The sequence below is a fragment of the Pseudophryne corroboree genome, chromosome 6, assembly GCF_028390025.1.
Source record: "Pseudophryne corroboree isolate aPseCor3 chromosome 6, aPseCor3.hap2, whole genome shotgun sequence".
Lineage (NCBI taxonomy): Eukaryota > Metazoa > Chordata > Amphibia > Anura > Myobatrachidae > Pseudophryne > Pseudophryne corroboree.
The window spans coordinates 740,968,660-741,040,748 of NC_086449.1; the positions used below are offsets into that span (position 1 = coordinate 740,968,660).

The window sequence follows — 72,089 nt, forward strand, 5'->3', positions numbered from 1 at the left end:
GAGGGCATTAGGCCCTAGCGTATTTTGGCCAGTAGGTACGATAAGGTGACCTTGGGCACAAGGCCCAGGTCACCCAACGGGCAGCAAGGTAGGCGGGCGCTAGGCCCGTGGGCAAAGTCAGGCCTCCGGCCTGTGTGCAGTTAGGGGGCGCTAGGCCCATCGAAGCAGTGTTTTCCCCGAGGTGAGTAAAGGTGGCACTGGGCGTTAGGCTCAGGCCACCCTGAGAGTACGGTAGGTGGGTGAGCTGTGCGGTCCCCACTACTGGGTGTTCTGAGTCGGGTAGACAAAGGGACAGCACCGTTTTATGTTGTAACTCCGATAGTGTGATATATGTTGTTACCGTGCAGGGCAAATTGCTGTTATGAGGTTTGTGCTAGTTATGTTGCACCACACCCACAGAGCTAGTTTGAGGGCTCTGTTGTTGTAGTTAGTATAGGGTGTGACACTAGGTCAGAGTTAGGCCCTGCACGGCTGTTTCTCTTTGCCTCCTTACAACAGGATGGCACTTAAAAAAATTGGCCCCAAACAGCACATGATGCAAAGAAAAGAGAAGAAGAGGTGCACTGTGGTCGCTGGACGGCTAAGCTAAGCGACACAAACATCTCAATATCACTGGAATTATTCGTTCTAATCAATGGTATTATTGGCCCAAATCACTGGAAGAAATGACAAAATCACTGGAATTATTCGTAAACATTTGTAGAAAGTCGCTGCTTTCTAATTACAGAAATGCTCAGATATTCCTGCGAATCCACAATCCCTTCCCAGAGGAAAAATAAATTGAGAAACCGTTGTTGAGAACGTTTGTTCTCTTTCCCTTACAAAGGAACAAACCACTTTCCAAGAAGACTGATGTTTTTGGGATTATGGAGACATAATGTTTTTGAATATAAATCCTAAAGCAGGTGGTGTATTAGAGCAAAAGAGTGCAAGAGACCAGCCATGAAGTTTCTGAAATATTATGACAAAATGTTACTGTATTTCATAAGCACTCATTCCTAACTCTGCTAAGTACTGTTTGGTATTCTGTATCTGGCTTCCATGAGGTAGTTGTCCATTATTTCAGCTTCCATTGACCTTTTTGAAAGCGGTAGAAGTTATCGATTCTTTTTTTTTATATTTTAATTTTCCTCTATTTTGAATTTTCTCCTGCATAGCCCAGTAAAATGTTGCAATGTTAAGTATTGACTTGTGCCTTCTGGGGGTCCACTTCTTCACCAAACCCAGCCAAATCTCATCCTAACCCTCTGTTCCACGTTCTCTATGTACCCCATCTGTGTCACCCATGTCTGTCTACCCCTCCCCTTTAGATTGTAAACTCTCACGAGCAGGGCCCTCTTCCCTCATGTGCTTATCCTTTGTCTTACTTTAATAATCTTCAACTGTACCACATCCAGCAGTCTTCTGCCACCTGATACTTATTCCAGTGTCATCTGCTGATGTAACTATGTTTATTTACCCTGTACTTGTCCTATACTGTCATCAACTGTAAATTGCTGTTTTACTGTTTGATTATTTATGTACTCTGTAATAGGGCGCCGCGGAACCCTTGTGTCGCCATATAAAGGATAATAATAATAATAATAATAATAATATAGGGTGTATAATCCCCAGGTTTATCTCACACATCACACAGTACAGTATATAGGGTGTACAATCTCCAGGTGTATCTCACACATCGCTCAGTACAGATTACAGGATGTATAATAATCACCAGGTGTATAACACACATCGCACAGTACAGTATATAGGGTGTATAATCCCCAGGTGTATTTCACACATCGCTCAGTACAGTATATAAGGTGTATAATCCCCAGGTGTATCTCACACATCACTTAGTACAGTATATAGGGTGTACAATCCCCAGGTGTATCTCACACATCACACAGTACAGTATATAGGGTGTACAATCCCCAGGTGTATCTCACACATCACACAGTACAGTATATAGGGTGTACAATCCCCAGGTGTATCTCACACATCGCACAGTACAGTATATAGGGTGTATAATCCCCAGGTGTATGTCACACATCACACAGTATAGTATATAGGGTGTACAAACCCCAGGTGTATCTCACACATCACACAGTACAGTATATAGGGTGTATAATCCCCAGGTGTATTTCACACATCGCTCAGTACAGATTACAGGATGTATAATCACCAGGTGTATAACACACATCGCACAGTACAGTATATAGGGTGTATAATCCCAAGGTGTATCTCACATATCGCTCAGTACAGTATACAGGGTGTATAATCACCAGGTGTATCACAAACGTTGCACAGTACAGTATGCAGGGTGTATAATCCCCAGGTGTATCTCACACATCGCTCAGTACAGATTACAGGATGTATAAAATCACCAGGTGTAAAACACACATCGCACAGTACAGTACACATACTGGTCACAACAATGCAGCAGATATTGAGCACTGATCAGGATACTAGAAGTGACACAGATCTGCAAGATACAGCAATGGCCTACTGTACTGTACTATATGTATGCTGCTGGTCACCAAAATGCTGCACTGTCCTACTATATACTGCTCCCAATAATGCAGCACAGAGATAGTATACTTGATACAGAGCTGCAAGATACAGCAATGGCCTACTGTACTGTACTATATGTATACTGCTGGTCACCAAAATGCTGCACTGTCCTACTATATACTGCTCACAATAATGCAGCACAGAGATAGTATACTTGACACAGAGCTGCGAGATACAGCAATGGCCTACTGTACTGTACTATACTATATGTATACTGCTGGTCACCAAAATGCTGCACTGTCCTACTATATACTGCTCACAATAATGCAGCACAGAGATAGTATACTTGACACAGAGCTGCGAGATACAGCAATGGACTACTGTACTGTACTATATGTATACTGCAGGTCACCAAAATGCTGCACTGTCCTACTATATACTGCTCACAATAATGAAGCATAGAGATAGTATACTTGACACAGAGCTGCAAGATACAGCAATGGCCTACAGTAATGTACTACTATAATTATATACTGGTGGTCCCCAGTCCCCACAATGCAGCACACTGAGCACAGATATTTTTTCAGCATAATGAGCACAGATATGGAGCGTTTTCAGGCAGAGAACGTAGATATTTTCAACACACTGAGCACAGATATTTGCAGCACACTGAGCACAGATTACGGAGCTTTTCAGGGAGAGAACGCAGCCACATCCTCTTATATAGAATACGAATCTCGCGAGAATCCGACAGCGGGATGAGGACGTTCAGGCGCGTTCGGGTTAACCGAGCAAGGCAGGAAGATCTGAGGCTGCCTCGGAACCATTTACACGGACATGCCATGCCACAGAGATGGATTCGACACTTATTTCATACAGTACATAATTATAATAATATCAAGCGCCAGACATCATGATGATTTAAAATTATATATAATGAAGTAATGTCTTGTATGTGTATTATTTGAACGAAGCCAGATACACCTGTCATATTTGGTATTTAAGCAACCAGCTTAATGTGTAGATTTATTTGATACATGTTATTAAGTTGTAGGACATTGCAACAAATAGTTATGATTACATGTATAAAAGCTAAAATCACTTTTATTAGAACAATAGATATTCCAAACAGGTAGTGGACAGGAAGCTCAGGCCAGCCCCTTTGGATGTCCCCAAGGCTGAACCTGTTCAGCATATACAAAGAGACTAGTGACTCATCATGAATGAGTGAGTCCCCTCCCCCAGAAACTAGATAACACATTGCTGACCACACAGGTCAATTGCTTTTTGGTACCAGAGGATAAAGGAGTTGCTGGCAGACCAGTTCCTGCATTTATTTACAGAGAGAGAGAGAGAGAGAGAGAGTGATATGGAAAGACGAATTTATATAACTTAAGGATAATGGTATTGTATGCTGGCCTGTATGTAACTGTATGTAACTGTATGTATTAACTGCTTACTGTGTGAGTTGTAATCATGTGATTATAGGTATACTGTACATTGTAATATATATTGAATCCATATCCTTTTAATAACAAATATATACATCAATGAGCTTTGGAACTCAGATAGTGTGTGGGTGTATTGTTTTCTCTTATGGGATGCAGTGTTTTGCGATGTACAGCGCACTCTTATCATATATGGTAATAAGATGCGCCTGGCGTCTGCAATATATATTAGAGCGGGCATTTTAAATATTTGTGAGAAAGCAATTTGGCATTCACAGAGTGGACATCCCGGTCCACCTCATTGGTGATGCAGCATACCCATTACAGCGCTGGCAAATGAAGGGCTACACCCAGCATGTTCACTTATCTCCCGAACAGACATCATATTCCCATGCCCTAAGTTCGGTCCGTATGGCAGTGGAGAATGCATTTGGGTGTTTAAAAGGACGCTGGCGCTGCCTCATAAAGAGGAATGATGTGGACTTGAAAATCATGCCAGATATAGTAGCAGCCTGCTGCATTCTCCATAACATATGTGAGATTCAAAAGGAAAACTTTCTCCCCGAGTGGAATGTACATGATCATGGGGCGGGGGTCACTGTACATGATGCACCAGGCACCTCAATGTTGCAGTAGATAGAGAAGACAGACAAGTTTTTGTGTAGTTTGTGTTTATTTTGTTTTTCAGTTATAAAAATTGTTCAAAAGTTATTACATGTTTGCTTTTAAACAGTTGGCACACATTTTCTGAGGTAACAATATAAAATATTGAAGTGCAAACAGAACACTCTGTAAAATTCCACATAACGCAAGGGGTCTTCAACATATGGCCCTCCAGCTGTTGTGGAACTACATGTACCAGCATATCTTGCTGTGTATTTCCACAACAGCTAGAGGGCCACATGTTGAAGACACCTGCCCTGAGGTAACAATATAAAAGTATAAAAGTGCAAAGTGCAAACAGGGCACTCTGTAAAAAAAAAACATATGTTTGGATTTGTAGGTAACAGGGTAGCCCCAATATTTGGATCCCACTGCCGCACATTTTCTGAGGTAACAATATAAAATTATAAAGTGCAAACAGGGCACTCTGCAAAAAAAAACCTAATGTTTGGATTTGTAGGTATCAGGGTAAAGGGTAAAGTGCAAACAGAACCTTAAAACACAAACATTGTTTTATCACCCGCTGCCCTAAGGCAGTTGTCTATATACCCGATATTCTGAGGATTGCTGGATTTGTGTTGGGGGATTTGAGGGAGGCTCATAGTTGTATGGACCATATGGATGCCGTGGGTTGGCTTTGTCTTGCTGTTGTGCTTGTGTGGTATTCCCTATAGTACGTGCAAACGTGCATTCAAAAAATGTAATCTGCCTATCATGCATGGTCATTAACTGCGTCATAAAAGTTTGATGCATTTCCTTTTCTGACGCAAGAAATTTCTCAAGTCGTGCATCTTCCTGGGCATTGAGCTCACTATACGCCTCACGCAGGTGATCCACGATAATGGACGTCATTGCTCTGACCTTTTGTTCTGTTTTGTTTAGTTTCTTTTTCCGCTGTGGAACGTTGTAGACTGTGAAGGGGATGAAAATAATTGTAAGCAACAATATAAAAATAGCAGTGGTAGCATATACGTGTTTGTGGCCTTCTCCCACCTGCACACTAGCTATACTCTGCAACATTACCATGATTCTATTAAAAAATAGCAGTGGTAGCATATACGTGTTTGTGGCCTTCTTCCACCTGCGGGATCCGGTCTCTAGGTCGACAGTAACTAGGTCGACACTGTCTAGGTCGACCACTATTGGTCGACAGTAACTAGGTCAACAGGGTTTCTAGGTCGACATGGTCTCTAGGTCGACAGGTCAAAAGGTCGACATGAGTTTTTCACGATTTTTTCTTTTTTAAACCTTTTCATACTTAACGATCCACGTGGACTACGATTGGAACAGTAATCTGTGCCGAGCGAAGCGGTAGCGTAGAGAGGCACCTTGCCCGAAGCATGGCGAGCGAAGTGTGCCATGCGAGGGGACACGGTGCACTAATTGGGGTTCCCGGTCACTCTACAAAGAAAACGACACCAAAAAAACATTAAAAAACTCATGGCGAACTTTTGACCTGTCGACCAAGACCATGCCGACCTAAAGACCCTGTCAACCTAGAAACCCTGCCGACCTAGTTACTGTCGACCAATAGTGGTCGACCTAGACACTCTTGACCTAGTTACTATCTACCTTCCATACCACCCCCCCCCCACCTGCACACTAGCTATACTCTGCAACATTACCATGCCTTTACATACATTTTGTATAGGGACTGCTGCAATTGTGTTTGTAATGGTAATACTTACTATTTGAGCGCAAAGTCGTGGTCTTGGGGGGTTGCAACGTCTCCGCCTGAGACTGTGGTACGTCCTCAATAGTGGCGCTGATGGAATCATCGTTGACGGTCGAGTCTTCTAAACTGCTGTCCGATATAATCAGCGGGGATGATGGGCTGCATTGTGAGCTGGGAAGGCTCTGTTGTGTTTTGTCACGGTCCTCGTCGACTGACATCTGGCGACTGGCAGAGCTGGATGACGATAGTGCTATGGGATTTGTTATTGCAGTTTTGCAGAAGACACTATAGCATAGGTCATAATATTTCCTTTCCATATGCCCAGCACCATTTTTCTTGCGGTTATGGCCGTGTTCCTTGGATGAATTGTCTGCGTAGTTCCTTCAATTTGTTAACGACTTGTTGCTGGGTTTTTTGGATGCCCCTTTCTGCCAGCATAAGGGATATGTTCTTGTAGACGATAGCATCCTTAACTGTTCCAGTCACCTGCCTTCTAATTTTTTTCCTCTCCCCGAATATTAAGCAGCTCTTTGATCTCTGTGTCTGACCAGGTATGGGTAGCCATGTTGCTGTGCTGGATCTTCTGCTGTTGCTGTATACTGTCTGTTTGTTTGTAATCTGCTAGAATAAAAACTAAAAAATTATTTGTACAGTATGTGCCCCAGCGTGACTTCATTTACTGCCTCAATGCCTGCATGTGCCCAGCGTAGCGCTGTTTGCAAGCTGCTGCAATACCTTTGTACAGCGACTTGCATCCACTTTTTTTGCACGCTGCTGCAGTGCCTGCATGTGCCCAGGGTGTCTCCCAGGGATGACATTATCTTCCTGCGCCCCAGAAGCACCAATCAGCATCTCAGAACGTTACTCGTGTAATGACCGTTTCCACTGCACAGTTACCCGTGTCCAGGCCCAGCGCTACCCGCTCAGCAAGGTCTGCAAAGCAGGGAGGCGCCGGGTGGGAGAGGCGCTGTCCCCGCTCTGCTACCTTGCTGGCCCGCAGTGCTGCTGTCTGCTACCGCAAGCTCTGCCTGTCAAAGTGACAGGCAGCGCCGGCAGAACAAACATAAATTCTCCTCCAGTGTGCTGTGTGTGAGCCTGTGAGGTGCCTCCCCCTTCCTTCTCCTCCACGGCTTGTTCCTCTACGCTGCACCTAGCTGAAAGACAGGCAGCAGTGCGCGCACCAGCACCCCCGCGCCCTCCCCTCCCCTTCATACCCCCTTCTCCTGAGTCTCCTCTCTGTCACTGAGGAGACACAGCAGTTTTCAACAGCCTCCCTCCCTTCCCATCAGTGCTGGATTCACGGGGCACCGATAAACAAGAAGTCACATGATGCACAGGAGGAGCCAGCCAGAAGAGGAGCAGCGGTGCAGTGTAGCAGCCTGCAGCACCACAGGCACACATAGGAGCAGAGGCCCAGCTAAGTCTCAGGTAAATTCTGCTGCAGATAAATGAAGGAAGTGGGAGGGGAGGGGGGGGGGGTGCGAGGGAAGAAGGGGAGAGTGTTAAAGTGTCATATTCATGTGTTTTTGGGGGGGAGGAGTAACATATTAATATGTGCTTGGGGGGGTAATGTCATAGTAATGTGTTTTGGGGGGGTAGTGTCACTGTCATGTCATTGTGTGCTGGAAAGGGGGGTAGTGTTATATTAATATAAGCTGGGGGTAATGTCATTTTAATGTGTTTTTTTTGGGGGGTGGGTGGGTTGTATTATATTTGTTTTTTTGGGGGGGTAGTGTCATATTAATGTGTGCTAGAGAGTTGCATATTAATGGGGGGGGAGATAAAGTGTCCTATTCAGTGGCGTAACTACTGCCCCCGCAGCCACTGTGGAGGCTAGGAGGCGCAGGGCTACGGGGGCACTGCCACTAATTCAGAGCAGATTGGCATGCGGACTAGTCGTCCGCATGTCAATCTGCTAAATGTCCCTTCCAAAATGGCCGCCGCCATGGAGGAGACATGCTAGAGGTCATACTTGACCTCTAGCGTCTAGGAAGTGCCGGGAGTGCATAGCGCTGGCCGCGGCCGGCGGCACCCTGCAGGCTGCAGCCCTGCCAACTTGCTACCCTGGCGCGGCGGCAGCAGCAGCAACAACAGGGGGATCGGCAGCAGTGCACACGGCACACTAAACAGCGGGGAGCGGTTTGGGCAGCATTACTCCCCATGACACCCAGTGCATGAAACCCCTGGCAACGAGCATAACACCCAGCGCATGAAACCCCTGGCAACAAGCATGACACCCTGAGCATGAAAAGCCCTGGCACCGTGCGTGGAACCAAGATCATGAAACCCTTGGCAACGATCAGGTAATTTAAAAGTAATTAGAAGCCGAACTGTAGGGCTTAATGTGTAGTGGGCATTGTGGTGTGTGGCATAATGTATCACGGACATTGTGATTGCATGGCTTGTATGTTCCAGCCAACCAGATGCAGCTTGCCGCAGCTAGTTGCAAGCACAATGCGGCCGCTTGCGGGTAGGATGAGAGCGATCACATCTGTATTTATAAAAGAGCGCAAAATTTTTAGTTTGCAGGAGGGCGCCGAGCACCCTAGCACCGGCCCTGCCCGTGTCATTACCGTGTTCTACCCAGGTAGCTATCCGGGTAGGATTCCCGGGTCACTCAACCCGTGTTGAGCCGTTTCCACCTACTAAAAACCCGTGTCGATGCGCGCCCCCGTGCAAAAACACGGGTAAAAAAAGCTAGTGGAAAAGGGGTATAAGTAAACAACTCACATGTCCCTTTATATATTTGTAAATATTAATCATAACTTCTCTTAGTCGTCTCATTTCTAGTGTAAACATAGCTAACCTTGAAAGCCTCTCCTCATAGTCCAGTGTTTCCAACCCCTTAATCAATTTGGTAGCTCACCTCTGAACCGTTTCAAGTTCCAAAATGTCTCTTTTATAGGGAGGTGCCCAGAACTGTAGACAATACTCAAGATGCGGCCGTACCAATGATTTATACAGTGGCAGGATTACACTCTCATGCCTTGTCTCAATGCCCCTTTTAATGCATGCTAACACTTTATTTGCCTTTGTTGCTGCACTTTGATGTTGTGTGTTGCTGCTAAATCTACTATCAATGAGCATCTCCAAATCCTTTTCTAATACAGTAATATAACCTATTTTTTCCCCCATTTAATTGGTAGGTTGCATGCAGAGCCGGCCCTAACCAATATGATGCCCTAGGCAAGATTTTGGCTGGTGCACCGTAGCACCACCGCTGGTTCCGCCTCTGACCTTGTACCCCCTATATTTTAAATAGGAACAGTTCGCACATTTGGCGCACAGCTCAAAAAGGGGTGTGTTTTTGCTGGCAAGGGGCATGGCCACACAATAACCCCAATTCCAATTAGTACTGCAACTTTATTCAGATATGATCATGCGATAGTGTCCATAATTCATATTACATCCCACAGTAGTATCACTTTACCTTATAAACGTTACTCCTCACAGTAGAGCCCCTTATTCACATTACATCACACTGAATTGTTCCTTATTCACATTACACCACACCCTATTGCTCTTTATTCACATTAGACGACACAGTAGTACCCTTTCTATACGCAATGCCACATAGTAGAGCACCTTATACACATAATGCCACACATAAGTAATGCTTTTACACACATTCCACACAGTAATGCCCCTTACACTTATGAGACACCTTATTAATGTCCTTATAAACATAATGCGCCTTACACATTATGACAACCTTTATAAATGCCCTTTTACACATAATGTCCCTTACACATATGCCGCACATTATTAATGCCCTTAGACACATAATGACACACATAGTGTCCCCTACACATTTGCTGCACATTATTAGTGCCCCTATACACATAATGACACACATACAGTAGTACCCTGTTACACATATGCCACACATTATTAATGCCCTTATACACATAATGACACACATAGTGCCCCTTATACATATGTTGCACATTATTAATGCATTTTTACATGACACACATAATTCTCCTTACGCATATTCCGAACACTACTGCACAACCAACCCACTCACATGCACACAGCACTCACACTGCCACTAACACTGTGACCTCTGCCTCTGCTTGGATACAGATGTGTCCTCATAAATATTGCCTCAATGCTAATGTCGGGCACACTTTTTTTTAATGACAATGCATCTTATTTGCATTGCTTTATGGCTAGGGTACACAAGCAGCTTCTGCTGATTGAAATGATATGCAGCATGCCTATATACTGTGTGAGACTATGGCTGTATCTGCATATGAAATGCTACACACAGAATATAGGCATGCCGCATATCATTTTAATCAACAGAAGCTGCTGATGCCCCTAGGCATATCAAATGCCCTAGGCAATTGCCTAGTTTGCCTATGCCTATGGCCGGCTCTGGTTGCATGTTTCATTACCCAAACCTCCAGTTTACTTAAGTCGCTCTGAAGAGACTCTACATCCACATCTGACTTGATTACCCTACATATTTTAGTATCATCTGCAAAAATTGACACTGTGCTTCCTAGTCCTTCACCTAAATCATTAATAAATATATTAAACAATAGTGGCCCCAGCACAGAACCCCGCGGTATTCCATGAATTACTTTAACCCAGGTGGAAAAATCCCATTAATCACCACTCGCTGTTCCCTGTTATCGAGCCAATTACTCACCCATGTACATATAGTGTCTCGAGCTCCCTTAATTTGAAAGTCAGCCTCCTGTGAGGTACACGCATCAAGGTGCCACTGCAAACCCGCATGCAGTGAGGATTCCCTTGCAAAGTGATTGACAGAAAGTGACAGTTTAGGGGTGTTAACTAGAGATGCGCACCGGAAATTTTTCAGGTTTTGTGCTTTGGTTTTGGATTCCTTTCCGCTGCCGTGTTTTGGATTCGGACGCGTTTTGGCAAAACCTCCCTGAAAATTTTTTGTCGGATTCGGGTGTGTTTTGGATTCGGGTGTTTTTTTTCAAAACCCCCCTCAAAAACTGCTTAAATCATAGAATTTGGGGGTAATTTTGATCCTATAGTATTATTAACCTCAATAACCATAATTTCCACTCATTTCCAGTCTATTCTGAACAACTCACACCTCACAATACTATTTTTAGTCCTAAAATTTGCACCGAGGTCGCTGGATGACTAAGTAAAGCGACCCAAGAGGGCGGCACAAACACCTGGTCCATCTAGGAGTGGCACTGCAGTGTCAGACAGGATGGCACTTAAAAAAATTGGCCCCAAACAGCACATGATGCAAAGAAAAGAGAAGAAGAGGTGCACTGTGGTCGCTGGATGGCTAAGCTAAGCGACACAAACACCTCAATATCACAGGAATTATTCGTTCTAATCAATGGTATTATTGGTCCAAATCACTGGAAGAAAATGACAAAATCACTGGAATTATTCGTTCTAATCAATGGTATTATTGGTCCAAATCACTGGAAGAAATGACAAAATCACTGGAATTATTCGTAAATATTTGTAGAAAGTCGCTGCTTTCTAATTACAGAAATGCTCATATATTCCTGCGAATCCACAATCCCTTCCCAGAGGAAAAAGAAATTGAGAAACCTTTGTTTGAGAATGTTTGTTCTCTTTCCCTTACAAAGGAACAAACCACTTTCCAAGAAGACTGATGTTTTTGGGATTATGGAGACATAATGTTTTTGAATATAAATCCTAAAGCAGGTGGTGTATTAGAGCAAAAGAGTGCAAGAGACCAGCCATGAAGTTTCTGAAATATTATGACAAAATGTTACTGTATTTCATAAGCACTCATTCCTAACTCTGCTAAGTACTGTTTGGTATTCTGTATCTGGCTTCCATGAGATAGTTGTCCATTATTTCAGCTTCCATTGACCTTTTTGAAAGCGGTAGAAGTTATCGATTCTTTTTTTTTAATATTTTTATTTTCCCCTATTTTGAATTTTCTCCTGCAAAGCCCAGTAAAATGTTGCAATGTTAAGTATTGACTTATGCCTTCTGGGGGTCCACTTCTTCACCAAACCCAGCCAAATCTCATCCTAACCCTCTGTTCCACGTTCTCTATGTACCCCATCTGTGTCACCCATGTCTGTCTACCCCTCCCCTTTAGATTGTAAACTGTTAGGGTCTCCTGCTCTGTGCTGCCACGTCGTCATGGCAACCGGGAGACAAGTGCTAGCGGAGTAACCTGAGCGTAGCTGATACTCCGGTTCGGGTCTTTTGCTGTGCAGTGGTTACAGGCTCTGTGCACGGCAGGGGATCCGGTGCTGGTTTTTGTGCTCACAGTCTGTGAGGTCTGAGTGGGGTGTGGACAGCACCTGCTATATAAACCCTCTTCTCAGGTTAGGCAGATGCTGCTGAATCTTTGTTGGTTAGTCAGTTCCTGAAAGCTAGCTAGTACTGTGTAAACTTTGTATTTGTTTGTTGCTTACTGCAAATAGGCCTTGGGATTTGGTATTACACTCTGCCAATCCAGACCTTGCAGTAAGACTGGAGTCAGTCGTTTAACCTGCTGGGGTTCTTTTGCTACTCTGTGAACCTAGCAAGTTTGCGGCTGTATTCTCAGACTTGCCTGCCAAAATCCTTTCTCACTGTGCAAGGTGTTCAGGTGTCAGTTTAGTGGCAGTAAGCTGAACCAGTGCACTGCAAGTGAGGACTAGGATTGTGGAGACTCTCCTTGTGTCTATTATTCCATCTCTGACCAAGGAGTTTACTGCCACACCCGTTGGTAACCCTTTAGGGTTTTGCTGTTGCCCTTAGCAACAGCATTTCGGGTTCTCTACGTATTAAATCACTACATCTCGCTTCTTTCCATCTGAGCATTCCTAATACTAGGGAGACACCCAGTTTCTTAGCCTTTGGGCTTCTCTGTTCACTTTGTGTTTATTTTGTTACCCTATCACCTTCTGTGTATGTAATGTCATATTCCCCAGTCTGTCTGTGAGTTCATTTGTTTTGCATCCCTCACCGTTCAGACACCAGTACATTCCTGCTGGCACTGGTGTGCATAACATATTCAGCAGCCTAATACTCCTGTTGAAATTTTGTGGGAATATGGAGCATACCCCTCAAAATACTTTGCAACAGGTGGTCGATCAGGTGCAGGTCCTGACTCGACAATTTAATGATTTGTCCATTAAAATGCACACCTCGCAGGCCGCTGGCGGAGCTCCCGCAGCAGCAGTACCTTCAGAGGTTAAGGAGCCGAAAGTAAATCTCCCGGATCGTTTTTCTGGAGATCGCTCGCAGTTCTTTTGTTTCAAGGAGAGCTGCAAGCTATATTTCCAGCTTAGGCCTCAGTCTTCTGGGTCGGAGATTCAGCGGGTGGGCATAGTGATTTCCTTGCTACAAGGAGACCCACAGGTCTGGGCACATGGGTTGCAGCCTGACTGTCCGTCGCTTAAAAGTGTTGATGCTTTTTTTACGGCACTGGGCATGTTGTATGATGACCCTGACAAGACGGCCTCAGCCGAGGCTCAGATTTCGATTCTTAAGCAAGGGCGAAGGCCAGTTGAGGTTTATTGTACGGAGTTTCGGAGGTTGGCCCATGATACCCAGTGGAATGACCCAGCCCTGAGACACCAGTACCGAAGAGGTCTTTCTAACCAGTTAAAAGACCAACTGGTACAATATCCCTTGCCTGATAGCTTGAATCAGCTCATGCAGTTATCCATTCGGGTGGATAGACGGCTGAGAGAGCGCAGGCTTGAAAGGGAGACCGAGGTTTCCTTCTTTCCCAAGGGAACCTCAGACTCTGAGGAATTTTCCGAGGAGCCTATGCAGATTGGGGCTACCTGCCTCTCCTCACGTGAGAAGACGCGGAGGAGACAGCAGGGGTTATGTTTGTACTGTGGGAATAAAGGTCATGTGGTAGTATCATGCCCAGAAAAGCCGGAAAACTTCAGGGCCTGAGGGTGATGGGAAATATCCTGTCAGGTCAGAAGTCGGAATTTCCCAAGAAGACTTTTATCATTCCGGTGACCTTGAAGATCCTCGGTCAAACTGTCAAGACTGAGGCCTTTGTGGACAGTGGGGCCGACGGGGTTTTTATGGACCGCCAATTCGCCCTGAAACACTCTGTTCCCTTAGTACCCTTGGCATCGGAAATTGAGATTTGTGGGTTAAACGGGGAACCATTATCCCAGGGTAAAATTACCTCTTGCACTAGCCAGATTTCTTTGTTTATTGGAGCCACACACTCTAAAAAATTGTCCTTTTATGTGACTGTCTGTACTTTTGCCCCATTGGTGTTGGGGTTACCCTGGTTAAGGGCCCACAATCCTCAATTTGACTGGGTCTCTGGGGAGATTCTTAGTTGGGGTACTGATTGTTTCAGGAGTTGCTTGAGCCTTCCAGTCAGGCTTTCGCAGCTAAGTTTGCCAGGATTGCCAGGATGTTATGCAGATTTTGCGGACGTGTTCTCCAAAAGAGTTGCAGAGGTACTACCTCCCCATCGCCCCTATGACTGTGCCATTGATTTGTTGCCGAATGCTAAGCTTCCCAAGAGCAGGTTGTACTCCCTGTCACGTCCTGAGACTCAGGCTATGGCAGAGTACATTCAGGAGAACTTGGCTAAGGGATTTATCAGACCTTCACAGTCTCCAGTTGGGTCGGGGTTCTTCTTCGTGGGTAAAAAGGATGGTTCGTTGCGACCCTGCATCGACTTCAGGGAATTGAACCGTATCACGATTAAAAACTCATACCCACTGCCTCTCATTTCGGTCTTGTTTGACCAGCTTCGTACTGCCACCATTTTTTCTAAGATTGACCTACGCGGTGCGTACAATCTAATCCGAATAAGAGAGGGGGATGAATGGAAGACTGCCTTTAATACCCACTCAGGGCATTATGAATATTTGGTGATGCCTTTTGGGCTCTGTAATGCCCCGGCAGCCTTCCAGGACTTCATGAACGATGTGCTCAGGGAATATTTGGATAGATTCTTAGTTGTATACTTAGATGACATCCTAATCTTCTCCCATTCCCTGGAGGAACATCGGAAGCATGTACGCTTAGTCCTCCAGAAACTCAGAGACCACCGGCTTGGGGCGAAGCTGGAGAAGTGCGAATTTGAAGTTCAGCAAATCGCATTTCTAGGATATATTATCTCCCCAGAAGGTTTCCAAACGGAGGGTTCCAAGGTACAGGCAGTCCTGGATTGGGTGCAGCCCACTAGTTTGAAGGCGCTTCAGCGTTTTCTGGGCTTTGCGAATTTTTATAGACGATTTATCGCTGGATTTTCGTCTATAGTGGCGCCCTTGGTGGCACTCACTAAGAAAGGGGCGGATGTTGCTCACTGGTCTTGTGAGGCCAAAGCGGCTTTTGCCCGTCTCAAAAGGGCATTTGTCTCGGCCAAGGTGCTGCGACACCCAGATCCAGAGCGTCCTTTTGTGGTGGAGGTGGATGCCTCTGAGATGGGTATTGGGGCAGTGCTCTCTCAGATGGGGGTGTCTGATAATCGCCTTCATCCCTGTGCTTACTTTTCCCGTAAATTTTCGCCTGCCGAGATGAATTATGACGTGGGTAACTGGGAATTGTTGGCTATTAAGGATGCACTCGAGGAGTGGAGACACTGGCTTGAGGGGGCTAAGTTTGTGGTCTCAATTCTCACCGACCATAAGAATTTGGCATATTTAGAGGCTGATGCGCTCTCGCGGAGTTTTGCTCCAATCCAGGAGACCACCGAGGAGCCATTGCCCATTGTGTCCCCATCATGTATTAAAGTGGGCATTACCCAGGACCTCTTGTCTTTAGTCCTTAGAGCACAGGAGCAGGCTCCTCCAGACCTTCCGGTAGGTCTTTTGTTTGTGCCTCCTAGGTTAAGACAGCGAGTGTTCCTGGAATTCCATGCCAAGAAGTCGGCAGGTATTGCCAGAACTCGGGAGTTGCTATCTAGGGCGGTGTGGTGGCCCTCGGTCCTTAGGACACCACATGGTGCATGTTTTGCAGGTAACCCAGCAGGTGCACAGGTGTATTAATTACTCACTGACACATTTTAAAAGGTCCACAGGTGGAGCTAATTATTTCACTTGTGATTCTGTGAGGAGACCTGCAAAACATGCACTGTGTGGGGTCCTGAGGACCGAGTTTGAGAACCTGTGCTTTAGACAATCAATGAAATGAAAGTTAATTGATCAAAAGCATGCAATAAAGTCTGCTTCACCTGTGCAGATCTACAGACAGAGGTGGTCATTCCGAGTTGTTCGCTCGCTAGCAGTTTTTAGCAGCCGTGCAAACGCTATGCCGCCTCCCACTGGGAGTGTATTTAGCTTAGCAGAAGTCCGAACGAAAGGATCGCAGAACGGCTACAAAATAATTTTGTGCAGTTTCAGAGTAGCTTCAGACCTACTCAGTGCTTGCGATCACTTCAGACTAGTCAGTTCCTGTTTTGACGTCATGAACACGCCCTGCGTTCGGCCAGCCACGCCTGTGTTTTTCCTGGCACGCCTGTGTTTTTCCGAACACTCTCTGAAAACGGTCAGTTGACACCCAGAAACGCCCTCTTCCTGTCAATCACTCTGCGGCCAGCAGTGCGACTGAAACGCTTTGCTAGACCTTGTGTGAAACTACATCGGTTGTTGTAATAGTACAACGCGCGTGTGCATTGTGCTGCATACGCATGCGCAGAAGTGCCGATTTTTTGTCTGATCGCTGCGCAGTGAACGAAAGCAGCTAGCGATCAACTCGGAATGACCCCCAGAAACCTCAAACCATTCCGAGTTGATCGCAGCCAGCAACTTTTTGCTGCTGCTGCTGCGATCAACTGATCCCCGCCTATGGGGGAGTGTACTTTAGCATAGCAGGGCTGCGATCGCTTGTGTAGCCCTGCTATGCTTAAAAAGTTTCCTGCAAAACAAGACCAGCCCTGCAGCTACTTACCCAGTGCGACGGTTCCAGCGATGAAGGTCCCTGTCCTGACGTCAGACATCCGCCCTCCGTACGCCTGGACATTCCTGCATTCTTCTTACCACTCCCCGAAAACGGCCTCCAACGGTGAGTATCCGCCCTGGAACGCCTCTCCGCTGTCAATCTTCTTCCGTCTAGCACTGCATCTTTTTTTTTTGCTGGGCGCTCCGTTGCCTGGCGACGTCCGTCGCCGGGCAATGACACGCGTGCACAATGCGCACGGCGTGCATGCGCAGTTCCGACCCGTTCGCACCACAGCGAAGAACCGCTGCGTGCGAACGGGTCGGAATGACCCCCAATATGATCTGAATATTTTGACACCATTAAAAATGCAGATGCTCCATTACACTATCTCATTTCAACAGCCTCACTCTGCAAACAAAAATCTTGTTTATGCACTGCTCTGCAAAACTAGGTTCTCTAATGTGCTTACTCCGCACTTTGCAGTTAATGCTCTCACTCCACCCAACTTCTCGTCTCGGACTCTGGTACTGATCCCATCTTGTTTCACATATCTATGTGCTTTGGTAGAAATCTAGGCATACCTGTGAAAATCAAATGAATATATCAATTTCTATGTATTATTAAATTGGATAATAGTATAGTAATCTTTTTTTGACCTGTGTTACCTCCTATCAGGAGGACATTGGGCCTGGTTCAGAATATTAGCAAAGCAAAAAAGCACAAAACTGGGCAAAACCATGCTGCACTGCTAGTGGGGCAGATGTAACATGTGCAGAGAGAGTTAGATTTGGGTGGAGTGTGTTCAAACTGAAATATAAATTGAGGTGTAAAAAAAAAGATGCACATAAACAATATAATCCACCCAAATCTAGATCTCTCTGCTGCACGTTACCATACCTCCCAACTGTCCAGATTTCAGCGGGACAGCCTTTGATCACCCGCTGCTCTGCTCCGCAAAGCAGCGAGTGGTCCGTGAATACACGCGCACGGCATGTATTCACTGCTAGGAGGGGAGAAGGGGGCTGCCCAGCTGCTCGGGGAGCGCTGGGCTGCCCCCAAAGTGACCCATCGAGGCCACGCCCCCTTTCAGTTACAAGCAATAGAAAGTTTGGAGGTATGTGTTACATCTGCCCCACCTGCAGTGCAACATGGTTTTGCCCAGTTGTGTGCTTTTTTGCTTTGCTTATTTAAGAGGGCGGCGGTGCGTGTGGTGGTGCCTGCTGCCGTGCAGGTGTAGCTTCGGTACTCACCAGGCGCCGCTCTCTCTCACCTTCAGGTACCGGAACCTTCAACGGACCTGGCAATCTTCAGTCGGATCCGGACACAGCGATTCCCTCTCGGAGCTGACAGACGAACGAGCTGAGGAGAAAATAGTCTACCTTAAGGGGGGTATCAACCCTTCTTCCACCGGAAAAGGGGATACCCCAGGGGTGACAGCGACCTTCACCGGTTGGGTGAAAGGTCATCACTGGCACAAAGCCTCAGCCACCCAGATTTCACACACTCGCACTCTCGCGCGTAGTGTGATGAAGGGGATTCTCACGTCCGTGAGCAATCCCTATTCCGGCGCTCGGGGACAGACAAGGGACAAACGTACACAGAGGCTACTCACCGTCAGTTCCGCACTGCGAACATCTTCTTCTCTTACAGGTCCCTGTAAGGAGGCAAACAAACAATCAAACAGCCGTGCAGGGCCTAACTCTAACCTAGTGTCACACCCCTATACTAACTACAACGGCAGAGCCCTCAAACTAGCTCTGTGGGTGTGGTGCAACAAACTAAACACACTTAACAAGCTCACACTTTGCCCCGCACGGTAACAACATACATCACGATACACAGTGCAAGCAACTACCACGGTGCTGTCCCTTTAAGTACCCGACTCAGAACACCCGGTAGTGGGGGCCGCACAGCTCACCCACCTCCCGTACTCTCTTCTCAGGGGCTCAAGCCGAGCGGGCCTGCCTGCCTAAACACCTTGGGGTGGACTGGGCCTAGTGCCCAGTGCCACCTTTATCCACCTTTGAGGAGGGCCACTTATGGACTGGGCCTAGTGCCCCCTATTTGCGTACGGGCCCGAGGTCCGATATTACCCACGGGCCTAGCGCCCGCCTAACTGGTCACCCATTGGATGACCTGGGCCTAGTGCCCAGGGTCACCTCATAGCCCTAACTGCCGACAACCAAACTAGGGCCTAATGCCCTCTATTTGTCCCCCAGGCCTATTGCCTATTTCCGCCCCTCGGGCCTACTGCCCGCCTACTACGCTGTTTAGGCAGCTTGGGCCTAACGCCCAAACCACCGACTCAGATGGTGACCCCCAAACTCCTATCTGCGCAACAGGCCTAGTTCCTGAACTGTGCCCCCGGGCCTATTGCCCGTGCCTGGTGGTCTAGGGAGGAAAAGGGGAGGGGGTGAGCATAGCCTCACTGAGGCCTCACCTGATCCAGGGATCTCCGCCGCCCTCTTCTGCTGCTGACCCGTCCTGGCCAGCAGCGCCGCCTCCGCCGTCCTTCTGAGTCCAGCCGCCGCTGGACATCTTCTTTCAGGAGGCCGACATCTTCCGGCCCTTTCAGCGGCCACCGGAGCTCTTCTCCCCACAGCCGCCGTCTTCTTCATCGTCCACGCCGCCTCGGCTCCCCGTCCGGTTCTTCTGCGCTCTTCCGCGCTTCCCTAGTATTTTCTCCCTATGACAAGGCGAGTGCCGATTGGCTCGCCGCGCCCGCCTCTGATTGGCCGGCGCCCCGCGAGCAGCGAAGCGAGCCATGCGAGGGGACACGGTGCACTAATTGGGGTTCCCGGTCACTCTATGAAGAAAACGACACAAGAAAAAAACCTTAAAAACTCTTGTCGACCTTTTGACCATGTCGACCTAGACCATGTCAACCATGAGACCCTGTCGACCTAGTTACTGTCGACCAATAGTGGTTGACCTAGACACTGTCGACCTAGTTACTATCTTCCTTCCATACCACACCCCTAAAGACATGCACTATCGTACTGGAAAGGGGGCTGCCTAATCCACTAACCAATCAGAGAAGATGCAGAGGCAGTGCCAATGTCAGTGGATTTATTGCTTCAATGTTTGCCATTGGTCAGGCTGTATTAGGAGGCCCGACGGAGGACTGCTGAGTCCACTAACCAATCGGACACAGCACAGAGATTGTCACATGGACTAGATATGCAACGCTTCACAGGGTCACAATGTCTTCCTCAGCTGCAGACCCAGCCCAGGCCCCCACTGGCCCCGGCCTGGGTAAAGAATACTTTTTGGTACCACTACCAGTGGTGGCTCCAGAGGGGGGCTGCAGCGAAGTTCAAACTTCATATAGGGGACCCACACCAACTGCCACCCAAAACGCTGCCACACATCGTCGGCCAGGACTCACTGGCAGTTGGGGTAACTCCCCTATTTGAATTTTGGACTGCGCTTCAGCCCCCGCTCTGGAGCCACCACTGACCACTGCTGATATTAATTGGATCAAACTTCTAGTCATTACATGGTTTTCAGTCGAGTTGACTGATTCCAGTTGCTATATTGCAGTGTATGTGGCCACCAGAGGTCAAAGTGAGCCGGAACGAGGCGGAACTGCGTTCCGTCAGTTCCAACTGGAGACGGAACACAGTTCCGCCTCCCCTACCTCACATAACCCAGAATGTGAGCCCGAAGCCGCATGGGGATGCCGGGCTCCCGCTGAGATTGTGTTACCAGTGGGCACCGTCACCTTCCCTTCAGCGGCAGCCGGAGCTCACTGCTGAGCTTCAGCTTCCGCTGTGTGCGGCGCTATGGGAGAGACGTCATGACGTCTCTCCCATAGAGCCGAGGAGCAGGCGCCAGGCGGAGGTCAGCGGCCCGGAAGCAGTAGCGGGGCTGGTGAGTATTGTGGTTTTTTTTGTGTGTGTGAAGCGGCGCTACTAAGGGCCAGCTTCTACTGGTGGCAGCTGTACTGGGGGCATAACTACAGGGGGCATCTGTACTGGGGGCAGCTTCTGCTGGGGTCAGCTTCTACAGGGGGCATCTGTTTTGGGGGCAGCTTCTACTGGGGGCATAACTACAAGGGGTAGCTTCTACTGGGGGCATAACTACAGGGGGCATCTGTACTGTGGGCAGCTTCTACTGGAGTCATAATTACAGGAGGCATCTGTACTGGGGCAGATTCTACTGGGGGCATCTGTACTGGGGGCAGCTTCTACTGGGGGCATAACTACAGGGGGAATCTGTTCTGGGGGTATAACTACTGGGGGCAGCTTCTGCTGGGGGCATAACTACAGGGGGCATCTGTACTAGGGACATCTGTACTGGGGGCATAACTACAGGGGGCAGCTCTACAGGCGGCAGCTCTACTGGGGGCATCTGTACTAGAGGCAGCTCTACAGGGGGCAGATCTACATAATTTAAATTGGGGATACTATTGGATGACCATGCCCCTTTCTTTTTTGAGACCACATCCCTTTTTTTGCAACGTGCGCCTACAGCGTGCACAATCCCTTTAGAGCTGGGGCGGAAGGGGGGGAATTCCACCTCCTCTCCAGGACCACTTTAAGCACTGGTGGTCACCATGCTAAAGTATGCATATGAAGGGAGCTCAAATTACTTAGAAGGTATATTTACTAAAGTGCCGGTTTTTGAAGTGAATATGTTGCCCATGGCAACCAATCATATTCTAGCTATTATCTTCTAGAAGGTGCTAAAATATGATAAGCAGAACCTGACTGGTTGCTATGGGCAACGTCTTCACATCTATAAACACTGACTTTAGTAAATATACCCCAAACAGTACAATTTTTTCAAGCTCATTTGAAAAATATTGGGAACCAAGTAGATAGGTTAGATATAACTTAGATCACGGTTTCCCAACCTTGGTCTTCAAGACACACTAACAGTATGGGTTTTAGTGATTTCCATGCTGAAGCACAGTTTAGCTAGAAACTACGGGTCATGCAGTGAGAATAGTGAGGATGGAGGTAGTGAACGAAATGGGGGTGGAGAAGGGGGGAGGGAAAGAGCAGTCGGCAAGGGTATTAACATGGGTACGTACTAACAAGGGTATTACCAAAGGTACTGCCATACCACTAACTAACGACGATTATGGGTCATCATTACTGCATATAGAAAATGATGTCCCTAGTACAAGGGGAAATACTTATCTTAATTGTATGAATGTAAACACTAGAAGCCTTACAGGTAAAAAGGGGGAACTAGAAGTCCTTGCAGCAAGCAAACAGTATGATATTATAGGCATTACTGAAACTTGTTGGGAAGAATCTCATGATTGGACAAATCTAGAAGGTTATACGCTGTTCAGGAGAGATAGATTAATTAAACGGGGTGGAGGGGTATGTCTTTATTTGAAGCCATTTTTAAAACCTGATATACGGGAAGATTCACGAGGGGACTGGAAATACTGTGGAGACGTTATGGGTAGAAATTGCATGTGGGGGAAAGGGAACAAAAAAGATAGTATTGGGGCTACGCTACAAGCGACCTGATATTAATGTGTCCGATGAGGAAATATTACTGAAGCAAATTGAAAAAACAGCACGAGTAGGTGACGTAATAGTGATGGGAGATTTTAATAATAATAATAATTATTATTATTATTATTTTATTTATATAGCGCTCTTTCTCCAATAGGACTCAATGCGCTTAACAGATACATAGCATAATATAGTACAGAAAATAATGAAGTACAGGACAGCTTTTCATAAAATACAGAAGCATGAAGATACTAAAGGGACATTATGGAAATGCTTGAGTAAACATGAAAGTCTTGAGTCTACTTTTGAGGGATTCTATAGTTGGGGCCTCTCGCACTGTGCGGGGAAGTGAATTCCATAGAGTCGGAGCCGCATGACTAAAAGCTCGAACCCCAGATGAATTATGGGAGATTCTAAGTACTGCTAAAAGTCCTTCATCTACAGATCGCAGTAACTGAGTGGGGCAGCATGGGCTCAGAAGCTGCTTCAGGTACCTTGGTCCCTGGTCATGTAGTGCTTTGAAACTCAGTACGCCAATCTTGAAAATGATTCGCCATCTTACAGGCAGCCAGTGAAGGGAGTAGAGGATGGGTGTTATGTGGCTAGAACGGGGCTGGTTGGTTAACAGCCTGGCAGCTGTGATTTGCACCAGCTGTAAGCGGTGCAATTCTTTTGCTGGGAGACCAAGGTAGAAGGCATTACAGTAGTCTAATCGAGATGATACAAATGCATGTATGACTTTTGGCAGATCATCTGAGGGAATTAAGTGCTTAATTCTGGCTATGTTCCTCAGGTGAAATAATGAGGATTTGATTGTGGCTGAAATCTGATGTTTAAGTGTCAAGCCACCATCCAGGACAATGCCAAGATTCTGCACACGATCAGTGGTTTGTAATTCTGAATCCCCGAGTGTATGTTCAGTTGGTTGGCTATGCTGAAGTCTTGTCCTTTGATGTTGCAGTCCTATCATAAGGACCTCTGTTTTATCCGGGTTCAGTCACAGCCAACTGGCGCTATCCACTCCTGGAGCTCAGCTAGACAGCCATTTAGGGTTGCTATTGGGTATCAGTGCCCGGAGCAAAGGACAAGTACAGTTGTGTATCATCTGCATAGCAGTGGTAGACCAGACCATGTTGCCTGATTATTTCACCCAGCGGGAGCATGTATACTGCAAAAAGCATGGGGGATAGTATAGAACCTTGTGGGACACCACATGGCAATGATGGTGATGGGTATACTCCAGACGCTACTCTCTGTGACCTGCCTGTGAGAAATAATTTGAACCAGCTTAGGACTGTGCCACCCAGTCCACAAAAATGTATCAGTCACTCAATCAGAAGCCCATGGTCCACGGTATCAAATGCTGCAGAGAGATCCAGAAGGATTAATATTGAACAGTCACCTCGGTCTCTTGCCATCAGAAGATCATTTAACACACACACCAGGGCTGTTTCAGTGATATGTCTTTTAACACACACACCAGGGCTGTTTCAGTGATACTGTATGCCTTCTCCTGAATCTTGATTGGAATGGAATGGATATCATGGGTTGTCAGGCAGGTTTCCAGTTGATTTGCAACCACTTTCTCAATAACCTTCCCTAGGAAAGAAAGATTTGATACCGGTCTGTGGTTGGTCATGCAGTCGGGATCTAAATTAGGTTTTTTAAGAAGAGGTCTAACAATTGCTTCCTTTAGGGGTTCAGGAAAAATGCCTGTCTGCAAAGAGCATTGAACAATTTTTGCAAAGACAGGACCAATTATATCCATACAACCTATTACATGCTTGGTTGAGGCCGGGTCCAGATCACAGGTGGTGGGACGCAAAATTCTAGCAATTTCAGCAGTCTCCTTTACATCCACTGGGTCAAAGCTGGTCCATGAAGGCAGGTGGCTTATATTGGCAGGCTTTGTAGTTTGTCACTCCTTTGATGGCACTGTGGAGATTCCAGACCGGATGGTGGATATTTTATCTGCAAAGAAGTTTGCAAACTCATTGCATCTTGCCTGGGAGAGGGTTTCATCAGTCTGCAGGCATGCTGGCTTGCAAAGCATCTCTACTGTATGGAACAGTTGAGCTGGCCTTTTGTTTGCTGCCGTGACTATCAGGAGATAAATTGGACAAATGATTCATGTAATACTGCCAGGGGTAATATGTTTTTAAACACACTAAATGACAACTACTTACTTCAGCTAATCGAGGAACCAACTAGGTACAATGCAATCTTAGACCTGGTATTAACTAACAATGGGGAATTTATATAAAATATTATAGTAGGGGATCCCATAGGAAACAGTGACCATAAAATGATCATATTCAATATAACTTTTCATAAACAGTCCTATATTGACTCAACTAGGACTCTAAACTTTAGCAAAGCCAACTTTGACATGATGCGGGATGCTTTAAGAGACATTGAATGGGAAATTTTGTTTCAAGGTAAAAATACTATGGAGAAATGGGAGGTATTAAAATCACTGCTCGTTAGTAATACTCACAAATTTATTCCCATGGGCAGCAAACAAAGGACTAAAAATTTCAAACCAATGTTTTTTAACAAAAAGATGAAGGAACTAATGGGCAAAAAAAGTGAGCATTCAAAATATACAAATAAGACAGGAATACAGAGTCATTCCAGCACTATAAGGATTGTAACAAAATATGCAAAAAAGAAATAATATTGGCTAAAGTAGAAACTAAAAAGATAGTAGCAAAGGAAAACAAATCAAACCCCACATTTTTTTAAAAAATACATCAACAGCAAAAGATTAAAGGAGGAGAGTATAGGCCCTTTAAAAGAAAAGCTGGGAGTCTTAATCAAAATGATAATGACGTTGTGGATAAATTAAATTAGTTTTTCATATCTGTTTTCACAAGAAAGGACCAGATGCATGGATTAACACACAATCTCAACAAAGATAATGTCTCACTGCTAAGTGCTTATTTAAGTGAGGAGGTAGTCTGTGACCAATTAAAAAAAATTAAGATTAATAAGTCACCTGGTCCCGACAGAATTCACCCAAGGGTTCTCATGGAGCTTCACTCTGAACTAGCAAGACCGCTATTTTTTATCTTCAATGACTCACTTAAATCAGGTATGGTTCCCAAAGACTGGCGTATAGTGGAAGTAGTGCTGATATTCAAAAAGGGAAGTAAAGCTGAACCGGGTAGTTATAGACCAGTTAGTCTTACATCTATAGTGGGGAAAGTACTGAAAGGTATTCTAAGGGACAGTATACAGTAGTTCATTGAAGCCAATAAGGTTATTAATAGGAACCAACATGGATTTGTGAAGGATAGATCACATCAAACAAACTTACTAGGCTTTTATGAAACGGCTAGTGCGAACCTTCATCAGGGTAAGGAGGTGGATGTAATCTTTTTAGACTTTGCTTTGCTTTCGACACAGTACCACACATGAGACTTAGCTATGAGTTACAAGAACTAGGGCTAGGGAACACAATATGCACTTGGGTCAGAAATTGGTTAGATAATAGGGAGCAGAGCGTTGTGGTAAATGGAATTTTTTTCAAATTGGACTGAAGTTCTAAGTGGTGTGCCACAAGGGTCTGTACTTGGACCACTATTGTTCAACATTTTCATTAACGATCTAGCAGTAGATCTAGAGAGCATGGTGTCAATTTTTGCAGATGATACCAAATTGTGTAAGGTTATAAATACGGAGGGAGATGCTGAGCCTTTTCAGAACGACTTAGTTAAACTGGAAGCATGGGCAGCAAAATGTAGAATGAGCTTCAGTACAGACAAGTGTAACGTAATGCACTTTGGTAGCAAGAACAAAAATAACACCGACATACTAAATGGGGTAAAATGAGGGGATTCTGTACTGAAAAAAAGACTTGGGTGTTCACATAGATAACAAACTAAGCAGCAGTACCCAAAGTAGGATTGCAGCAAAGAAGGCTATCAAGGTATTAGCATGTATAAAACGGGGAATTGACGCAAGGGATGAGAGTGTTATACTCCCATTATATAAATCCCTAGTGAGGCCATATCTTAAATACTGTGCACAATTTTGGGCATCATACTACAAAAAGGTTATCATGGAACTAGAAAGGGTTCAGAGGCGGGCGACCAAATTAATTGAGGGGACGGAGATGCTGGAATACGAGGAAAGGCTTGCAAGACTAGGCATGTTTACACTGGAAAAGAGGAGACTAAGAGGGGACATGATCAACATTTATAAATATATAAGGGGACAATACACAGAGCTTGCAGGAGATCTGTTTTTGGTAAGATCAACACGGAGGGCACGTGGACACCCGCTTAGGTTGGTGGAGAGGAGATTTCGCACAGGGAGACGTAAAGGTTTCTTCACAGTAAGGACAATACGTGTTTGGTATTCCCTGCCTGAGAGAGTAGTAATGGTGGACTTGGTCAACACCTTTAAGAATGGGCTAGATTAGTACCTAATGTATAAGGATATCCAGGGTTATGGTGCGTAGTCACGCATTATAGTTATTAAAAAGAAGGGGAAAAAAGGCCACAAATTGGTTGAACTTGAAGGACAAATTGTCTTTTTTCAATCTCAAAAACTATGTTACCATATTACTATGTTACTTAGGTACTAATTAAGGCACCAGTGTTTAAGTATGGTAATCCCAAAAACCTGGACTGTTAGGGGTTTATTTACGAAGAATCAGATTAAAAACCCAACACTTAGCACGTTTATGACGGATATATAAAAGGGCAATGCTTTATATACTGTAGCTGTGTCTTGCTAAAGAAAGCATTGCCCTTTGAAAAAAAAATGACTCTTCATAAATAAACCCTAAGGCTAGGGCCACACATAGCGGCCAAGCGGGTCCCGTTCAGGACGGCGGGATTTCAATGTGAACACATACATTCAATGTATGTATTTTATTGAAATCCTGTGTGTCACTGGACGGATCCTGTTCTGCGGCATCCCGCAGAACAGCATCCATGTGAACACAAAACCCCCCTCCCAGCCAAGCGGGTCCCATTCAGCGGAACTCGCTTGGCCGCTATGTGTGGCCCTAGCTTTAGTGTGCCTCGACATTTGGGAACCCTTGGTTTAGCTATTTATTTTTCTACAAGAAAATAGTACATTTAACACCAATCTATTTATCAATTGAGGAATATAAACAAATATTAGAAATATTTCCTTTAATAAACAAATACACTCTTTATTGTAGAATACAGCTATTACTGTACATTTTGTCAAATATCTGTTTAATTGGTATGCGGTTAACATACCGTCCGTTGGGATCCCAGCTGTTTCAATACCGATGTCGGGATCCCTCCTAATCATCAACCTGTGCATGTCCAATTTAATATCTATCATAGGGGGAGGGAGGCAAGGACAATTCCATCTTGCACCACTTTACTTTTCTGCCACTGCGTGGTGGCACGGTTTCATAGATGTGCTATAAACTGCCATGTGTTTGTGCCGCTACTCTGTAAACCAGCCAGCTCGCTGCAGCCTTTGACCTAAAACGGATTAAAACAATATTGTGAGCTGTGAGGTGGTCAAAATTCACTGCAAATGACTGGAGATTAATGTTATTGAGGTTTTTAGGGACAAAAAAAGCCCAAATTATGTGATTTTAGCTGTTTTTATGTTTTTTTGGAAAAAAAATACTGATCTAAAACCAAAACACACAAGGGCGGGTTTTGGCAAAACCACATACAGATCCAAAACACAAAGGACAAACAGATCCGACACCAAAACCAAAATACAGAGGTCGGCGCACATCACTAGTTAGTAGTAAATGTGACAACCGCATTACCCTGTTTCTACACAATATAATAATGCAATGAATTGTCATGGAGAATAGTGTCCATGTTATTAATAAACATTACGTATAGTTGAATATACTAACACAAATTAAATACAAATCTATGTTGTCAGGGCAGCCATCAGGGGGGGTCTGCGGGGTCTGGAGTCCCCGGCCCTTACAGAGAATGGGGCCCTCACCTGGCTCCTACTGCCAATACCAGGAGAGCTGTACCAGGATGTGCAACAACAAAGGCTGATGCCCAGGAAGGACTTCTTTAAACAAGCCTTCCCTGTGCATTAGCTCTCAGTGAATCATTCACGCAGGTCCACAACCCTGCACCTGTATGTAACATCACAATGTGTGACATCACATTGGGGTGGAGTGGTGTGTTAGAATTTTTTGGGGGTGGGTCCCTGTCTATTTTGTCAGTCCCGGGCCCCACAATTTCTGATGGCAGCCCTGTATGTTGTTTTCCCCATTAAAAATCAAATAGGAATCTTCTTTTCTGCGGAGTACAAAAGGAGAAAGCAAACAAAAGTACATAATATGTTTTACTACAGTAATGCGTTGGCAGCGACTTAATATAATATAGCAGCCACACTAAGTACTATAACTAGATGGGTCAATCCACGAGCAGCCAATCAGAACTCATACTCACCACTTCCCTACCCACGTTCATATTCTCCAAGTGTAAGGAGTCACAAGTGTAGATGCACCTAAATCTGCATAAAGACATTTTGTTATGCATGCACATAATAGAAATGCATATTTATGTTAGCCCTCTTTTCTTTATCATGCATCTGCAATATTGTGCATATTGTCATGCCATGAATACTGTCCCTGCTTCTCCCTATCACCTTTAACCACAACAGGGGAAAACTTTCCAGCCTATAGATTACAGCGGGCACCTATGTTGTCGGACTAGCTGAGGATGAATCCCCTGTTAATATGGGGTAACAAAGTTGAAGCCCTGTGCAATGGCGGAGGATGAGCCTGTGTGACAGGCGATACGAAAGCAAAATAATTACAGGATTTATTGTTGCTTTGGGGTCTATGGGGCATATTTATTAAAGTGCATTTGAGGAATATACGCCGAAAACAACTCCCATTTTGGGGCGTTACCCGCTAATATTGAGCAACCCCAGGATTTAACGAAGGACTGCAGCAGATATCTCAGATATCTCTGTTGGAGATGGAGCATAGTACATAGAAACCAGACAGAAAAAAGAGAACATGCAGGTGCACATTCTAAACACTAAGAACATTAACCCTCATTCCGAGTTGATCGCTCGCTAGCTGCTTTTAGCAGCAATGCACACGCTAGGCCGCCGCCCTCTGGGAGTGTATCTTAGCTTAGCAGAATTGCTAACGAAAGGTTAGCAGTTCTGCTATTAGATATTTCCCTGCAGTTTCTGAGTAGCTCCAGATCTACTCCTAGATTGCGATCACTGTAGACTGTTTGGTTCCTGGTTTGACGTCACATACACGCCCTGCGGTCGGCCAGCCCCTCCCCCGTTTCCCCAGGCACGCCTGCGTTTTTACCTGACACGCCTGCGTTTTTTAGCACACTTCCGGAAAACGCTCAGTTTCCGCCCAGAAACACCCACTTCCTGTCAATCACTTACCGATCAGCAGAGCGACTGAAAAGTGTCGCTCGGCCCTGTGTAAAATTGCATAGTTTTGTGTGAAAGTACTTAGCGCGTGCACCCTGCGGCCCATACGCATGCTCAGAACTGGCGGATTTAAGCCTGATTGCAATTCTGCAAAAAACGGCAGCGAGCGATCAACTTGGAATGACCCCCATTGTCAATAAAACAATTATAATAAACTCTGCAAATTAACATGGAGTGAAACTGAGATTCTAAGCATAATTTTGGCCTCATCAGGTGGGTCTCTAACATTCCAAAGGTTCAAGTTCAGAGCACGGTAAGCCCTTGGGCAGCACAACCCAAATACCCCAAGGCACTACACTACTGAGAAGTAGCAGTTTAAGTGATAAAAGGTGTTCCATTAATAAGAAGTAGCAGCTCAGTACTAAAAGTGTTACATAGGTGAGAAGTAGTAATTAGGTTGCTAAAAAGTGTTACATTAGTGAAAAGCAATTAAGGAAGTAAAAGTGATAGATTAAATGCTGCAATTATGATGCCACGGGGCAGCACAGCCACATCAACCCAGGAGGCCCCACATCCCAAATCTATTCCTAATACTGACATATTACTGTATATACATTTATCATGGACACATAATTTATACTGCCTATTGCAATATGTAGTCTGCAGGTGGGAGGGGTGCTGGATAAGTCCTGGATAAATTTATATATCAGTATTAGGAATGGGTCTGGGGCATGGGGCCCGCTGAATTGGTGTGGCCGGGCTGCCTCAGGGCATCATTATTGTAAGACTTAAGCTAACACTTATTACTTCCTAGAACAAGGAAAGTGGCCCAGACGCGCTGTCACAGCTGCCAGTAGGGATTGTCAGTCCCTGAAAATGTTTAAAACAGAAAAATGAAAACTGGCGCTTATGTGTTTCTCCAATATTAATAAATGACTGTGGATCAATTTCAATAAAAATGACATAGAATTTATTACCTATACATCACAAACTAAAAATATCAGAAACATGAAAATCAGATGTGATCGTGAAATTAGGGCATAAATGGAGCTAAAAAATATTTGAAGATGGCTGCTTTTAGTGTCCACAAAGGATCCCGGACTGAATGCCGTATGCAAAGTTCCCTGGGGAGAGGAAATAAATACAGCTGGTATTACCCGTGTTGATGGAGACTTCCAGAAGTTTGATGATTTTTTCAGCAGGCAAGCTGTGGCATTTAGACAAACTGGGTCTCTCCAATCGGTGCTGTATAGATGAAATCCCTCAGAGTTCCAATGGCAAAATTTGAAAGTCCATATCTGGATCCGTCTTAAAAGTGGGACACTTGTAGTAGTCGTGGCAGCTTCAACACAGTCATTTATTAATATTGGAGAAACACATAAGCGCCAGTTTTCATTTTTCTGTTTTACTTATTACTTCCTAAACTGCTTTTCACTAATGTTACACTTCTTAACAACCTAATTACTACTTCTCACCTATGTAACATTTTTAGTACTGAGCTGCTACTTCTTATTAATGGAACACATTTTAACAGTTAAACTGCTACTTCTCACTAGTGTGATGCCTTGGGGCGCTTGGGTGGTGCTTTCCCAGGGGGTTCCATGCTTTGGACTTGAGGAATGTGAGAGCCCACATTTTTTGGCAAAAAATAATGCTAAGAAATTCGATTTTACTCCACGTTTACCTCCATGTTAACTTATAATTGTTCCGATTGCCAGTGTTCTTACAGTTTAGAGTGTGCACCTGCATTTTCTCTTTTTTCAAATTTGCAAATAATGAAGGGAGAAATTACAAGTTGGATGGAATTTGAAGACCCATACACATTTCAAAAGATGGGACAATTCTTGTTACATAGGCAGTTCCGGACTGTGTTTATCCACCTTGTTATATGCACAACGAATAACTACTGTAAGTGCATTTATGGGGTCTATTTATTGTAGTGCTGCTGCTGTACATTATCATGGAGAGAAAACAAGGAAACCTCTTAGGGTAAGTAACCTATGGGGATTTCTGCGGGACCACATATGGTACAGATATTATAGCCCAATTAGGAGGGGGGGCACTTGTTAAACAGCACACAGAAGTACAATTGGGAAAACATTATCCTGGCACTTGGCAAAACAGTGAAAAATGGCCTGGGTGTAAAGCCAGGTACATGTATACATGAGCCGCAAGAATGGATGGCAAATTAATTTTAAAGTGAAAGTATATTGTGGATAAAGTTCCAAAATTTTCAATATACTTTTTGACTTTAAATGTCGTTGAGTGCAATTCCTTTTCCATTAATACAGTATATACAGTAATGACGGAATTCACCTCAGCACACCTAGTGGCCGCCTGCGTCTCCCCTACAGGAGTGTGTGGGTGGAAGGGCTCTAGACCAGGCTGCCGCGGAGCCAGAGCAGCTTCCTTCACCTTCAGAGTGAACTGTTGGCCCAGGCTCTTCTTAGAGGATCAGTCGTGCTCCGGCCGTGACCTGTGCCTTGAAAATGATGTGATATCATAGGTCACGGCTGCTGCGTCTCACCAGCCAGCCAGCCAGCCCACCCGCCTGCATACACATCTTCCAGTTCCTGCCTGCATACACAGCTTTCCTTGCCCACCCACATCCACATCTGCCCGACCGCCCGCTGCTCAGTATTCGCAGAACTCCACTATGAACCCCCACCACTGAGGGACAGGGAGGAGAACAGCTGATAATAATATTTGTTCCCTGTGGGGAACTAAAGGATTTCAATAGGATTTATGTGGGGAGAATAAGAATTTATGGATGTATGGGGGGAACAATGTGAATAATTCATGTGTGGAGCAATAGGATTTATGTAGTGAGCAACATGATTTAAGTGGGGAGCAATGTGATTGTTTTTTCTGTGTAGGCCAATGTGTGTGTTTTGTATTTTTCTGTGGGGAACTGATGGTGTGCCTTGGCAATTTTAAAATATTGTTCGGTGTGCCGCGAGTAAAAAAAAGGTTGAAAATCAGTGCTCTAGACTGAAGCTTTGCCTAGGGTGCAGAGAGAACATGTACCAGCCCTGACTCTGGGGCTGTTCTGGGAGCGCCAACAAAAACCTCAATCCTCCATGATGATGTTCCCTATTCATTGACATGACAGCATAATGCTGCCAGTGAACGCAGGAAGTGTGCATGCGTGGCCAAGGTCCGTGCACTTGTATCACCTGGCAGGGTCCCAGCACGTCTTCTCTGATACAGCTCAGTGTGGTGTTAGCTTTTTGCCTCTTATAATGTTGCTCACAGTTGCCTTCAATGGCTGTAACTGAATTCTGCAGCGCTAGCCTTTTGTTAGTTAGGGTAATACGGCCAGTAAATAAATGGGGACAGTTTTACAAAACAAAATATTTAAATATCTAAAATAAGTAATGTTTCTTTTTCCCACAAGCTTTTGCAGCAGCTCAGGTATTCTAGTTCTGCAATGGTACAAGTTCCAAGGAACCTATGGGGGCTGCAAAGCTGTCAAGTTGACCAAGCTCCCTGATAGGCGGTACGCGTCGGGGCCCCCAACCGGGGAGCAATGTGATAACGTTACCTCTTATCAGAGCCCATCTGCTGACAAGTGAAAATGATTAAATTCCAGTGAAAATATTCTTCACTTTGCGAATGTACGCGCTTAAAATCGATCACATACGCATTAAAACAGCGGATTGTGATAATTATGCCCCAGTAGTGTGTGGCCCTTTTGAAGGCTAAAGGGATGCACAGTGTGGCCCCTGAACTGTATCAGTTTCCCCATCACTGATGTAGACAATGTAGCAAGAATTAAAAAATACCTTAATGAAAATAAAAGCTTCTTATAGGTTCCTGCCATAGAGAGATGGTGACTAAGCCAGCAGAACAGACACTGTGATGAGCAGTGCTGATTTATGTTGTTCCTTCTGACTTGCCACCTACAGTACTGTCAGTACATCAATATCCCCCCACACACTGCACAAGACCCCAGCATGCTCCTTGCTCACACAGTGCAGCAGCAGCAGCAGGCAGGTCATTAGCATTTTACAGCCACAGCTGGTAACCCAGCCAGCCAGAGTGTGCAGCCTGTGCAAGGAGGAAAGTGCTGCAGCACGCACTGGAGGGGGGAACCAGAGACAGCAGCAGCAGCAGCAGCAGCACTGAATGTGCCCGCATCTCCTACAGTACAAGCTGCATTCCCTCCTGGATGGAAGCAATCCCCCTGCAGCTGACACATCCCCATCATGTAATACCTGACTCCAGCCTATGCATTCTCTTTGCTGCTTATCATGGACCACGGTACGTGTCTCTTTGATCTACTAACCCAGTAAGGAAATGTGAGGCTGGCAATCCGGAGCTGTGTCATGACTGCAGCAGATATTCTCAGCTCATGAATAATTTGCCTCTTATTTTTTGCAGCCCTGGATGACTGGAGTAAGGGGGCACGCTGGCAGCAAGTGAGGGCATCCTGATCACATTGTCACTGAGACTGGCTGGGCTGTATGCTGGCATTAGACGGGCTGGTTCTGTAGATGTTATAGAGTTACCCATTGGCTACCAGGAGGCTGTAGATTGTGGGCAGACGTGTGCCAGGTGCGCAGTGGCACTGAGGTATGCAGCAGTGGCATGCAGCACTCACTGAGGTGACTGGTAGGCAGCACTGGCATTGAAGTGGGTAGCACTGGCACGGCTGTTTGGGGCATATATCTCTGCATCTTGGGACTGGCACCTTGGCACCTGCCCCCCCTCTGGACTGTTTGCTGATACACGTGAAGGGGTCTCTCTCTCTCCTCCCACATGTTCCATCATGTTCACATTATGCGTTGGGGGCGATCACGGCTAATACTGTAGAGATGGTTGTGCTGCACCCCCTGGATGGCCACATGGAGGGGGCTCTGCTTACATTGCATGCTGCCTGCATTGCGTCTCAGTGTCAATTCCCATAGAAAAAAAATAGCTTTTTTTTTGTTTTTCCCTTTCTATCCCCCTTCTCCCTTACCAGTAAAAAAAAAAAAAAGCCTCGTCTAGGATGTAGTATCTTGAATGGTTGGACTTGTGATACCCAGGGAGGATCTGTTCCTGCCTGCACCAAACAGCTCTCATGTTTCTGCTGATACTGCAACGTCAATAAATGGTTAGAGAGAGTTTGCTATTCCTCTTAATGTATTCAGACTTGTACCAATACCACACTCATTACTGCTATAGAGGGGGCTCCTGCTCCTGTGCTGCGGCTGGTCTGCAGAGATCCCTGGAACCGGTTCTTCTTCTGCACATCTCAGCAATTTGGAATAAACAACACAAGGAGTGAGGATTTAAAGCACTTTTTTTTTTTTTTTTTTTTACTGTTGGAGGATTCTCCTCATGCCATCAGCACTGGCAACCCATTAAATAGAATTGCTTTCAATGCAGCCTCCCCATAGCATTCTGTATGAGCACTTCTGCAGGACATTCTCTGGCTATGTTGTGTATTTAAGGGGCACAGGACTAGGTGCTCTGCATGTGCCTTCCCCTATGCTACAAGGCTTGACGCATTCCCAGCCTGCTGCTGCTGCTGCTATTACCTCTCATGTTACTGCAGCTGCACCCACATAAGGTAAGGGAACAGCATTGAACCCCCTCCCCCCCCCCACCCCCACCCCCCCTCCCTATCCCTGCAATCTATGCACTGCAGCAATGTGATTTGTCTAGTGTGTTTGCCTGGTAAACTTAACTTGGTGCTTTGTGTAGGAATGTGAGCAGTGTGTTATCCCTTGTAATAAGGCTCTCTCCAGAAAGTCTGTATGCTCTGTGTTAATCATTTGCGGATTTGTGTACTATTTTCTGCCTTTTTTTAGTATTTCTTTTTATTCCTCTGCAGCATTCATCTACCGCACTGGCGTGATCTTCTGGTTTACCTAACGTTAGATACAAAAAAACAAGGAGAAGGCAAGAGGAAAAATCTGCTGAGTTGGCAAAGACTAGCATCTATCCTAAAGCATTTCTGGTTGGAACAACTGTGATAGCAGTCCAGCAATGTTAGATTCAGCTAGGAGGACGGACATGCTTCAATAGGGGAGGAAAGAGTAAGGATCTTATTTACTTAGCAAAATTTAAAACAACAAGCACAGGGGGGATTTGGCTGCAGCAGTAGACTGAAAGGGGGCACAAAGGTCTGCACCCCCCCCCCCCTTCCTACCCTGTTTCTGTTGTTTTGAAGAACCCCAAGGACCTGGCAGTCTTTAGAATAAGGAGTCAAGGGGTAGAAGGAGGGTGCTGCAGCAGCAAAGTGGTTACCTTCAGCAGCACCTCCTCCCCCACCCCTCCTCCCCTGCAGAAAAATGACCGTGATAGCTGGGGAGAACATGGACGAGACCTCAGCCCTACCTGGCCACCCTCAAGACAGCTATCAGCCAGATCATGAAGACCATGAGTGTTGTGAGAGGGTGGTCATCAATGTGGCTGGACTGCGCTTTGAGACCCAGTTAAAGACCCTAGCCCAGTTTCCTAACACCTTGCTTGGAAATCCCAAAAAAAGAATGCGCTATTTTGACCCTCTTAGGAATGAGTACTTTTTCGATCGCAACCGCCCCAGTTTTGATGCCATATTGTATTATTACCAGTCTGGGGGCAGGCTCCGAAGGCCAGTGAATGTGCCCCTAGACATGTTTTCAGAAGAGATCAAGTTTTACGAACTAGGGGAAGAAGCCATGGAGAAGTTTCGGGAGGATGAGGGCTTTATAAAAGAGGAGGAGCGCCCTTTGCCAGAAAGAGAGTTCCAAAGACAGGTGTGGCTTTTGTTTGAGTACCCTGAGAGCTCAGGGCCAGCCAGGATTATCGCCATAATTTCAGTCATGGTAATCCTCATCTCTATTGTTATTTTCTGTTTGGAGACTTTGCCAGAGTTAAAGGAAGACCGGATCTTCAGCCGCAAGGTGGACAACAGTACAGTGTTCTTCAAATCCAACATCTTCACGGATCCCTTTTTTGTGGTGGAGACCCTCTGCATCATCTGGTTCTCCTTTGAATTGGTGGTAAGGTTTTTTGCTTGTCCCAGCAAACCAGAGTTCTTCAAGAACATCATGAACTTTATTGACATAGTGGCCATCATCCCATACTTTATCACCTTGGGGACTGAAATGGCCGAGCAAGAGGGTCCCCAGAAAGGGGAGCAGGCAACATCTTTGGCCATCCTGAGGGTCATCAGACTGGTAAGAGTCTTTAGAATCTTCAAACTCTCCAGACATTCTAAGGGCCTCCAGATTTTGGGACAAACCTTGAAAGCTAGCATGAGAGAACTAGGGTTGCTAATCTTTTTTCTATTCATTGGGGTCATCTTGTTCTCCAGTGCAGTGTACTTTGCTGAAGCAGAAGAGGATGACTCTCATTTTACAAGTATCCCTGATGCTTTCTGGTGGGCGGTGGTATCCATGACCACTGTGGGCTATGGTGACATGTACCCTGTGACAATTGGAGGCAAAATCGTGGGCTCTTTGTGTGCCATTGCTGGTGTCCTGACAATTGCCCTGCCTGTACCTGTCATCGTGTCCAACTTCAACTACTTCTACCACCGAGAAACTGAAGGAGAGGAACAGGCTCAGTTACTCCATGTTAGTTCCCCCAATTTAGCTTCTAACAGTGACCTGAGTCGACGCAGTTCTTCATCTATGAGCAAATCTGAGTACATGGAGATTGAAGAGGATCTGAATAATAGCATAGATAACTTTAGAGAAGCAAATCTCAGAACTGGCAACTGCACCGTAGCCAATCAGAACTGTGTTAACAAAAGCAAGCTACTGACAGATGTGTAGAGCACAGCCCACAGCTGCAGGATGCTAATCTCTGTAGATGCTTTATAACTAGTCTTTGAATGCTTTATCATCGTTAATGCATTGTTGCATTGCGAATTTGTGCTCAGCGAACAAAAGAAGCTTTCAGGATCCATGAAAGATAACTATTAATCATTTATTTTTAAATGGGATTTTTTTTTTTTTTTTGTCTTCTAACTGGTCAGTGGGAAGTATCTCCCAACCAGTTGTAATAGATAAAGGGTTAAAAACAAAATGCTAAAAGATATGCATGGATTTGCAGTAGATTTTCAAAGACAACTAACGACAGAGCATCCAAGGAAGTGCATCAAAGGGTTAACGTGTATGCAAACACTTGCTCTTTTTTTGTTTTTGATCTGAAGAAGTGTTTTACTGTCCAGTGAAATAATATGCACTTACTGATGACCTACTGATCCATAAAGCACCTTAGGAACCAACCCATGACTTTGCTTCATCTTAAAGGGATAGGAACTTATACAATATTAAATCACTTAAATGGATAAAAAAAATGGACATCTGCAATTGCTGCTAGAATTTTCTTTCTTAAATGCAGATGATTTCAACTTTATTTTTTAGTTCTATTTGGTTCACAAAACTTGGATGCAACCCCTTCTCTTTTTGCCCCCCTCAGTCCTTGTTGCAATACAGCACAATGGTATTAACCATACGCATGTTTTTCAATTTGATACCTACTGTATTTATTTGGTAATCTCGCATGACTGAAATGATACCTCAATCAATATGGGGGATAAGTTTTATTTATTTATTTATTTATTATTTCCTTTATCTAATTGTCTTTTTTTTTTAAATAAAATCCTCTGGCTTCCAGCGTGGATTGTGCAGTGCGAGTCGCACTAGCCCACCCTGGTAGTGTAAAGGACGAACATAATTCATTTTTTTATTTACATATCGTTTATTTTCATTTTACAATACTTGTCATTTGCATTCACCAAAAGTGCACTCCTAATTTCTGAAAACCTTTCAATTAGTAATTTACAGTACTGTATGTAAATGCATAGCAAGTTAAATGGAGACATAACCTTTTTCGAAGACCACGCATGTTCAAATATTCAGCATTATGGCCTATTCGACTAAGGTGTAACCTGAAGTAATTTATGCATGATATCAGTATTATAGAAAAAAAAAAAGTACAAAAACATAAACAAAACGTTCTTATCGGATTAGGAGCCAGATGGAATTTAAGGGCCTAATGCTTTTCCTGAAGTGTATCTCAGGGAAATATGTTAAGTTCTAACCAGGCATAATTATTTAAAAAAGAAAAACAACAACAACAAAAAAAACCTACTTACAACTAAAATCCTAGGTTTACTGTTTGGCTTCTTAAAAGCCAAAGCGAACAGTATGTAGTGATACCTAAGAAACTTAAAGCAAAGCATAGATTACTGAACTGGTAAAGATGCATGTATATGGCTTCAGTCTCAGAATGTAATTTACCACTTACTGTATGCATCTTAAAACTGCAGACCATTTCCTTAGCTTTCATTATTTGACGTCCATAGACTTGTACTCCTCTAGAATTTGCTAAGGAAACTCTAGAGAACCAGGATGATCTAGTAGTTGCTAGTGCCTTTTTCCTTTCTTCACTGACTCGCTGAAAGTGCCTCTGTGAATACAGCTAAAATGGACAGGAACTGTGGTGTTCTATCAAAAATGTCTAGGTGACTTCACATAACCAATATGAATCTCTTTGGGGCAAGCTAGCTAACCCCTCTTATCCAAATACCTAAATAAATATCAACTTTATGTGTAGAGCAAAAGGGCAAGTTTTCTTGGATGTCTATTATCTTGGAAGATCATGTGTATTGATAATGCTTTTTATTTGTTTCGCAACAAGTTACAAAACTTTTATATTGCTAATGTGCTGTAAGGAGGAATTAAAACTTTCACCTGGAAGTGAAAGTTATGCACTTAACAAGCTACGTTTTTTTTTTTGTTGCTGTTGAGTCATTCATGAGTTTACAGTAGCTCCCCTCCTGCCCCTTGCACCGGTAACCACCAATACGACGCAATGCTGCAAAATTTTTATTTATTTATATGCACACTGCCAACATTTATGGAAAATTTTTGTACCCTGCAAAAAAAGAAAAAGAATCAGGATGATGTCTTTCTAGAAAAGGTGGACTAGTAATTAGTGGTGCATTCAAGGCTTATACCCTTTCCGCCATTGCTGCATTTTTTTTTTACTTTTTTTTTTTACCCCAAGTCATTTTCACAAAAGCGGCAAAATCATCTGTCAGCTTTATCAGGCGATGTAAAAGCAGGACGTTTAGGATCACTATGCTCAGCCAGCTTTGAGGTACGTTTGTAGATTTAGTTAGATAGAATAAATATTTAAATGAATCATGGACCTGGGGTGGAAAAAATGATCCATTGATGGTTTATATGCTGTTATTGCAAAATGATGCCATATAGGACAATGACTAATAGTGTTAAACAGCTATCCTATGCCTGAAGGACCTTACGCACTCAGATCCTGATGACAACAAACATCAAAGTCCAGGATTCCTGGAACATTGAGAAGGGCAATGTAAACTAAGATCTTCCGCCTCTGCTACCCCGATCCCTTGAGATTACAAAATGTAAAAAAAGCAAGACCTGAAATCACTCTCACTTAAGAGTCTTTGGATGAAACCGCACAGATGGATTGACTTTTTTCCACCTCCATAAAAATCTAAACTTAAAAAAGCAAAAACGAAATCTGCATTGCAACTCACAACAGGGCATTAAGATTCCAAGTACAATACCATGTGTACAGCTCAATACAAAAATCTCGGTTGCCCTATCCATGCTACACAACTAAGGTAGGAAATTAAAGGCTTTTTCCCATCCTCCAATGACATTAGTGCTGCACTCAGTACAACTGCAATAAGATGTTTTTTGCTGTGAAGCTGATAAGGTGATTTACATAACATCAGACAAGGCTGGATTCTCTACTTGGTTTCTAGGATAAGGGGGTTCCCATAACTTTCTTTTATGGACTTAATAATTCTGCATGAGTACAAGAAAAAGTGCTGCATGAATTTAAATTTTTATTTTTTTATTATTCTTTTATTTTATTTTTTAAAGGTTTAGGTGCACATTAGTTGGGGTGCAGTCTGGGATGTGTGAATGATGCTTTTCTCATTGTAACTCAGTCCATTTGGATAACATTATGTTTGAAGTACAGGGATAAAGTCACATAGCCTAGGCATGCAGATCTGGAAATTAAAAGTCTGACGAATCTCTTAACTTTTTCAAATGTGCTCAAATGTCTTTGTAGACCTGAACGTGCACTTGACAATTTGCTTGTTATTTTAAAAAAAATAATAAATAAAAATAATATTTTTTACAGTTTGTTTACTTCTGTATTTGTTTTATGAATGTGCTAAATTATTGTGTTTTGCAGTATTATTATGGAATAATAATTACACTCAAAGCTGAAAATTCAGTTTTGGGTGGAAGATTGTAGAATAGCGCTTTCAATTGTTGCACTGTTAAATTATATGGTTTGCATATACCTTCCTGCAACTTGGGTACAATGCTTTACTGTTATGCTTCCTTCTGTGCCACCAAGGCCCAACATGACCTCAGTCTATCAAAATGTTTGACCTTTTATTGTTACCACAATTCAGTTAGCAGAACAAAACTGCTGGGGAACAAAACCATTACATTCCGAGAAAAAAAAATCAAAGTTGTTTGCTTTTCCTTACCTTTGGATGTGACACAGATCAATTCTGTTCTATACATCGGATGTAGCTTCTAGAGTAGTGCTATGTTGTATCCAAGGGCCATGCAGTTAAACAACTCTGTGTTATTGAATTGGTAAAAGAAAATATATAGATCACTGTAAAGTCAGATACATAAAGCAAGTTTATTGCAGTAAAAGTTGCAGCTGGGGCATAAACCCTCTTTCAAATAATAATTTCCTTGATGGTCTTGTCTTTTGGGATTTATGTCAAAGTATTGTATTATATACTTTTGAGATATTTTCATTTATGTATACTATGTTTCAGTGATTTATTCCAGGCTGGAATTTATTTCATGCTTATATACAACGCTCAACGTAATTAACGGGAAAACAGCAAAATATGAAGTGTAGCAGCAGTTGTCTTATATTGGAGTAAAAAAAGGTCCTGTTATCATATAATCACAAATGACTTGAATAAGGGGACGCACAAGCTTGCCATGTTTTGATGGAAAATTATATTAAAGATACAGTTTGCTACTAAGTTACTTTTAGTTGCAGGTACGGTAATTTGGAAACTTGCTGAACTGTCTATAAATCCTATTTATTTATTTATTTAAAATGGAGTGAACGGGATAACTATGGATTGTTGAGGGACTGCATTGAAATTTATATGATCATATCGGATTCCCTTAACCCAGAGTTCTCAAACGCAGTCCTCAAGGCACCCCAACAGTCCAGGTTTTAAGTTTATCCATGATTGGGCACAGGTGACTCATACCCCTTTTAGACCGCCACCTATGAACACGGGTTATTGGCATATGAACGCGCATAACCTGTGTTCAGGTGCGATCTGAAAGGTACAAGGGTTGAAATACCGGGTCGTTATTTCAACCCTGGTCGCAAGCAGGGTTGAACTTGTGTTCAACCTAGCTCACTGTGCGGTGTGAACGGAAGCTGGGTAGATGTGACCTGTATCCCGTTCACTCTCTGTGTAGGGGCGGCACTGGAGATCAGTGATCTCCAAGCGTCGCCCTCACCGCGTCAGCGCTGATGTCACCAACCCAGCAATATGCCGGGTTGCAGACATCGGCAGTGGGGCTCCTGAGGCGTGTCGCACACTGGTAAGCTCCCGTGTCAGGCTCCCGTGTGCGACTCGCCTCAGGCGGTCTGAAAGGGGTATTAATTAGCATCTCAGTCAATTTGATTTTGACCATCTACGCTGAGCCATTGATATACCTAAAGCCTGGACCGTTGGGGTGCTGTTGAGAACCTCTGCCTTAACCAATGGCTTAAAATGTTTTTAAGTGCAGCCCATGAATTTACTAGGAACCAGGAATAACACTGAGCCATTGTATGTCCAACAAGTTAATAGCTTCTAGTGAATTGATAGGTGGCGTGGCCATGGTTAGGAGATAGAGTGTCTTCCTCCACGACATGATCAGAAGCTATTTCTCATACATTGGCATGTAGGCTGGGTTAAGAGGATGTTAACTGAGAAATGTTATTTCAGTATGGAAATATGCATATGTAAGCAATCAGGCTAAATGTCATTGTCTTTTATCTGGAAGTCAGCAGATTATGTACTTATGTGTTTTTTTGATATAGATAGTATATCTGATAAGATTTATCTGCAAAACCTATGATTGCTTAATGGACTAATGTTGAGCAGAGTGAACAGAAATCTGGGGTGCAGGCCATGGGGTTGTTATCTTGTGTTGGGTCAGGTACATCAGGACCATGTGGAGATTGTGTGACATACTGGACCGTGTCACTTTAGATGTGTTAGTTTTCAGTAATTTTTTGCAATTCATTTGTATGGTGTCTATGATCTCACCAAGGTTTTTAGAGCAATCATGGTCCAGAAAGTCCTGCATGTTGCTAACAGTGATTTCATGGTTTAGGGTCAAGTGCGGGCAACGCTTTATCAGACCTGCATATCATTGGCTTACACAGCTGACCAATACCTTCCAATATTTACGGTTGTACATGATCGCATCTGAAATTATTGTTGGGTTATTTTGTGAAAGCTTTGGCGGGTATGTATAGTGATGTCATAGTAAAGTATAAGAGATCATTATCAAATGTGCATTTAGGTGCAAAATATGCTATAAACCAGTGCAGCCAATCAGCTACTTCCTATCATTGTCCGACTTACATTAGACAGATGAAAACCAATTGCTGATTGGTTGCTTTGAAGAAAACTTGAATGTAAGTGGGATATTAATATATGAGCTTTACGGTGTGTTTCTATCTGTGGGCCTGATTCAGCAGTGGATGCAAATGCTGTCTCTACTGCAATCGCGCACGCAGCACATCTATGAAAATATACTACTGCCACAGCCGCTGTCTCATGCACAGAGATGCCTAGTGGTGGTGTCTCAGATCCGCCACTTATGTATAAAACACGCAATATCTGGAACCTCGGTCGCAACATCGAACTGTCTCAACTAAGACACCATGGCAAGTATAACCGCAAGCAAATTATCAGCTGCTGGGAAACACCCAGAAAACACTTGCGACATGCCCGCGTTTTTGTAGCCACCCCCACCCGTTACCTCCCACAAACAGTCACTATGTGTCACTCACTTTGTGAATATATTGTAACTACACTAATCATCGCTAAACAGATTGCGCACATGTGTCGTGCAGTGGCTCACGTGTGCAGTGGAAAAAGAAACCAGTTTCCATGTGAAAAACACAGGATGTGGGATAAGTTCCTGGATCCATGTGTTTTCGCGCTCGCGGTTGCAAAAAAAAGGCATTTATTGTGGATTTTGTTTTTTTTCTGCCTCCAACCAGGTGAAACAGAATCCCTGATAATGCCGGCTGTTGGCATCAATTGAATTACACCCCGGACATGAATTACCCATGGCTAATTGAATTCCCCCCTTTATCTCATTGTTAGTAAAAATATGTTTATTTGTACCTTCAACATTTGCAAAGCAATACATCTGAATAGAATTGCTATTAGATAAAACCTGCTTTAAATAAAATCAATACTTTTGCTATAAAAAAAAAAAGACAAATGGCACAAGATTAGAATGAATTGTACGTATATACTTGTCACATATTACAGTTTTAAATGTAGAAATGAAAATTCACAATAAAACTAGTCCTTATACGTTTTCCATTGGTGTGCCGGGTCATAGAGAGCTTTCTCAGGCCCCGGTCATGAAGCGGGGCATGGCCTCATCACAGAGGTGTGGCCATGCCCCTTTAAAAAAATAAGTATAGAAATGTGTTTTTACGCACCTCTATGCGGCTCCGACCTGCAAAGGGAGGCACTGTGTGCCTCTCAGCCAGGGTCAGATCTAAGGAGGGGGTGTGATCAGTGCACTCACTCCCCTCCTCTGAAGGCAGAGGAAACTGCTGCACTCCGCGGCAACAGCCTCCCTGGACCTACTGCAGCCCAGTACACAGCAGCTGGGGATAGAGGATGCTGCGCCAGTGATAGAGTGTTTCTCTATTGGAAACTCCAGTGATGGTGTCACCGTATCCCCCCCTCCCTGTTATCAGGGGCCTACTGTCTTCCATGAATGTAGAACTCCCTTGGACACTGCTTTCCCTACATAAAGGGGGACATTTACTAAGCAGTGATAAGAGCGGAGAAGTGAGCCAGTGGAAGAAGTTACCCATGGCAACCAATCAGCACTGAAGTAACATCTAGAATTTGCATACTACAAAATTATACAGAGCTGCTGATTGGTTGATGGGGCAACTTCTCCACTGGCTCACTTCTCCGATCTTATCACTGCTTAGTAAATGTCCCCCTATGTCCCTTATGGTCACGTTGGTGTTCCTGTCTCGGGATGGGTACATGGGATTAAAAGTCACTATGTTGAAAGTCACTATGCTGATCTTGGAATGCAGAGTCGGCATGTCAACAAGGTTAATATGCTGCATGGAACATGCTGGTAAAGGAACTGTTGATCCCGTAACTTGCCATTAGAGAATATTTTTCTCATTCCCCTGAACGTCTCATTGAACCCTGGGATAAGAACTGCTGAGCTCATCAGCAGTTTATTAGTACAGAAAGTGCTCAGCGAAAGGGCCTGGGCTGTCTGATCAGTATTTATCTATAAATTGATTCATTTAGATCCTAGAAGATAAATAAAATAAATTCTTATACCCCTTATCCATCTGTAGCACAGGTCGCAGCTGTGTCGCCTAACACGGCTGCGACCCGTGCTACGGGTCCCTTTCCCACAGCGCTCACCAACCTGGCATATTGTCGGGTTGGTGACGCTGCTGGTGATGCGGCAGGGTCGGCGCTGGGAGATCACATGATCTCCCAGCGCCGCCCTCCCATACACTGAACGGGAGTCGTGTCGCCTCGACACGGGTCCCGTTCACACTACACAGCTTACAGGGTTGAACACGTGTTCAACCCGGCAAGCTACCCGGGTAGAATTCCCGGATCACTTGATCCAGGAATTTGCAGGGGGACCTTTTTCCACTAGGTAAAAACACGGGTAAATGCGCGCCCCCGCGCATTTACTCGTGTTTTAAAAGCTAGTGGAAAAGGGGTATAAGATACAGAGAAATAGAAAGATGCTATTTTATAGGAGAAGCGGTTACAATACCGCTAGTCGGGATCCCAGACGTCACAGGCTTTTCTCCCTCTGTGGGAGTCCACGACACCCATAGAGGAAGAACATAACCTGTGGCAAGCGCAGCGATCCACCGTGCTTGCAGCGTGGCGGGTGCAGCAAGCCAACATGCCCGCAGCTTAGCGCAGCAAGCCTGCAAGGGGCTTTCTAGCGCTCACCCCACTGCCTGGGGTCCTGCTGTCAGTATACTGATGGCCGGCATCCCGGCCGCCAGTTTTTTATACTGATCCCCTTTACAGTACTCAAAGAACATTATACTGTGGGATTAAAAAAATAGTTGTATCTATGGCTCTAATTGTTAAGTAAATTGGGGAATGAGAGATGCTAAATGAAAGCTCATATTTTTAGACCAAATACTTTTATTGAAAAATTTAAGGAAAAATTGTAAACAACATAAATAACAAAAACGGCAAAATTACTTAAAAAGGACTGTAAAAAGGGGGCTAAATGGGGGAGGGACCACAGCAACAGCAAATAGCCTAAGTCAGAGGTTCCCAAACGTGGTCCTCAAGGCACCCCAACAGTCCAGGTTTTAGGTATATCCATGGCTCAGCACAGATGGTTAAATCAAATTGACTAAGGTGCTAATTTAGTCACCTGTGGCCAAGCATGGATTCATTTAAAACCAGGACCGTTGGGGTGCCTTGAGGACCGCGTTTGGGAACCTCTGGCCTAAGAGGGTGAGGATAGATGATCTGTATAGTAGGGGGTAAATTTACTAAGATGGGAGTTCTATTTAAGATGGGAAGTTGCCCATAGCAACCAATCAGATTCCAGTTATTATCTTTAAGAAGGTGCTAGATAAATGAGAAGTAGAATCTGATTGGTTGCTATGGGCAACATCCCATCTTAAATAGAACTCCCATCTTAGTAAATTTACCCCTAGGAGTGCGTTTTATCACAAGGGAGGAAGCAGGGGACGTATTATGGAAGACAGTTGCTTCTGTCCCATGGATTCTCTGAGCGTCAGCTCAGATTATAAAGATATGTGGACAAGAAGGAGATTGCTGCTCTAGTACTGTAGCTGTAAGTTTATGAGGCCTGTTTGTCATTAAATATATGAGGCAATGTATGAAGAAGGGACTGCAGCAGACATTGGAGATATCTGCTGTAATTCCTCCATTTCTGATGGCAGCCGCAGTCCCCATAGGCTTCTATGGGGATGCAGTGCTGTCAGATTTGCCAAGCTCTGTAGCTTTAGGGCTACACTTTGCAAAATTTACTGGGAGAAGGTTACTCCAGAACCCTCACCACTAATTGCCCGCACACATGCATGGTTAGGAGGGTCCAGCTAGAGCAGGCATTCCCAACCACGGTCCTCAAGGCACACCAACAGTGCAGGTTTTAGTGATATCCAGGCTGCAGCACAGATGGTTAAATCAAAATTACTGACCTACTAATTAAATCACCTGTGCTCAAGCCTGGATATCACTAAAACCTGCACTGTTAGTGTGCCTTGAGGACCGTGGTTGGGAATGCCTGAGCTAGAGGAATGAAGAGACTTCACTCTGTACACATTGCAGGGATGGGCTTCTTTCGGTGACCATGTTGAGTAAACAGTGATACATTCGGCCAGTATTACAACATATGGCAGTGCAGTTTTGGGCAGTATTATCGCAAACGAATGCAATGCAAATGTGATTGCCCCTAAGTTCCACTACATATTTGTTCCAGGACTGTAGCTTTGTTGGGAAGCGGTAGTGGAGAGCTAATATTAGGGATAGGAGACTGGACAACTCTGTCTATAAAATAAAAAAAACACTCCTAAGGTTACGTAATATGGGACAACTATAAAGCATATAAATGGGACCCCCAACCTCACAACAATTTTTTCAGCAATTTTTTTTTTAAAGTAATTTTACTGTAATGCCATAAGAATCTCATTGTAGTCTCTCTTGTAGTTTGTTCAGAGTGGTATCCGGACTCTGGGTCAACACCCATTAAGTCGACACTCATTGGTCGACGGTGGCTATGTCAACACTAGAAATATGTCAACACGGCAATTAGGTCGACATGAAAAAAGGTTGACGTGGGTTTTTCCTTTTTTGGGGGGGGTATAGACTTTTTCATACTTAAGATCCACGTAGACTACGATTGAGAACGGTAACCTGAGCAAAGCGAGCCATACAAGGGGACGCCGTGCACTAATTGGGGTTCCCGGTCACTTGACAGAGAAAACTACACCAAAAAAACATAAAAACTGATGTCGACCTTTTTTCATGTCGACCTTGTTCATGTTGACCGAAAGGCAGTGTCAACCTATTTCTAGTGTCGACCTAATGGGTGTCGACCTAATTGGTGTTGACCCTGTGTCCCATACCCGTTCAGGCTCCCTTATGAGTGTAATGTAAGGTAAAACAGTTACAGAAACACTTATCCTGGATGAATGTTTGTAATGACAGGATCTCTTCCTTGGGACAGGCTCTTCTCAAACTGCAGCACTATTGCCAAGATATTCCACAGTCTGTCAATTAAATCTCACAGGGGCAGTCGGACAATACTCTGGGTTTTTGAGGGGTTCTACTGCACTCCCAGGACAGTACAATTGCATCACCATTGCTCAAACTCCTGCTGCACTGTGCCACAAAATTATACAGTGCTTGGAGGGGCTGGTATGATCCAATGCACAGTTGCCCTCATTCCGAGTTGATCGCTCGCTAGCTGCTATTAGCAGCAGTGCAAACGCTAAGCCGCCTCCCTCTGGGAGTGTGTCTTAGCTTAGCAGAAGTGCGAACGAAATATTAGCAGAACTGCTCGAAAAAAAATTTCATGCCGTTTCTGAGTAGCTCCAAACCTACTCCTACCTTGCGATCACTGCAGAAAGTTTAGTTCCTGCTTTGACGTCACAAACACGCCCTGCGTTCAGCCAGCCACTCCCCCGTTTCTCCTGGCACGCCTGCGTTTTTACCCGACACGCCTGCATTTTTTAGCACACTCCCGGAAAACGCTCAGTTACCTCCCAGAAATGCCCCTTTCCTGTCAATCACTCCCCGATCAGCCGTGTGACTAAAAAGCGCTGCTAGACCTTGTGTAAAACTGCATAGTTCTGTGTTAAATAACTTCGCGCGTGCGCACTGCGGCCCATACGCATGTGCAGAAATGCCTTTTTTTTTGCCTGATCGCCGCGCTGCGACCGAAAGCAGCTAGCGATCAACTTGGAATGAGACAGCCTTGTGGACATCCTCTTGCGGCATCTCCTGGAGAAGTCCAATGAAAGTAGTCTAAATACTTGTAATAGTTACCATAATGCTGCACCAGGCCAGTCTCAGGGGGTTTGTGTAATGGTGATCTGGCTAGCCGGATCACACATGTGCTGTGCAACTGCAGGATCACACATGAAAAAAATATTCTCCATTGAAAAATGTTGGGAGGAAGTGTTATATGTCTGTATAGAATATAACAGAACATGTACGGCGGTCAGGATATGTCGGAAACTGTGGTGTCCTGTCTGTATTTTCTGTAATAGAATTGTACTATGATCATGTCCAGCAGTCAGATGTTGTAAGTTTTTGTGTAATATGTCTCTATAGATGTGTGAATTAATCATGTCCAGTGGTCAGGTCATGTTGGAGAAATAGCTTTCTGTCTCTATATAGGGATTGGGATCGAGTGTCCGGCGGTGGTGATCCCGGCGGTCAGCATACCGACGCCGGGATCCCATCTGCCAGAATGGTGAGCGAAACGAAGCCCCTTGTGGGCTTGCTGCGCTCGCCACACAGCTGGCTTGCTGGCTCATTGCGCTCGCCACAGGTTCTATTCCCACGTTATGGGTGTCATGGACACAAGTGGGAATAGTCCCTGTTAGTCGGCATGCCGACTTTCGGGATTTATAGTGGTTGGGAATCTGCTGTCGGTATACTGACCGTCGGGATCCCGACCGCTGGTCCCATGATTACATCCCCTATATAGAATTGTATTATGATCATGGCCAGTGATCATGTCATGTTGTGAGGTGTACAGTAGCATTCTATAACTATAGAGTGTTTAATATAATTGTATTATCATGTTGTGTTGGTAGGTGTATAGCTATATAGTGTGATAGAATTGTATTGTGATCATGTTATGTTGGTAGGTGTATAGCTATATAGTGTGATAGAATTGTATTGTGATCATGTTATGTTGGTAGGTGTATAGCTATATAGTGTGATAGAATTGTATTGTGATCATGTTATGTTGGTAGGTGTATAGCTATATAGTGTGATAGAATTGTATTGTGATCATGTTATGTTGGTAGGTGTGTAGCTACATAGTGTGATAGAATTGTATTGTGATCATGTTATGTTGGTAGGTGTATAGCTATATAGTGTGATAGAAAGACTGCGTAGGGAATATAATATGACCATAGCAGCATAAACGCACCGTCTGGGCTTACGGAGCGCCGCTCAGTGCATCACTTTGGCCTGGAAGGGGTTAAGGTTTTTGTAGTGGGAGGAACGTAGATGGAGGGACCGAGAGGCTATTGGCTGGATTGTGGATAGGGGCTGTACTGCCATGGATATAGGTTGCTAACCTACTGTTTCCTGCCTCTTTCAGTTTCTTCACGTGAGGCTGCAAGTATTACCCATTCTATTTCAGTAATTCACAGTTTCATTTCCTTCTCTTTCTGCCACTTCTATCTTTCCTATTCCTACTTCTGCATTCACTCTCCTATTCCTAACTTTTATTTCTTACTGTGCCTCTCCTCTCCCCTGTGTCTGATTCTGTGCTGCTGACCTCCTCAGCCCCCCCTCTCTGGTATTATGGCGGCCTGTTCCCGTCCTACCCGCAGCGCTGGCCTCCCCGCCCGGCTTTTAGACTCCTCTGATGTCCTGCCGGGCCGGGGTAGCCCTGCTGCGGCTACTGTACGGGAGACGAGGGCCGTGCGCGGCCGAGCTCCCCCGCGTTCGCGCTCTCCGTCTCCTTCCCCGCTGCGGTCAGCGGCGGTGGACGGAGTGCCGGGGAGCCGGGGGCGTCTTAGGCGGCCTGCCAGGGATGGTGTTCTGCCGTCCCTGGCCCCGCCGCGTGGTGCAGCGGCTGGCCGCACGGGTCACGTGGGGCGGGGACGGAGCTCCCGCCCTGCGGCCCGGCGGCTCTCCCCAGTCCCCAGACTTGGTGATGTTATAACTTCGCAGCAGGCTGGGTCTCACAGTGGGCGGGTGGGGGGTTGCACGGCTGCCGGACGCAGGCAGTCCGGCCAGCCCGCGTGTGCCGCAGACCAGCCACGCAGCAGGTGGGCCCAGATGAGGCCTAGCCCTCTGTGCAAATACCCCCCTTGCCTTTATCAGTCCGGTCAGCGCCCTCCCGCGTCGGGGTGGGGTGTCGCCCCCGCTCCGCGCCTGCGGGGGGGGCGTTGCCGGTTTCGGATAGCGCGGGGCCTGTCGTGCGGGGGCGGCCCGACCTCACTTGCCGTGGTTGGGCTCGGGGCGCCGGTCCCTTCCAGGGCGCCTCCCTTGGCAAGTAGTTCGGCCTCCGCCCGAGGCCGCGCGGCTCCTGCCGGACACCGGCCGGGGTCTCGCCTGCCAGTAACTCACCCCCCGGCGTGCACAGGTGGCTCACGAACCAGCACCCCCTCCCCGCGTCCAGTTGTCTCCTGCCGACGCTTCTGCGGTCAGCTCTCAGTCCGACGTCGCGCTGCCCCCTTCTAGTGGTGACGACTCTCCGACTTCTCCTCCTGTGGCCGACGCTCGGGTTGGTAGACGGTCGAGGCGTCGGCGGTCTACCCGCGGTTTAGCGCAGCGAGACGGTTGTGCCGTGATTCCCGACAGTGAGGGATCCTCCGGGTCCTTGCTCCCGACGGGAGGTTTGCGTACCTCACGTCGGGCACGTGACTCGCGTGGCGGGTCCGTTCTTACTTTACCTGCCCCTGCGGCTGCACCCTTGGTGGACGCCACCGTCTTGTCCGCCATTTGTGCCGCTGTTGTGTCGGCGGTGGCTCTATTGTTATCCTCCAGGGGAATGGGGGGGCCCACTGCTTCTTTGGCGGATAGCATTGCGCAATCTCTTATCCCGCTTCTGTCCTCTAGCGCGACTATCCCCCCTCCTGCCCCGCTCCCGGCGGCTGCGGGTCCGGTGGTGGAGCAGGGAAACAATGTCTCTTTTGGCTCCCCAGCCACGGACGTCGGGTCGGCAATGGAGTCAGTCGGTGTATCCACGAGTCGTTCGGTGGCCGGTGGGACGGACGGTGTTCCCTCTCGTGCAGGTGTCTTCCTCGGACCCCGACTGGTCCAAGGGGAGCGCGGTGACACCCCGTAGTGGCTTGGGTTCGGGTACTCGCCCCAGCTCCTCTAGCGTAGGCAGCAGTGCGGGTAGGATTTCCGGCAAGCGCAGCAGGCGCAGGCGTCGGGGCACAGATTCCTCCCTTGCCTCCACGTCCTCGGAGGGTCTGTCCTCCTCAGATGGTGGCTTGCACAGGGTGAAGCGTCGCAGACGACGCAAGCGTCGGTATTCCACCTCGTCCACTTCCCAAGTATCGGTGGAATCGGACACCGTGCACTGTGCCAATACGGCTGTGCAACGTGGACTCAGGCCTCGGGTCCGGGACCGTATCCGTAAGGGCCAATATGTGAATATTTTTGCTCTTACCAGCGACGATCGTAAAGCCTTGCTTTCGGCTAAGAAAAAGGGGCAGGGTAGCGAGGACGCTTGCGGTCCTACCAGAATTGGGTCCGCTGCATGTTGATCTTTGCGGCGTGTTACCTGGAGACGCGCCCGGATGAACACATGAACGTGGTGCGCTATCAATTCCTCATACACATGCTGTACCATAAGTACAAAGGGTCGGCCTGGCGGCGTTACGACGAGGATTTCCGGCGCAAACAACACGGGCGGCAGATCTATAACTTCGGTAAAAAAGACGTGGAATTGTGCTCTGAACTGACCCAGGGTTCGGCCGGCACTGATGAAGGCGGCACGGCAAGACGATGGGCAAAAAGACCTGCCTCTCGTTCTGTCGGCTTTCGCAGAGGTGCAGGGCGCGCGGGGCATGGGAAATGCTTCGCTTTTAATAATGCCCAATGCGACTTGGGGGGGCGGTGTCGTTTTCGTCACTCCTGTATCAGATGTGGCGGGGGCCACGGGATTAAGGATTGCCCCAGTCCTGGGACCGGGGGTGCTTTTGGCTCGCAGCCCCGACAGAGTCGCGCTCCCGCGGCCACCGGCGTTGGCCACAGCTCCCACCCCAATTAGACTTCGGGCGCTCATTCCCTGGCTGCGACGATACCCGCAGCCGGTGGATGCCCAATTTTTACACTCGGGTTTCGCGTCGGGTTTCCCCTTGCCGATACATGGACGGGTGGGTCCCGGGGCAGGTACGAACCTGCGTTCGGCTCGGGAGTTTCCGGACGTGCTCCGGCAGAAGGTAGAGGCAGAGGTGGCGTTAGGGAGGATGATAGGCCCTTTCCGGGAACCCCCCTTGCCAGATTTGGTCTTGTCCCCCGTAGGCGTAGTGCCCAAAAAGACAGCGGGCAAATTTCGCCTCATCCAACATCTTTCCTGTCCTATGGGGTCCTCGGTTAATGATGCTATCCCTGCTGACCAGTGTAGGGTCGTTTACCTATCCTTTGATTTGGCCATAGACACCATCCGGTCTTTTGGCCCGGGGGCAGTTATGTGTAAGTTGGACATCCAGTCTGCGTTTCGTCTCCTTCCGCTGCACCCTTCCGCCTTCAGGTTTATGGGTTTTAAGCTGGACGATGGCTATTACATAGATCGGTGCCTCCCTATGGGCTGTTCTATCTCTTGCGCCTAATTTGAGAGATTCGGTTCTTTCCTCCACTGGTGTCTCGAGCAGGCAACGGGCGAACGGGGAATTTCCCACTACTTGGACGATTTTCTTTTTATCGGCCCCTCAGATTCACCTCGCTGCGTCAACTTGCTGCAGGGGGCTCTGGCCCTCTTTGCACGCTTCGGGGTTCCGGTTGCACCAGAAAAGACGGAGGGTCCCTCCGCCTCATTGGTTTACCTCGGGATTCAGATTGATATGGTCGGTGGTCTCTGTAGGCTTCCTTCGGACAAGGTGTTGCGTTTACGTGACGGTATCCTATATGCGCTGGCCGCGGGCAAGCTCACTCTCAAGCAGGCCCAATCCCTATTGGGCCTGTTTAACTTTGCTTGCAAGGTGATCCCCATGGGCAGGGTTTTCTGTAGAAAATTGGAACGGGCTACCGTAGGGGTTAGACGCCCGCATCATTTCCTTAGGTTGTCCCTCGTAATCCGCCGGGATTTACGTATTTGGGACGACTTTCTTGTTCGTTTCAACGGCATCTGTATTTGGCAGGAGGCGGTCGTGTCTAGCCCGTCCCTGGAGCTTTTTCATGGACGCCTCTGGCGCTTTCGGGTTCGGCGCTTATTTCGCGGGCCGTTGGTGCGCGTCTCCTTGGCCGCGTGCCTGGCTTAGCAAGGGCCTCACTACGAACATGCTGTTGCTGGAAATTTTTCCTATTCTGGTCGCTTTGGAATTATGGTGCGATGCCCTGCGTAACAAACATGTTGTCTTCTGGTGCGACAATCTGGGCGTGGTTTTTGCCATCAACCGCCAAAAATCCACGTCCTTGCCGGTACTGCGGGTCATTGCTCAGATAGTCTTGTTATGTTTGGTAAACAACATTACATTGCGAGCCAAGCATGTCCCTGGCGTGCGTAACGAAATTGCAGATGCCCTGTCTCGCGGCGATTTGCAGCGGTTTAGGCGCTTGGCTCCTGCAGCTCTACTCCATGGGGAATCATGTCCTGCTTCTGTGTGGCAGGTCATCCACCCGGATTGGAGGCGTTAGCCCACAGGTCATTGGCCCCTGCAACTTTTGCGGCCTATCGGGCCGCCTGGGAGCGGTGGTGTCGCTTCCTCCTGGAGAGAGGCCAGTGTGGTAAGACCTCTCATGATTTACTTTTAGACTACATCTGGGTTTTGTACTCTGACGGGATTTCGCGGGCGTCTGTTAACAGGGTTCTGGCGAGTATATCTTACTTTCTGCAGCTTCGGGCGGAAGCGAATTTTACGAAGTCCTTTTTCCTCTGGCGGGTGTTGAAAGGTTGGGCTCGGGCGACTCCGCCCCTCCCGGATACTCGCCAGCCGATCACCGGTGCTTTGCTGAGGTGGATTTTGGGATCCCTACAGAGCATTTGCTCTTCGGGGTACGAGGTTCGCCTCTTCCGGGCGGCCTTTACTATGGCCTTCCACGGTGCGTTCAGGGTGGGTGAGCTGGTGTCCGTCTCTCGGGCTTCTGCCTCGCCCATGCTGGAGGCCCACGTCGTCGTTCGCCCCGACGGTTTGTGGTGCAGGATTTAGCGCTCCAAGACTGACGTAGCCGGCAGGGGGCAGTGGGTTCGAATGGGTCCGGCTCGCGCGCGGGGCATTTGTCCAGTTTCCGCGGCCCGGGCTTATTCATCCATACGGCCTCCAACGCCCACCGGGTGGCTCGTCCATAGCGACGGTTCCCCGTTGACCAGATATCAATTCCGGTCGGTTTTGGGGCGTTGTATTTTGTACCTGGGTCTATCTCCGGCCGACTATGGGACTCACTCTTTCCGCATCGGCGCTGCTTCAGCTGCCGCTGCGGTGGGTTGGTCCGAGGTCGAAGTCCGGGCACTGGGTAGGTGGAGGTCTGGTGCAGTCAGATGCTATATCAGGCCTTTTCCTCCCAGTGCGCCCCTTTGAGGACTAGCCGCTCATCGCAGTTGCACTTTGTGATTGCGGGGGCCTTGAGGAATTTTTGTTTTATCGTTGGTTTTAATTACGGCTTTTTGACGGCTAACGAAGTTTTGTGTTTTTGCCTCAAGTCAAATTGGGCGTCCCCCCCCCCCCAATCCCTCCCTCGTTAGGGACGCAGTTAGGTTACCCATTTACATACCTTATTTATTTCGTTTCTTAACCTTCGTCACACCCTTCTTTTGCAGGACGGCGGTTAGATCCGCACTTTATATGGTTTGTCGGCCATTCCTACATCTATTGGCTGTCCGTGTCGGCTCTGGCCTGCGACACCACCCGGTTTCCGGAGCTGCAGGCTGTGCGCTGGTTGGGGCGTAGAGGCCTCCACTGGGATGGCCTGCGGGACTGGCTTCAGGCGGCAGTTGGCCGTTTTGGGTACCCCCTGATTTTGGTCTTGCATCTGGGTGGCAATGATCTGGTACGCCGCACTGGGCTCGACATTCACCTCGAGATCAGACGTCAGCTACTGGAGCTTATGGCTGCCTGGCCGTTTTGCCTGATCCTCTGGTCAGACATCGTCCCTCGGCGGTCTTGGTGCGGAGCCTTTAACCCCGGGGCGATTGACCTGGTTCGGAGGCGGGTCAATTCGGTTGTTGGTCGTGCTGTCCTCCAGCATGGCGGGCTGGTCGTGCCGCACGGTGGTATCTCCTACCATGATCCGACACAATACCGGTCTGACGGGGTGCATTTGTCGCCGGCTGGCATGCTGATCTTCCTGGAGGACATTATTCACATTCTTAGGTCCCTTAAGATAGTTTTCTTTTTTGATAGTCCATTTGGGTTTTTCTTTTGTGCTTTCTTAGGTCTCTTTAGTTAGTTTTTCTGTTTTTGTGGTGTGGGTTTTTTAGTTCGGTGGCGGTGGCAGGTTGGTAACCTGGCAGTTGGCCGGTTTTCTGAACGGTTACTTAAATTTAATTATGAGTTCACGGTTAGTCAGTTTGGGTGTACTTTGAGGTAATTTTATAGCTTTTAGAATTAGTTTACGGGCATCATTTTACCAAGTGGTTCCATATAATTGGTATAAAACATGTGGATGGCGGGGCTGGTGGCCCAATTTTTTATCCCGTAGGGGCAGAGCGTACCTCCGTCCCTGCAACTGTTGGTGGACAGGGGTAGTGGCAGAAGGTCGACCCCTGTCCTTGGATTTTTGATTTTTCGATGTCTGGGATGGAGGCAGGAGGCCGATCCCGGTACATCTGGGGCAGGAGGCTCCCTCACACATATGTTTTTTATTGCTTGTTTTTATGTATTATAATGTTGATCATCCATGTTACGTTTATTATGTTTAACTGTTCTTCTCCCCGCCACCTTAGTTAGAGAGGGAAGTCTGCATTTTAGTTTTAGTATTTAATAGGCCTCCCTCTCAGTCAGAAAATAAAAGCTGACCCCTTTCACGCCAACTACAGTTGTGGTGTCTTTATTTCATAAGAGAAGTGTGCTTGAGTGGCGCGTGGATGCATCTGACGTGTGAGGTTTAAGACTGCGTAGGGAATATAATATGACCATAGCAGCATAAACGCACCGTCTGGGCTTGCGGAGCGCCGCTCAGTGCATCACTTTGGCCTGGAAGGGGTTAAGGTTTTTGTAGTGGGAGGAACGTAGATGGAGGGACCGGGAGGCTATTGGCTGGATTGTGGATAGGGTCTGTACTGCCATGGATATAGGTTGCTAACCTACTATTTCCTGCCTCTTTCAGTTTCTTCACGTAACCCGCCCTCCCGCCCTAAAAATTTGGTTTTGTTCTACTGTTGGGTTCATTGTGTCGGCTTTCGGTGGCCGGTTTTCTGAACGGTTACTTAAATTTAATTATGAGTTCACGGTTAGTCAGTTTGGGTGTACTTTGAGGTAATTTTATAGCTTTTAGAATTAGTTTACGGGCATCATTTTACCAAGTGGGTCCATATAATTGGTATAAAACATATGTGGATGGCGGGGCTGGTGGCCCAATTTTTTATCCCGTAGGGGCGGAGCGTACCTCCGTCCCTGCAACTGTTGGTGGACAGGGGTAGTGGCAGAAGGTCGACCCCTGTCCTTTGATTTTTGATTTTTCGATGTCTGGGATGGAGGCAGGAGGCCGATCCCGGTACATCTGGGGCAGGAGGCTCCCTCACACATATGTTTTTTATTGCTTGTTTTTATGTATTATAATGTTGATCACCCATGTTACGTTTATTATGTTTAACCGTTCTTCTCCCCGCCACCTTAGTTAGAGAGGGAAGTCTGCATTTTAGGTTTAGTATTTAATAGGCCTCCCTCTCAGTCAGAAAATAAAAGCTGACCCCTTTCACGCCAACTACAGTTGTGGTGTCTTTATTTCATAAGATAAGTGTGCTTGAGTGGCGCGTGGATGCATCTGACGTGTGAGGTTTATTGTATTGTGATCATGTTATGTTGGTAGGTGTATAGCTATATAGTGTGATAGAATTGTATTGTGATCATGTTATGTTGGTAGGTGTATAGCTATATAGTGTGATAGAATTGTATTGTGATCATGTTATGTTGGTAGGTGTATAGCTACATAGTGTGATAGAATTGTATTGTGATCATGTTATGTTGGTAGGTGTATAGCTATATAGTGTGATAGAATTGTATTGTGATCGTGTTATGTTGGTAGGTGTATAGCTATATAGTGTGATAGAATTGTATTGTGATCATGTTATGTTGGTAGGTGTATAGCTATATAGTATGATAGAATTGTATTATAATCATGTTGTGTTGGTAGGTGTATAGCTATATAGTGTGATAGAATTGTATTATAATGATGTTATGTTGGTAGGTGTATAGCTATATAGTGTGATAGAATTGTATTGTGATCATGTTATGTTGGTAGGTGTATAGCTATATAGTGTGATAGAATTGTATTGTGATCATGTTATGTTGGTAGGTGTATAGCTATATAGTGTGATAGAATTGTATTGTGATCATGTTATGTTGGTAGGTGTATAGCTATATAGTGTGATAGAATTGTATTGTGTTCATGTTATGTTGGTAGGTGTATAGCTATATAGTGTGATAGAATTGTATTGTGATCATGTTATGGGTATCCGGACTCCAGGTCGACAACAAAAAGGTCGACACACCTTAGGTCGACGCCAATTGGTCGACACACCTTAGGTCGACATGGACAAAATGTCGACATGGACAAAAGGTCGACAGGAACAGGGTCAACATAGAAAAAGGTCGACATGAGTTTTTCACAATTTTTTTCTTTTTTGGAACCTTTTCATACTTAACGATCCACGTGGACTACGATTGGAACGGTAATCTGTGCCGAGCGAAGCGGAGCGGAGCGAAGGCACCATGCCCGAAGCATGGCGAGCGAAGCGAGCCATGCGAGGGGACGCGGTTCACTAATTGGGGTTCCCGGTCACTCTACGAAGAAAACGAACCAAAAAAACCCATAAAAAACTCATGTCGACCTTTTTCCATGTCAACCTTGTTCCTGTCGACCTTTTGTCCATGTCGACCTAAGGTGTGTCGACCAATTGGCGTCGACCTAAGGTGTGTCGACTTTTTTGTTGTCGACCTGGAGTCCCAGACCCCATGTTATGTTGGTAGGTGTATAGCTATATAGTGTGATAGAATTGTATTGTGATCATGTTATGTTGGTAGGTTTATAGCTATATAGTGTGATAGAATTGTATTGTGATCATGTTATGTTGGTAGGTGTATAGCTATATAGTGTGATAGAATTGTATTGTTATCATGTTATGTTGGTAGGTGTATAGCTATATAGTGTGATAGAATTGTATTATGATCATGTTATGTTGGTAGGTGTAGTGCCTTATAGGGGTCATTCCGAGTTGATCGCTAGCTGCCGTTGTTCGCAGCGCAGCTATCAGTGAAAAAAACGGCTGATTTGCGCATGCGTATGCACCGAAATGCGCACGTGCGACATACGGGTACAAAGAGCATCGCAGGCCCACGGCCGAACGCAGGAAGATTGACATGAAGTGGGAGTTCCTGGGTGGCAACTGACCATTTTCAGGGAGTGCCTAGAAAAACGCAGGCGTGTCGGGAAAAACGCAGGCGTGGCTGGGTGAACGCTGGGCGGGTGTGTGACGTCAAAAAGCCGTCCCTCCTTCGTTAGAATCAACGCACACGAAGAGTAACTACAGGGCTGGTCTTGTTTTGCACAAAAAGATTTTGCAGGCGCACTGCTGCACAAGCGTTCGCACTTCTGTTAAGCAAAAATACACTCCCCGGTGGGCGGCGACAATGCGTTTGCACGGCTGAAAAAAACTGCTAGCGAACAAACAACTCGGAATGACCCCCTATATCTGTATAGTGTGATAGAATTGTATTATGATCATGGCCAGACAGTGCATAAGTCATGTTGGGGGGGGATGCAGTGGCAGGGGCCCATGCTTAAGAGGAGCGGGCAGTTACACGGGGTGAGCCCAGCCCCCACAGAGGCTTGGACAGCAATTAGAGATCATATAACTGACCTTCTAACAGAGTAACAATGTTTAATGCGAGTGCACTGTTTGTAACCTGACATTAGACAAAGGGGTGGGGCCCTCATACAGTAGGGCCCACCTGGGATTTCCCCTGTACCCCCGTGGATCATATCTGTATAGTATGTAATAATCTCCTATATCTGTATAGTATGTAATAGTCTCCTATATCTGTATAGTGTGTAATATAATTGTTTTATGATCATGTATAGTGGACAGATAAAGTTGGGGGTGTAGTATCCTATGTCCTTATATAGGGTAATAGAATTGTATTATGATCATGGGCCATATGCATCAACACGTGGGGGTAAATTTACTAAAGCTTCTAAAACAGAGAATTGGTGATGTTGCCCATAGCTACCAATCAGATGCTGTCTCTCATTTCTCTATTGCCTTTTAGCCTTTTAGAAAATGATAGACAGCATCTGATTGGTTATTATCAATTATCCTTTTTAGAAGCTTTCGAAAAATTTCCCCTTGGAGAGAGATAAAGTACCAACCAATCGGCTAACTGTCACTTGACAGGCTGTGTTTGAAAAATAAGTAGCAGCTAATTAGTTGGTACTTTATCTCTCTCCACTTAATTTTTCTCCAAATGTTGATGTATACGCTCCCATGTCAGTTCATGTTGGGGATGCAGTGCCATGTGTTGGTATAAAATTGACTAAAGTTGTTTTATGATCATGTCCGGTGGGTAGGTCATTTTAGGTGTGTACCTGCCATCTCGAGGGGGATGCTGCCACCTACTGCTGCTCTGCCCGCACCTGCCGCCACAATGTCCGCCACACTGTAGCCCCTAAGTAAAATGAGTGTCCTATGTCTATATAGCAATCTAGAATTATATTATGATTATGTCCGGCAGTCAGGCTATGTTGGGAGGTGTAGTGTCCTAAGCCTGCAGAGTGTGTAATAGAATTTCCAATGGTCAAGTCATGTTGGTAGATGCATTGTAGTGTCCAATGTCTGTATAGAATGTAATAGAGTTGTATTCATGTGTAGTGGTCAGGTCATGTTGGGTAGGTAAAATGGTAAGTACACTATATCTACACACTGTAGGTAGTTTTTAGTATAACCTGATCTTCAGTGCATCAACCAAGGCTCATGTCTAGAACCCAGTGTATAATAAGGGACCCAGCTTCCCTGTCTTTTTTTTTTTTTTTTGACAAATAGATTGGAAAAGGAGCCCCAAACAAGCGTGTTGCCTAGGGCCTATAGGTTCTTAATCCAGCTCTAGTTGTCAACTAGAGCTGGAGATGGTGTTGTCAATGCTGATATTGAGGGGGAAGGGGGAGCAGTGGAGACTCTGGATGGGGGAAAGATGATGAGTTCGGTTTTGTCCATGTTGAGCTTCAGGGAGTGCTCAGATATCCAGGAGGAAATGGCGGAGAGGCAGCTGGATACCCGAGAAAGGACAGAGGAGGAGAGGTCAGGAGAGGTATAGTTGCATATCATCGGCATAGAGGTAGCATTGAAGGCCGAAGGTGCTTGTGAGCACATCAAGGGAAGAGGTGTACAGGGAGAAAACTAGGGGGAAAAGGGAATTGGTCCCTCCAAAGAAATGGGGAACCAAAGAGAAAAAGCCTCTTTGTGGGTGCACTCTTTCAAAAACAATATATATATATGTTATCTTTCAATATTTATTGTGTAAAAAATTATACTTTATTTCGACAATTAAAAATGATGTGTATAGAGAAAAGGGCAAAAATACCTATTGGTATACCCTATAGAACAGATAAATAAGGTACAAAGGTGATTATGTCTCATATAATAAGCTCCTCCAAAATAACAATGTATCTCAAAAGATTCTTTGTAATAGTTTGTAGCAACCCCTGTATATAGTAGTGTGTTTTAGAGTGAGGGCAATAATACCAAAGCTCTTAACACGGGATGCGTTTAGTTTGTAGCAACCCCTGTATATAGTAGTGTGTTTTAGAGTGAGGGCAATAATACCAAAACTCTTAACACGGGATGCGATTTAATAAAATCTGAAATGGAGGAGAGTTGATTAATTACATGCTAGGCGAAAATTTATATGCTGATAACTTAAGTAGGCAAAAAAGGATTATATAGCACTAATATGCTTATTACTGTACTTGTAAAGTATTACACTGTGATATTAAATGTTACACAATAAATGTCAGAAGTAACAAGTCCCACAGTAGGAAGCCGTAACTGACAATCGTTGAATTAGATACTATATTTGTATCAGTTTGTCTCGCTAATGGATGGACCTAACCATCTTCCGTGATCAAGACAATTTCGTCGGCACGGAACTGTTCAGGAAACCTACGGCTACTAACTCCATACTTCACCACTCCAGCTCCCATTTCCCGCCTACGGTCAAAAATATCCCCAAAGGTGAGTTCCTGAGGCTCAAAAGGAACTGCTCCGATGAGAAAACTTTTCAAGAAAAAAGTCTAGAGTTATCAAATAGACTACGAAGTAGGGGATACAGCAACAGGTCCATTAAGAAGGCACAAAGAGATATAAGACATACCAGTAGAGACTCGCTAATTTTCAAAAATAAAAACACAAAAGCCCCACCTCAAGACACTGAGATTCGTTTTGTGGGCAACTTTTGTGCAGAGTGGAGTGAAATTAAGAGCATCATCCAAAAACACTGGCCAGTGTTACATACAGACACTGATTTGGATAAAATACTGAAGGACCAAGTACAGATGAGCTGGCGGAGGTCTGCCAGCCTCAAGGATAGACTAGTTCAAAGTCATTTTGAAGCTAAACCTCCGAAACAAGCAACCATCAGAGGCAGCTTTCCATGTGGCAATTGTAAAGTCTGTAGACACATATTACACAAGGACTCAATCATGGACAAATATGGTCTATCTCGACCCATAGTGGATTTCTTTAATTGCAAGACAAAGAATGTCATCTATTGTATAACTTGCCCTTGCCATATTTACTACGTGGGAATGACCTCCAGAATGCTCAAGCAACGAGCATTGGAACATATAGGGACAATTAGGAATGTTGAATCTGATATCAAAAAACTCAGACCCCTGACTACGGTGGCTAAGCATTTCCATAAGGTACATCATGGTTCCTCAGACGATTTAAAGATCTTTGGTTTAGAAAAAGTACTTCTGGGTCTGAGGGGTGGAGATCTCAATAAGGAGCTCTTGAAAAAAGAGAGCAAATGGATCTTCAGGCTTGGATCTCTCTCACCAAGGGGACTAAATGAAAATATACAGTATGGAGCTTTTTTAATCTCCTAAAGCAACTTCATACAAAACAGCAATTTCATGTATCATATATTGGATAAGAAACTGTTTTTCATATATAATTAAATAAACACAAATATTGTAAATCACTTACCAACTACATTAGTGTTATCCCTGATTTATTACCTGGTACTCAACTGGATACAATTAATCAATTTCCTATATTTCAATAATCCCATGTGATAATATAATAAATTTTTCCCTTAAGGATCAACCACTACTATACGTACCTACTCTTTTATACACATATATATGTGCACAAGGATATACAAACTTCTTTCAACAATTTCCTGTCATTTTATTAATTTTACATCAATAATTCCTCCTTTTATATCATATGCATTTATATTATATATATATATATATACATCCATATCATATATACTATAATGTATACATTTCATTTTACTTTATTATAAATTATCCCATATAAGTATTCCCTTTTCCCCTCCCACAACACAATCATTTTTTCCATCAGTTTTTCCATCATTTTTTCTATCATTCTTTTAATCATTTCTTCACAAACCATTTTTTCTTCATATATTTTTCTATTATATTACCGTGATTATTACCCTTTTTTTCTCATTCTTTTAATCAATTATTATTCCTTATCAATCTCTCCTTTTTTGCTCAAAAAGCATTTTTTAATTATTAGCATTATATTTTTCTCCTTTCCCAATTGACACATGATACGTAATAATCATTACAACGGCCAAGCTTGGTTAATTGGCAATTAGCCATTAGTTTATTTGTTCTTACATTTTTTACTTTCCAAATATTACCACATAAAACCCCAATTCACTACTCAGTTGTCCACTGTTTAGCTCTACTAACTTGATAATTATTATTATACTATAAATTTATTTATTCATGCTTTCAATTAGCACAAAAAGAATCAATTCATTCAGATGTTCTGCTGCATTCCCAATTAAATCATAATTTCTGCAGCCTTAATTCTGATTGGACATAGCCAGTATATAGGTAAAGGACGGCAGGAATCACAATAGGACCAAAGGTGAACAAGCCCGGCTAGGGTGAAACGTACGTCCGCTTCTCAAACACTCTGACGTCATTCTGACGTCTTTCCGGGAATCCCGTGTAACGTTCACAGACCCGGACTCGTAGGCAAAACTCCTTACACGCTTCTCAAGCAAGGATATCCACGGGGGCTACAACAGCAGGACCCTCTCTTAATCAGAGGTATTTCGGCGCGCACTCATTGCGGGACGGGAGTGGGTTTCTTCCTGCAACGACAATATTGTTATCAGGATAACCCCTCTCCGTTTCCCGACAACAGCAAGTAACGCCACTGTCTTCCTTCATACCCGCTCCGGCCGCTGACTCTCTCACCTCCCATTCACTGTGACACCTTTTTCACACATGGGAAGGCAGCAGAAGTCAGTGGATTAACGGCACGGGTACTTTCCAATACTCACCTTTATTATTACAAGGTCAATGTTAACCAATTAATATACCAGTTCTGTCTTTTAGTATAATCATCCTTGCAGTGAAAATCAATATTTGTCACACCTGATTTAGCAGACAGTATTCGTTGTACGCATTAGCGAGACAAACTGATACAAATATAGTATCTAATTCAACGATTGTCAGTTACGGCTTCCTACTGTGGGACTTGTTACTTCTGACATTTATTGTGTAACATTTAATATCACAGTGTAATACTTTACAAGTACAGTAATAAGCATATTAGTGCTATATAATCCTTTTTTGCCTACTTAAGTTATCAGCATATAAATTTTCGCCTAGCATGTAATTAATCAACTCTCCTCCATTTCAGATTTTATTAAATCGCATCCTGTGTTAAGAGTTTTGGTATTATTGCCCTCACTCTAAAACACACTACTATATACAGGGGTTGCTACAAACTAAACGCATCCCGTGTTAAGAGCTTTGGTATTATTGCCCTCACTCTAAAACACACTACTATATACAGGGGTTGCTACAAACTATTACAAAGAATCTTTTGAGATACATTGTTATTTTGGAGGAGCTTATTATATGAGACATAATCACCTTTGTACCTTATTTATCTGTTCTATAGGGTATACCAATAGGTATTTTTGCCCTTTTCTCTATACACATCATTTTTAATTGTCGAAATAAAGTATAATTTTTTACACAATAAATATTGAAAGATAACATATATATATATTGTTTTTGAAAGAGTGCACCCACAAAGAGGCTTTTTCTCTTTGGTTCCCCATTTCTTTGGAGGGACCAATTCCCTTTTCTACAAACATATTTAATACCTCTGGGGTCGCACCGCCAACATATATAGAAATCTCTTGTTTCATTGTAATAAATTCATGATACTCTGATACTGTTGGCTCAACATGATTTAATGAAATCAACTGTAGCAGTGCAGGCAAACTCAAACCCTCTGTTTTAGAAAACTAGGGGGCCAAGGACAGAATCCTGGGGGACAACGACAGGGAGGATGGAAGGGGGGAGATGGACCTGGAGGCAGATTCCAAGAGGGAGCGGTTAGTGAGGTAAGTGGTGAACCAGGCAAGGACAATAATAGAGAGGCCAATGGTCTGGAGGGTGAGGAGGAGGAGAGGATGATTCACAGTGTCAAAGTCAGCAGAGCGGTCAAGGGGGATGAGCAGAGAGAAGTGACCCCTGGATTTGTCTGAAAGCAGGTCATTAGTGACTTTGACAATGGCAGTTTCGGTGGAGTGGAGTGGGTGAAAGCCAGATTGAAGAAGATCAAGGATGCAGTTGTCAGAGAGGTAGCTGGTAAGACAGCTGTATACCAACTGTTAAAATAGTTTGGAGGCGAACGGAAAGAGAGAGATGGGGCAGTTGCTAGCGGGTGAGGATGGGTCAAGATTGGGTTTTTTAAGAATAGGTGAGACAAAAGCTTGGTTGAATAGTAAGGGAAAGGTGGAGAGCGATAGGTTGAAGAGGTGAGCAGAGTGGTAACAGGCAGTGGGGGAGAGGGTGCAGAGGAGGCGGGAGGGGAGGATGTCCAGGGGGCACGTGAAGGGGGGAGAGGATGAAGGAATGGACTTCATTGGTCATAAATGCACAGTGACGGACTGGGGGCTGAATTCGGCCCTGGCAAGCGCACGCGCCCGGATAGGGGGCACGCATGCTCTAGTGATGGGGGCGTGTCACGAGTCAAGGTGGCGTGGACTTATGGCACCCCCCCATTTCCATGGAAAAGGGCGGGGGCATGCCGCAAGTCAGGGGGCGTGGATTTATGGCACACCTCCATTCCCATGGAGGGGGAGCTTCTACAGCAGGGGCCCTTCTGGCATCGGCCCATAGGCAGTCTGGCCCTGTTAATACAGTATAAGTACTTAGCCTCTTTAGTTGGCACATTTAGCCCCTTTGTTGGCACACTGGTCTAAGACACTGGTCACTTGATGTAATAACCTGCGACTTTTTAAGACACCGGACATAGGGGTCTATTAACTAAGCCTTGGATGGAGATAAAGTCATTGGAGATAAAGTAACAGCCAGTCGGCTCCTAACTACCATGTCACAGGCTGTGTTTGAAAAATGACAGGAGCCGATTGGCTGGTAATTTATCTCCAGCCACTTTATCTCCATCCAAGGCTTAGTGAATAGACCCATAAGTCGCCAAACAATCCAGGTACTGGTATTGCAGCAGTAATGTGTTAGCCAAGGCTAGTATTGGAAAAATGTGGGACAAAGAACATGATTTTTACATGTTATGTTCAACAACTTAACTGTAATAACACAAAATACTATTATTTGCATTTTACAAGCATTTCTCTAGTATTTTTGCTAGCGTTAGAAAATGCTGATACCACACCAGCTGGTACCAGCTGGCCTTAATGAGTACGAGCATTTCATTTGTACCCTTGGGCCTATTGTGAGCAGAGGAGGTGTGACCTCTGCTGTGTGGGTGTGGCCAGTGCCATGTAGGCCTGTTCACACCCTACACTATCAGTCCCAATGTCTCCACAAGATATCTCCTTATAGTATGAAAAATATTCCAAAATATGGAAAAATTCAAAATCCTAAATTACTGCTGGTCCCAAGCATTTCATATATGTGAAATTCAACCTGTATTCCGCCTTGTGCTGGGGCAGACCACTCAAGATGAAATTCAGCCCCAGTTGTCTATACTGTAGCTGGGGGGCAGATAAGGATTTGGGAAAGCTGTCTCTTTTTTCCTTATTTCTTTTTTCCTTTAAAGAATCCACTGAAGGTGACATTGTAAACATTTTTCATTACATATGGAGATATTGTGTGTGAATTGCGTTGTTAAAATATTCAGAGTACACCTGCTTTTCCATGCAACATACAGGAGCAAAACAGGCGTACGACGAGTATTATAGATTGTTAACACTTTTAGTACATTTAATCTGGTCCTGTCTCTAAATTAAGGTTTTCAAAGTGGGATGGAAGAGTTGCATGACATACGGGGTGGAAGGTCATTCCAAGGGTAGGTGTGGCTGTGCTCACTGTGGGTGTTATAATACATTATAGTAATGTACAGCAATGCCAATCGCCTGCAAATTAGGTTGAATATCCTGATTGCAGTATAGTGGGACAGTCCTCCCCATCCAAAAGCACAATGGATGTGAAGTATGTTATATGTTTAAATTCAGGTGGACATGAATAATCATTGTGGAGCCAATCATCAGTGGATAGCCTGTACATCTCCCGATTCAGTTGGTTGTGTCTGCACTAATGCAGCTTAATAGCACTTTACCAGCTGTACTAAGAGCTGTATTATTATTGTAAATCTGTACACTGGTGTTCCACAACATAGCATGGTATCTACTATTGATGTGGATCTTGCTCACATCTGAATCTACTATGTGATCAATATGACTAGAAATTGTAAGTGGCTTAGGTATTAGTGAATGGTACATAGCCAGGGCCAGATTAAGCACTTGCCTGACGAGGTTGCATCAGACCACACCAAGCTTGGCTTTCCCTGACATGGTTGCATCAGAAAATCTTCCTGCAGCTACCATTCCCCAAGTGACCTCCTGGCCCCTCCACTTCCTAGCTCTTTCCCCCAGTGCAGCCGATCACTGCTGATTGGGCGGCCTGTTGGTACCTCCCACCCAGTGGCTGCAGAGATTAGCAGCCATTGGGGAAATGTAATAGAAGTAGCCCAGGCTTTACTTAGTACACCAAGCAACTGTCACTGCCGGGAAAATGTGAGAATGTGGTTGCGATGTTCTGATCATTCATGGTCCACTATCCCAGCCATTGATGTTTTAACCAATGCTTCTAAAAGAAATTGTAATTCTTTTCACTTTTTTTTTCTATAAAATCGTGTTGGATATGTATTAAATAGAGGTTCTTAACAAAATTCAATCATCATTTCTGTGCGGCTTTTGGAAAATATATTGGCCATTTACTGTAAGTGGTTAAATAACTCATGGACCTGAGGTTGAACATGTTCAAAGGCCCTTACTGCGAAGGGGAGGAGCTGTGATCAGTGCTGTGTGGGTGTGGCCAATGCCATATGTGCGTACAATTCTAATGCCCAGATTTATCAAGCCTTGGAGAGTGATAAATCTGCATGGTGATAAAATTCAAAACAATCAGCTCCTAACTTACATTTTTAAAACATGGCAGTTAGGAGCTGATTGGCTGGTACTTTATCACTGTGCAATTTATCCCTCTGCAAGGCTTGATAAATCTGGGCATTGGTGCCTAGTCATCCTCATGCTGCCATGGTGATGGGCCTATGTTTATGAGGAGGCCTTGAGCTGTACCTCCACCTGCCCCATTGTTAATTTGGCCCTGCTTTATATACTGATTCTTCTCAAAGAGTCATTATAGATCCTAAAGAATAAGAATAGTGAAATTGCATCAACCATTCACAAACATAGATAGAATTTTGTGCAGTTGGCCTCTACTGAAAAATAGGGACATTTCCAGGGACAAACATTTCCAGAGAAGGTTCCAACAAATTAGGAACAATTAGTAACCATGGAACAGGTGTACTATTAAAATTATAAATGATAAAAAAAAATGCTTAAATGATCTCAGTTCTGGAGGATTCTGTGTGGTGTAGAAACAGCTTGTGTGTTTTATGTTAATATAACAGATATATTTCGCTTCTTTGTCTTTTTCTGCCAAGCCATATTTTGATAGAATTTCATGTGGGTTGTATGCTTCCAATTGTTTTCATAGATGGTAGAAATTTTCAGAGTTCGTGATCTTGAAAAAAAATAAAAAAAAATAGTATATTAATGGCGGAGTATATTGATTTTTAGTAAATGTGATAAAAGCAATTGATAATGCATATCACCCTAATGTGCTGATCTCTTAGGACAGTTCCTATTTAAGGGCTTTTCCTCCTTTGCAGACATATGGGGAAATTGAATAGCTCAGAGTAACTAAGCCGCAATGCCATACTAGGACACTTCAACACCCTGGCCAGGTCCACTCCACAGCATCAATCCCAGCGCACATGACATCATGGTATCACATGCGCCTGACAGAAGACAGAAGAAGAGGTAGGCGCCCAAAAGGCTTTGTATAGGTGTCACCAAAGCAGTAACCATGCGCACCCCCCCCCCCCCTTCCCCATTTACCCTGCATCACTGGTGCACTTGGCAATGAATGGGTGTTTGGAGGTGAGGTGGTTAAAAAGGGTTATCTTAGTGCCCAATGAACTCTACTCATGTCCAGTTTGTGATACAGCCTCTCCTCAATCATGACATTACTTTCAGCCCAGATTTCTGGATCTGAAATGTTGTGAGGCATGAGAGATATCAGATCCCGCACTTAAGGGGGGGGGGGGGGGGGGGTGGCGGAATCCGAGCACTGTAGGTGCATGGTCACACTCCATGGAGAAAATCTGTAGCTTTGTGCAGCTGCCATCTTGGGGATGTTGTTGCCATGCAATCTTGGCACATGCCGCCCCCTCTGTCAGCACTCTTGTTGGCAGGATTGATAAAGCTAACATATAAGTAGGCACTTGTGAAGCTCAAGATTGCCCTCCACCTCTATATTGCTGCTTGCACCAGGGTCAGTGATGACAAGGACCCTCCTCCAGCTGTCCCAACAGTCAACACACTAAGGGGTCTGTTTACTAAGCCTTGGATGGAGATAAAGTACCAGCCAATCAGCTCCTAACTTACATGTCACAGGCTGGGTTGAAAAATGTCAGGAGCTGATTGGCTGTTACTTTATCTTCGTACATTTTATCTCAACCCAAGGCTTAGTAAATAGACCCCTATGTGGGTCAATTGCCATGGTGATGTAAGAAATGTATCACTTTTAGTGCTTGTGTGGGCATTATCCATCTCTGAAATGTTCTGTTAATCCTTTGTTGTATGGACAGGGCCGGTTCAGGGGCTTTTTGCGCCCCGGCCGGCAATAGGGGCGTGGTCAGTTACGCCCCCTATACAGTAGTAGCGCCGCTGAAATGATGTGCGGTGCACGATGACGTCATCGCGCACACAGTAAAGGTCCTCTCCACGAAGGGAAATTAGACGCGTAGCGTATAGTTTCCCTTCACAGCGGGCAGTGGGACACAGCGGGCAGCGGGGGGCACAGCAGCAGCGGATCTTGCCCTGGTGCGGCGCCCCGGGCAAAAGTCCTGCTTGCCCGTGGCAAGATCCGCTACAGTGTATGGAGCAGTAAGCTTTATACAACAATGTTTAGCATAATATATGCAAACTTATACTGTGATACTGTGCATGCCTGCCTGTGTCCAAGTGCAGATTTGGTTCTTGCACCTCTCTAGGCAGTGAGATGAGTAACGGAGACGGGAAGGTTTATACAAATGCAGACCAAGTACCGTAAGGACGTGTTTGGGAAACTGTGACCTGAGGCAGAGCCTTCCATGGAGACTCATATTGTATATGCTTGTCAATAGCTATATCACTTACAGGTACCTGTGGGCTTGTGCTAATACTCGTTGTTGATGATGATGATGATGGCGATGCTTGCCAGTACTTGCTAGATGCTTCTGGATAATTTATTTATTTTATGAAACAATAATGTAAATGGTAGTATTAGTCTGTCCATATATATTTAAGCTAGCTGCTTCTGATTCGAAATGGATATGGTGTTTAGCGCATCCCTAGCTGGAGCATGAAAATGAATGTTATACTCTATAAATAATATCCACAGTGAGACAGTAATGGTGAATAAAATTGACAATTTATTTGTATAAAAATATATAATTTTTAAAAATACAGTATCAGTTGGGTCTGTGCAGCGGTGGGTATACACTACTCCTATATTCCCTCCCTAGTACCGGTACACAGAACAGACATATGACACATGGACAAACATTGATTGCAGAGTAATCGATCCGGCTCCAGAGACTGCACAGACGGGAAAACGGAGCTACGGAAGTCTGCCGGCAGACTACAGATTCATCCACGATACCACCAACGAGGACCCCCACACAGCAGCAACTGAAATAGAGGTAGGCTAAGGGTTTTTCCTTGACCTATTGCTCTTATTGCCAGCGAGGACAGTATTCATAGGACTCGGGCACCAGCATTGCCCTACTCACTTGGACATTTGTTTTCAGTGACGGGACGAGTCAATACACTACAGAGACTGCTTACATGCAAAGGCTATAGAGCCCATACAAAACCTCATTTCTAAGATCACAAGACCTTTGAGAAATTAGGTCATTTACAGCAACATACACCAGTGGGGTAAAACGCCTAACAGTGTGCCCACAGGAATAT

The 72,089-nt window shown here is 45.2% G+C and overlaps 1 protein-coding gene across 2 annotated transcripts; it reads left to right on the top strand.

Annotated features, from left to right (window-relative positions):
• Positions 1-33,955: 33,955 nt before the first annotated feature.
• LOC134933361 (potassium voltage-gated channel subfamily A member 1) lies at positions 33,956-41,092 on the top strand. Of its 2 annotated transcripts, XM_063928494.1 has the most exons (3): positions 33,956-34,232; positions 34,353-35,526; positions 35,791-41,092. In XM_063928494.1, exon 3 carries the CDS (start codon positions 36,251-36,253, stop codon positions 37,718-37,720), a length of 1,470 nt encoding a protein of 489 aa, XP_063784564.1. In that variant the 5' UTR covers positions 33,956-34,232; positions 34,353-35,526; positions 35,791-36,250; the 3' UTR covers positions 37,721-41,092. The 2 variants fall into 2 exon arrangements, with proteins under 2 accessions (XP_063784564.1, XP_063784563.1); XM_063928493.1 differs by having other exon boundaries at positions 33,956-35,526.
• Positions 41,093-72,089: the final 30,997 nt, after the last annotated feature.

What these genes read in the sequence shown, in the direction of transcription:
- LOC134933361 (XM_063928493.1), top strand. Translation starts at nt 36,251, where the DNA reads ATGACCGTGATAGCTGGGGAGAACATGGACGAGACCTCAGCCCTACCT.